Consider the following 67,665-nt stretch of genomic DNA (forward strand, 5'->3'; position numbering starts at 1 on the left):
TTGCCGAAGGGGACGAGCCAAAGACAACGTGCATCACTCGATACGGCTCTTACTAGTGGCTCGTCATGCCGTTCGGGTTAACCAACGCCCCGGCAACATTTTGCACTCTCATGAACAAGATCTTCCATCCATACTTGGATCGGTTCGTGGTGGTCTACTTGGACGACATCGTCGTTTATAGCGATACCATGGAGGAGCATGCCAACCACCTTCGCACCGTCTTCCAAGTACTTCAAGAGAACGAGCTCTTCGTGAAGAAGGAGAAGTGCGAGTTTGCTAAGGAGGATGTCAAATTCTTGGGGCATATCATCGGGCACGGGCGACTCCAACTGGATGGAGCGAAAATCAAGGCTACCACCGAGTGGGAACCACCGACAAAGGTAACTGAACTACGTTCTTTCCTTGGTTTAATAAATTACTACCGGCGGTTCATAAAAGGGTACTCAACACGGGCGGCACCACTAGTCGACTTGCTGAAGAAGAACAAGACGTGGGAGTGGTCCGACCCATGCCAACGGGCGTTCGAGGACTTAAAGGCAGCGGTGAGCCAAGAACCGGTCCTCGCCTTACCGGATTTTGGGAAGTCGTTCGAACTTCACACGGACGCTTCCGACTTTGCAATTGGAGGGGTCTTGATGCAAGAGGGGCATACGATCGCCTTCGAGAGCCGAAAGCTCAATGAGACGGAACGGCGCTATATGGTCCAAGAGAAGGAGGGACCGCCATCATCCATTGCCTTCGAGTGTGGCGGCATTACTTATTAGGAGCACCGTTCGTGGTCAACACCGACAACGTTGCCACGAGCTACTTCCAAACGCAGAAGAAGCTCTTGCCAAAATAAGCACGGTGGCAAGATTTTCTGGCGGAGTTCGACTACGTCTTGGATTATAAGCCGGGGAAGGCAAACGTAGTGGCCGACGTTTTGAGTAGAAAGGCTGAACTCGCAGCTATAAGCTCAACCAGGGTGAACTTGGCCGACATGATCCGAGAAGGGCTCGAACATGATCCAATGGCCAATGAGCTAATCCGACTCGTCAATGAGGGCAAGACGAGGCAATTTTGGGTAGAGGACGGCCTACTCTACACGAAGGGACAACGACTCTTCGTTCCGAAGTGGGGCAGCTTGAGGAAGGACCTCATAAATGAATGCCACGACACCAAGTGGGCGGGGCATCCGGGCCAAAGGCGGACAATGGCGTTGCTCGAGACGGCCTACTTTTGGCCTCATATGCGGGACAGTGTTGATGTACATGTGAAGACTTGTCTTGTGTGCCAACAAGACAAGGTGGAGAATAAACAGCCGGCAGGGTTACTTGAACCACTCCCAATCCCCGAGCGACCGTGGGAGTCAATCTCAATGGACTTCATAAGTGCCTTGCCGACGTCCGAGGGTTCTAGGTCTATCATGGTGGTGATAGATCGCTTTTCAAATTACGGGACGTTCACAGCTTGCCCGAGAGATTGCACCGCGGAGGAGGCAGCCCGGTTCTTTTTCAAGAACGTCGTCAAATATTGAGGATTACCAAGGAGCATCATAAGCGATCGAGACCCACGCTTCACGGGGTGATTATGGACGGAGCTTTTCAAACTTTTGGGGTCCGAGCTTTGCTTCTCGACAAGTTTCCACCCCCAAACCGACGGGCAAACGGAGAGAGTGAACGCCCTACTCGAGTGCTACTTACGGCACTTCGTGGGAGCCAATCAAAAAGATTGGGCGAAGCTCCTTGACGTGGCTCAATTTTCTTACAACTTGCAGCGGAACAAAGCCACGGGGAGGAGTCCATTCGAGCTTGCTGTTGGGAATCGGACACGTGTACGCAGCGGAAAACAAAATTTTTTATGCGATTTAAACAAATTTAAAACACATAAACACATGCCCGATAATTGAAATCAATTAATTGCGTACCTTTGCGCTTCCAACGAAATTAAAAACAACATACATGCTTAATTACTTAATCGAAATTAAATCAATTAGCATGCTCGCGTTTAAATCGAATAACATGCTCGCAGTAATAAAAACAATTTCATGTAGTCACATAAAATCATACAAGTTTCATACTAGAACGAACATATATATTCAATTTAAATAGAACCGAATCTAACGACATTGGATTCGAAGTTTTACCTCTTGAAGCGTGAGGTAGGCGCACTAAGCAAAGCTAGATTGCCACGGAAACCAATCCATGCAATCCGGGGCAGCAACAGCGAAACGGCAACAGCGGCGCGTGTGGCTCACGCGCTGTCTTCGGGCGGCGCGTGGGATTGCGTGCGGCATCGGCTCGTGTGCTGCTCCTCGACTCTTCGATCTTCCTCCTCTCGGATTTCACCTCGTATTCTTCGATCTACTAAATACGTGGCACTAGACACGTAATTGTTACGTGCATGACTTAGATCGAATTCTCTAATCATCACTTAGTCAGCTCTGGCCAGAGACTTAGAGAGATTACAAACTATAAGAACACACAGGACATCCAAGACTATTCTAGCGATCGAATCCCCGACTACAATGCACAGACCTCCCACTAGATTTCGGACTGCACGAACACTGGCCATTGGGATGGTCCTCGGTGGAACTCAGGGACAGGTCACGATACAGCTGGTCCTCTAGTGAAGTCACGGTGATGTCTAGGTCATAAGGACTAATGGTGTACAACTATACCACAGATATCTCTACTCGATTATTGGAAACCACTTAGAGATTTCTAGGGTGAGCGAGTTCAGTGAACTTGTCAACTTACGAGCACCCACTTATGCATGCCGATATCACAATACCGTTTACTGATGAGATGCAGTACACATACACTAAGTGCTAGTCTCTTAATGGGAAAGGTCGATATCCTCATTGGTGGCGTAACCCTTCGACTAGGAACACGCTTAAGTAAATATCTCACGATCCTATCACGATCCTAACGATCAATTACTAGTACTTATAATAACTGTAAGGACTATATCTATGTCTGTGACAAATGGACAAAGATATAGAATGCCAAGGTGTTTTATTATTAATAAGAAAAAAAAGGTTCATTTATTACCATAATAAATACGAAAGACCACAACCACATGTTGGCTTGTTGGTCACCTACTCTAACACTTGCAACGGGACAACAACCGCTTACGCCACACACTTTGGCTACGACAACCGACGGAAGGAGTCCCGGAGCATTGAAGATGGCTAAGTCGTGGGAGGAGCAAACCGACTTAGCCCGGGCGTGCCTTGAGAAGGCTAGGCGACGAATGAAGAAATGGGCGGACGACAAAAGACGACCACGGGAATTCGACGTTGGGGCCCAAGTGATGGTGAAACTATTGCCCCAACAGTTCAAGGCGTTGCGGAGCATGCACAAGTGTCTTGTGCGGAGGTACGAAGGACCATTCCCGGTGATCGCCAAAGTCGGTAAAGTATCTTATCGCCTAGAACTTCCAAGTTCTTTGAAAATCCACCCGGTCTTCTATGTGAGTATGTTGAAGCCTTATCACGAGGAAAATGAAGACCCGAGTCGAGGAGAGTCACACCGAGCACCACCCATCATGACTAAGTCATATGATAAGGAGATTGAGGAAGTGCTCGGCCGACAATTGAAGCGACGTAGGGGCGTTCCACCGAGTATACAATACCTCATCAAATGGAAGGGACTACCCGAGTCCGAGGTAACGTGTGAGACTAAGGAAGACTTGTGGCAATTTCAAGATCGTCTCCACTTGTTCGAGGCAACGAGGACGTCGTCAGATTAGGCAGGGGAGGATGTCACGGCCCGCCAGTTTTGGCCCAACCCTTTGCCAGTTTCCCTTGGGTTGGGAGGTTAAGGTAGCCCAAAACTTAACCCAAATAGGGTTAGACCCAAGTTGGCCCAAATGTATGGAGAAGTAGAGATTATTGGAGGATTCTAGAAAATATTCTAGAACCCTCCCATTGTAGATATTTTGTAAGAATTCTTTGGAGTGTTCTAGTGAACAACTCCCAGCCGTTAGATCAAATCGATCTCCACCGTCCATTAAGGAGGTGGTCTAGTATAAATAGGGGTAGGGTCCTCATTTGAATCATCGAACAAATCCAACATCCAAGCAGTTAAGTTATAAAAGTATTTTCCTACAAACTCTCTTATCTTCTTAAGTTCTTCCTTCGTTTCCATCACTTAGCATTCGCAACACATTCGGGAGAGGCTGACTTAGCTATCGCAAATGGTGAGAATGTGAGAAGAAGCTAAGGCCGCACGGTTTGTTGTTAAGGGAACAAGTCCATGACAACCGTCTTTAGATTGACGGGAACTTTGGATTATGTGGGCTTTGATGTTGGGGTTTAATATGGGCCTCACTGTTTAGTACGATAAATTATTAAATTGATTTTTTTTCGTTCGGATAATAGCATTTTAATTAAATTATTTCTAGTGATTTCAATTTATTATTATTTTTGTTTAAAAAACAATGAAAATAAATATTTTTGCAAATCTTGGTGCCCCGCCAAATTGCCAAAAACTAAATAATTCTTGATTGTTTGACTTCTAGTGAATAAACATTTTCTACTATATATTTGAGTGATAAAATAAAAAATAATTTTCTTATTGAATATTTCATCGGTTCTTTAATAATTATTAGTCAAATAATTTTTTGATAAACTATTTCTTGACAATTTATGAATAAACATCTTCTATACTATATATTTGAGTGTTAAAAAATATTTTAAAAAAAATATTTGTGCATTTCAACGATTTTTAGTAGAAACAGTCGGGTGTATCTACGAACTTTTTTTTTTTTTTTTCGTTTGATGGTGATGAACTATTACTTAATTCCAATTCTCTTAATCCACGTGCATGATCTAATTTTCCACTTTCATATTTTATTATTATTATTATTATTATTATTATTATTATTTAAAAGTGTTCATTTCAATTCAATTTCATATGTGATTTGACTAAATTACAATGGTCTAATCACACAAAATAACATACATAAATATAGAGTCTGCATAAAGTGGGAGACAATTAAAATGAGCTTATTAGGGATTAATATTGGACACATGATCCAATAAACACTAGTTCCCTAATAACCTAAGAATAAAGGCCAATACAAAAAAAATATTCAAATCAACACTCGAAAGCTATTAAATTACATCTTCGCGGGGCCGGGATTGATCTAGATCACGAAGCCGAGGAGGACCGATGCAAGAACGACAAACGGGGTGGCGATAGTAACAATTTCAGCGGAGCTTGACGGAGGTGGAGGTGGGCTCATGTCCCCCATCAACGACGGTGAGGGACCCGGTGATGATGGTGGAGGAGTGTCGGTGGTGCCGCTAGGTGCCGGAGAAGGCGATGATTCCGGTGACGGCGATGGAGAGGGCATGGCGGGGGTAGGAGCCACTAGTGGTGCCGGAGATGGAGTGGGAGTGGTTGGGGCCACTAGTGGAGCTGGAGATGGAATGGGGGTGGTGGGGGCCACTAGTGGTGCCGGAGAAGGAGTGGGGGTGGTGGAAGAGGCCGGTAAGACGTTGATCGACAACTTTTGACCTAAGGAACAATGTTGTCCGAATGTGCAAGTGTAGTAATCGGGGCCGGTGGAGTTGAGAGTGAAACTCGCGGGTCCCACGGTTGTGAATGCAATGGGGTTCGTGGAGGTGCAAGTGTCGAACGCGTCCTTCGTCACACGGGCTACATCGTGTATCCCCGTGCCGAAGTTGAACACTGCAAAAAAAATTTGAAATATTTTTTTAGAGTCGATAGTAATTACATAATTGATTGCATAAACACAAACAATATTTTGGGATTCCAATTTCCATCTAATTTACCACTTTGAGGTGTGCACAATTGTACATCATTAGGCCAATTTGTCAATTGGTATATCATTCACATATCTTATTTTAGATATCCATTTTTAATATTTATATCAAAGTTTTAAAGTAACGGCTAATTAATTAAAATAGTAATAGATCCATACACATACATACATACATACTATCTTGAATATATAAAGCTGTAATCCCAACTCCAATTCTTATTTTTCCACTAATTAAAATCAATATTTCCTTTTTTGTGTGTGTGTGTGTGTGTGTGAGAGAGAGAGAGAGAGAGAGAGAGAGAGAGAGAGAGAGAGAGAGAGAGAGAGAGAGAGATAGAGAGAGAGAGAGTACCAAGAACATCACCAACTCTAAAAACATACTGAGAAGCCCAGGTGGTGTAGGTAGCAGGGCCGCCGGTGGGAACCATCCAACCGGAGGCATCTCCGACCACGTAGGTGGCCGCCGCCGCGTCTCCGACCAGCTGCGCCGCCGCCACAACCATCACCACAGCAACAGCAAAACTAAACCCACGATTGATTAATGCCGCCATTAATTCTTATATATATGTTCTCGGGTCGCCCCCTTAGCTTAATTATCCTGATCTTCTTCTTCTTCTTCTTTATTTTTCACAACTTTCAACTTTATAAAGTGTTTGCTGATTTTTCAACCGTCTAATTTTTGAAGAGATAGATTGAGGGGAACACCTATATATATAGACTAGCCACTGAGAGAGCTCCACGTGTAGAGAGAGAAAGTAGTTGTGGTGGAGCTGCTAATCTACTACAGACAAACTTAACATATATATATATATATATATGTGTTATGCTATCTAATTTAATTGCCTCGTAATTAGTATGAGTTGAACCGTTGAACCGGTGCAGATATAGAGATGGAGAATACTAGGTGAACTGCTCACATATTATTAAAAAATTAAGGCCTTCGTTCGGTTGTTAAGATAAAATTAGATTCTTTCTCAAAAAAAAAAGATAAAATTAGATTAAATCAAATTAAATAATTTAATAAAATCAGTGATAACATAATATTTGCAGGTTGACACGACAAATAATTAAGAATACCAGACATCAAACAAAATCCAACTATTTAATCAATAATAGCTAATCTCCCCAACCAAACGAGGCCTGAATGGGTAAATAAATAAGATATTTTAGGCAATATTTCGTTTGTGTTAATGTATATTTTAGTAGAATAAGTTAGGAATTTGATTATCTACTTTACATACGGTAGGAGATTTGATTAGATTGTAATTAGTTATTTTCCTCGTATAGTTTTTCGTTATATCTATAAATAGGTGCTCAATCGATAAGAATACGAGATTCAAATTACCGATTTTTTTCCAAATATTCTAATAGTTTATATCAAAATAAAAAGAAGTTAACTTTTTTTTTTTAAATTTTAATAATAAAAGAAATATCTTTATTGGTGACGTGGCAATCAATAATTTCTAAAAAAGTTAGATGTGGGGATGAGTGGTAGTGCATGTGATCAAACTGCTTTTGTGTCACAAGTTGGTATTCGTTAGAATGATTCCATTTCCCAACTTGCAAGACTGTGTTTAAATTAGAATAAGGTTCTACTAATAATACAATCAAACTTTTCATTTAAAATCCTATTTTTTTTAATTCAATTTATTAAATTTTAATTTATGTAAAACATAATGTTAGTAACTAGCTTTACATTATGGTATTTTAAACATTTTATCAATTAGAAGAAAAATTAAAGATAAGAGTCGTGCTAAATTGATCGATTCCATTAGTCGATTGCTAAACGCCTAAATCGACCAATTTTATTGATCGATTTAGGATATAATCGATCGATCTCCCTACATCAATCAATCTATCCGAAAATTCACGAAACACAGCAAATAAACTAAAGGAAAAAAAAGGGGTAATTCAGTTTTCATCCCTCAAGTTTGCACTAATTACATATTTGGTCCCATATGTTTACAAAAAACACATTTGGTCTCTCATGTTTCAAAAATTCAACATTTTTAGCCATTTCCATCAATTTTCCGTTAGTACTAACGGAGTCAAGCATGTGCCCATCACTGCCTTAACTGACAGACTAACGGTAAATTGACAGAAATGACTAAAGTGTTGATCTTTTAAAAATGAGGGACCAAATGTATTTGTTTGTCATAGGGGACCAAATATGTAATTAGTGCAAACTTGAGGGATTAAAACTGTAATTTTTCCAAAAAAAAAAAAGGTATAAACCAGCAATTTTTTTTTTTTTAAATAATGGACACATGCTGCTAAGATAAATAAAATGATCCGCAGGCTGCTAATAATAGGTATATAGAATTTATAATGCATAATCCTAAAATATATAAAGTGCTATCACTACATATTATGAATCTGATTTCTTATTTCAATATATAATAGCAACCAAATTCATATTCTCAATAGCAAGATTAATATCGGGGCTGAAATTGCCGATAAAAATGAATACGATCCCGCCCACATTCTTCCCCCTCGAAAGTCCTGAAATATCGAAACAATTCCGAAACAGATATGTTAATCAAAACGATCGTAACTATGAAATATGTCGGAATAAATGCAATCTTATTATTTACTATTATTTATGCATTCTACAAATGTCGAGTTCATGTTCGTGTAATCAAGATCAATTTTCTCCGATTTCATGTCGATTTTAATGTTCGTGTATGAATGAAAATAAATCAGAACTACGATATATTAAATATTCGATAAACAAGGTTACTAGTTGAATAAAGTTTACAAAACAAGATCATTTACCTACCCAAAGTACCCCGAAATATTCGATGAAAAGCAGTTTTCGATTTAACCAATAAGAAATCAATTATTTGGAGCGAATGTGCACACTTTCATCTTTCTAGTGAGCGAAAGAATTAGACGTAAAACAAAGATATCGGATAAGGTTTCATAGAGTTTTGAGTCGAGACAAAAAAAAAACACGAATCATCAACTTCATGAATTATAAACGGCATTTCTAATGTAGTCAAGGGTTACAAATTCAACTATATGCAAGAATTAGCGGAGCAACACGGTCACGAAGAAAAATACATTTATTGCATTTTTAATATATTCAAGAAAAAAAAATCTAAAAACATTAATCATACCTTAAACGAGACACGAGATAAAGAAGAAGCAGACGAAGACTTAAGCCCAGAAAATCCAATATCATAAGATATACTCCCGTCCGCCTTAAACAGCCCGTAGTACTTCTCCGACCCCGCTCCGGGTTTTGAGTTCTCGTTGAACAACGCGAAAATATAAGCTTTCAGAACAAATTTCGGCTTCAATGGAGTCCCTTTCCTCTTAGCCAACCTCTTCTTTAAATTATAATGGTAAGTCCTCGCGTTGCTCGATGTAGCGCCAGGTTCACTCTGGTCCCCGTGCGAAGCCCATCCTGTTTCCGTAATTATAACCTCCATTTTCTTGAACCCCGCATCGTCCAAAGCGGCATACGCAGCGTCAATTTGAGCGTCGAGCAAATTATCGTAATGCAAATTACTCTTCTCGTCGTAAATACCCTCGGTCGGCTGAAATAGAGCGTAATTTATATCGATTTTTCCCGGGTTGTAAGTATATGCGAGAAACGGGTACGCGTTGAGGCAGAAAGGCGAGTGGATTTCTGAAAAGAATTCTAACAGAGGCTTCATTAATTGGTCAACCCCTTCTTTGAATATACACGAAGAGGGTGGGTATGAATTGGCGAAAACGCCCTGCGAATGAGCGGTCGAGATCTGGACTATTTTGTCTATGTGGAGGGTTTTGGTGGCGTTGTGTATGTTTTTCACGGCGCCCAATAACGCTACCGCCAGGTCGTAATCGCCGCCGCCAAGAACTTCGTTGCCCACTGCGATTCCGACGATCTTTGTCTCGGGTAGGAAGGATTTCACGTTGTCTTTGACCCAAGTCAACGCGTGGTCCGCATTACTACTCATTTCTTTTACGTACTCGTTTGGGAGACCTACAACTAATTCGAGCCCACTGCCTTTGAAGGCAGTCAGAACAGAATGATCGGCATCGTAAATTCTGACATTCTTGATTTTTGCAGCTTTGAGTAATGTGACGACTTTTTCGGGCGATGGGATGTTATCTGCTATCCTGCCGTAATTGATTCCGTAAGTGCCGGTGAATGCTGTAGCGACGAGTACTGAAAAGAAACAGCAACGATACAATAAATTAAAAAATCGCCAAAAAAATAGCTATTCTCGCGAGCCTATGTGATATTATATGCCCAATCAAACAATAAATTCTCGATTCGACTTGATTCTTGATTGTTTAAGATACGGGTTTGCGAAAGCATATGAGATCAATATGTATGTAATCGTAAATTTGAAATTCGAACAATTAGCAATGGCAGAGCAGCAGATAATATTAGCTGAATGCAATTCAATCAGTGAAGGCTAAAACCCATAAATAAAACCCAATAAATTCGAAAGAAAAAATTAATTAATTAAAATAATAATCGATCATCTTTCTTGGGGAATTGATCAGAATCAGTGCCCTAAAATCAAAACTCAACTAAATAAACAAAATCTCGAATTGAAAGTTCACGATCACATCATGTATCAATTTACTTTCCCAAAATAAAAATTAAAATTAAAAAAAATAATAAAAAGGGGGGAAATTATTAATTAAGTACACAGAGAATCTAGAAAGCAAGAAGTATACCATTTATGCCGAGAGAGCAAACGAAGAACAAAAATCGAAGAATCCTCATCGCCTCTGTTTCTTCAAAATTAAAATTCTTCCTCCACCAAAACAAATTCTCCACTCGAGTCAGAATAATTTTCTCTTGAGCCCATAAATAATTCAAACTATACAATCGGTTGCGCGGCGAAAAGGGGTGCTGTAAGGACGCCGGAGACGGCGGTTCACGGCGGCAGGGACGGTGGTTCAAGGGCGTTTTTTGGGGGGTGGATTTTGGCCGTTCGTTCTTCGATTTTCTTCAAGTTGTAACGCTGATTGAAAAAAAATAGGGTTTATGATCGACAACGTAATACTGTGTGTGGAATTTTGATTGGGGAATGTCTTTTCTTTGCTGAAAAGTCCTGCCCCCGGCGAGTGTGTACGCACTCGTTGTTGTATGTATTTTGAAATTGTGAGTTGAGGAAGAAAGGGAATTATTCTCTTTTTTTATGGAAATTTGAGCCACTCGCGGACTGTGTGCTGTGTCTCTCACGCTCCATTTGTTGGGGGTATTGCAACTTATACCCCTGTGGTATGCCGAATTGTTAAGCAACTGCCTTTATGTTATTTTATTTGCAAAATCTCCATATGGCTTAATTTTTTTACTAGACAACCCCTAAACAGGGGTACTAATTGCACTAAAAAAAATAATTACAGTCCATTATTAAATTTTAGGGAAAATTACGGCCAACCCCCTGAGTTATGGTAAAATTATGAAAATTCCCTCATATTTGGGTAATTACAGTCACCCCTCAACTATGTATTATCTTAAGAAAAAGACCACTTCAAAGGTAAATTTAGGGATGTCAATTCGGTAAAACCAAACCGAAATTTTGGTACGCCAATATTTCATACCGTTTACCGAACTATACGATTTGGTTCGGTAAATAACCGAATTACATATTTTTTATGTAAAAATATTTAAAAAGAGGGGCATGGCTGTAATTACTCAAAAAGGGATTTTTTCGTAATTTAGCCATACTCCAGGAGGTGGCCATAATTTGCCCATTTTTTTTTATTATAATATAAATAAATTAGACTGGAACTCGACCTAAAAAAAATTACTCGATGATTGTTAAAATGGTATTGAACTCACCAAAACAGCCTGACACGGCTCAAACTCGGCTCGTTTACATTTCTAGGCTTGAATACACATTTGCAAAAAGAAAATTGGATACGCAAAGCTTATGTGCACTTTCCTATGATTAATTGTAAAGCACAAAAGGGATCAAGAAAAATAAAATTTATAAAATAAAAGGGATTCTTTTTGGAAGACTTAAATTCTAAGTTTCATTGATCTCTACGTGTTGGGGGCAAAAGAAAAGTGGACGACATGTAATTATTTAAAAAATAGAATTATATCTGGTCTTTCTTTATAATTAAATAATAAACATAATTTAATTTATTAGTTTAATTCAGTGTTTAATGTCGATTATATGTGAAAATAGAAATGTACTCCTTAAAAAAATCTGTTTTAAGGTGTTTGCAAAATAAAATTTATTAATTTAATACATGTTTAATTTATATTGTACAAACTACATAGCATATAGTTCCATATAAATAAAATTACAAATGAATTAACTATTCATCCAAATTATTGTTGATAATTTACATTTTCCAATGGTTGAGATTGTGACATCCTAACATTTGAAAATTGGGTTTAATAATATAATTGATATACATGATTGGGCCAACCCAATGAACCTACAATTCCTTTACCTACTGGGTCACGAACCCAATATTGAAGACAACTACCATCGAGGCCCAATCACCTTCAAGTAAGGTTTGGGTCCGATAATCTCAACTAAGGTATAAATAAAGGTTTTAACCAATTTCTTAAGATATGTCCTATTATCTGAGTAATACTACCAACTGTATTATCTGGACTATTTATACTATCTGCACGTCTGACTTAAGCGTCGGAGGGGTTTCCGCCGGATCAACCCCCGGCCTAGTTCACGTGTTCTATCATCGCAGGTATCTCAAGGTCATCAAGCTCGTGAGCCAGTGATCCACTATGCTCTTCTAACTCATCCTACTTCAACTAATTAAGGTGATCTAATCTCTAGCATCATCAATAATCTTCTAGACTATACAATAATAATTAAGTAGCTCCTAATAAGGTTAGAGATATAAATTAAGCAACAATTATAAGAAAATCAAATATGGATGGATAAAACAAAAGCAGTGGTTGAATATCTAATCACTCACACCTAATAACAATTAATTATATGTTTTCTTTAATGATTATTGCTTAACCTTAATCATTCTAACTAATTCATATATATTTTCATGTAATTAATCGAACACTATTTCCCAATATATATTGTGATTGGATGAATAAATAAATAGCAATAAATTGTTGTCTATATTACAAATATATTGTACTAAGTTTGTTTGTAACTTATAATTTTTTATTTAATTATTAATAAGTAATAACACATCATAAAACACTTTTTTTAACCCCAAAAGATCCATTTTTATGATGGCTTTTACATAAAGATTACACAATTTCCGTTTTCCACCAAACAGTCCAACGCACCAACTTTTTTATTTATTTATGGCAATTATGGCAAAGTACGGCCATCCATGATATCTCTGATATATAGTTAAATTATAAAAAAATTATTTATGTTTGAATAATTACAATTACTCTTCAATTATGTATTGTCCTACAAAACCCTCTTTCCATTAAATAAAGTTAATATCATAAGGGTAAATACGTATAACAATACATAGTTGATAGATATTTCTACTTTCTAATAAGAAATAATTAAAAAAAAAACAGTAGTTAATTATTTAGATTGTTCTAATTTTACAATTGAATATCAAATCGATGGAGACCATTTTAAGATTATTATTACCATACTAAGTGTAGGAAATATGTAGATTGGAAAAGGGGTACCTAACTTTTATGACATCCAACTTAAATGATGTTCTTTTAGAGCTGGCTGTTGTAAAATTTGTTCAAATCAACCTATTTTATTATTATTATTATTATTTTTATTATTTTTTTAATTAATAAAGAAAAAAGTAAAAAAAAAAAAAAATTAAAAAAAAATAATGGGGTGCCTTTACTCGTGTCATGATCTGGAATCTCCTTTTTGACCCTGGTCTCTTACCACATGGAATCCCATATAACTTGGACCATTCATTTTCCTAATCTTGGAATATTCAAAGTCATTTTTTTTCTCTACCCCTAAAGAACTAGTGCATCGCTTCAAATATTAAAAATTCATCCAAGCCTCATTTGGTCGGTGAAATTAACCATTATTAATTAAATAATTTGATTTAGTTTGATGTTTGATAATCCTAATAACTTGTTGGGTTATAACAGCTTAATCTTGCGTTATCTTGCTTTTTACGAAGTTTTTTTGTTTGACATCCTAGAGTCTGATAAAATTATTGCGTTTTCATTTATTAATCTTATCTCAGCACTCAAACGAGATCTTAGTGTAATAAAAAATATGACATGGATCGAAGTAATATATTTAGCTATTTGAGTCAACTTCACACCGATATCATATGTTAAACTTGGCCCATCATTATTAACCCATCTATTTGTTTGGGCCCAACTCCGATTTATTTTGAGTCAAAAGCATCAAATTTGAAAAACAAGAAATCTTTTTCAAAAAGAAAAAAAACCCAAGAACTATTCCATGTTTTTGTATTTGGGCTTTCAATAAAAAGGGGAAGAAACATTTGTATGATTACTCTCAATTTCAATATTTCAACAATTTTTTTCGTCTTGTTATTGTTTAGTTTTAATGAATTACAAAGATAGATTTTTTTTTTTTGTCCGAAAGAGATGATCTAGTGGTTGGAGTAAGTGAGTTTGTGTCAACTGATTCATGTTCGAATCTCCTTGCCAACGGTCGATCCAACATAGTTAAGCTAGTGTGGTTTACGTCTCCCGAGAGTGTTTCGAATCCCCTTGCCAACAGTCGGTCGAACATGGTTAGTCTAGACTCTAGTGTTCACATCTTCCTTTATTACCTTTTCATTTTTCGCTAGAGTTTTTTTATATATAAATTTTATTTTTATGATTTAGACGGTAAAAACAAAATATTTTTTCAAAAAAAAATTAATTAACAAAGCTGGGATTTTCTCTTCATACTTGTAAATGTTTCATAAAAAACAAATTGAAAAAATAAAATAAAATAATAATGAAATACACTATGGTCCAAGCATAGTATGAAAAATCTTTGAATCTTATCATCTTCTGGATTGGCAAGCTGCCACATCACCCCCTCTCTTTGCCACCAAATTGAAAAAAAAAAATTGTTTACAATTTAGTAACAATTTAAAAATTAAAAACGATAATTTAAATTCAAAAAAAAAAAATAAAAAAAAATGGCGACAATTTTCCTCTCAAACGCAAAAGTATTTCTCCCTTCTCTTCCATCCACATCTTCATCATCATCAACAACTTCAAATCTCCAGACACAGCCGCAGCTGATTGTGTGCAAATCGGAGCCGTCCGCCATTGTTATCAGCAGGAGAACAGTTTCCCTCAGCAGCCTCACCGCCACCGCCGCTTTTCTCCTCAGCACCTTTTCCGGCTCGAAAGGATTTTCCGGTGCGGCGAATGCGGCGATTCTGGAGGCGGAAGACGACGAGGAGCTGCTGGAGAAGGTGAAGAGAGACCGGAAGAAGCGGCTCGAGAAACAAGGTGTTCTCAAATCATCCACCAAAGAAGCAGGTCCACTCCTTCAATTTCTCTTTTTTTTTTTTAATTATCTTTTTTCTAGGGTTTGCAATTGGGGCATTTTGTTAACAGATGCAATAGATTCGAATTGGAATTCGAATTAGAGAGAAAGAGTGGTTAATTTTAATCACATTGCACTTAATTTACCAGATAAGATGATGAATAAAATATTAAATTCTACTGAAAAAAAAAATTAAGAATCAAATTGTTTGGATTGGAATGGGCAAAATATCAATAAAATAAAATGCTTGAACTCTCGAAAAAAGGACTGAAATTATGGATATGGTTATTGCCAGAATTTGTGATGGATTTTTATCTAAGTTCGGATATTGCAACAACCATTGCAGCATACCTGCAAGATCTTGTTTACAAGCTCAGCAAAATAGGCCAAGCGATAGAAAAGAACGATCTCTCTACCGTAAGTTTGGTTCTCGGCTCAGGCAAGGACACCGAATGGATCAAGAAAGTCAATTCTGCTCTCAACAAGGTCCGCGTTTTCGTACTTCCATTCGACTTAAAAATCCACTTCTTTTATATGATTTTTATTTATCTAAGCTTTTTCTGAAATCCTCGACTCCATAATCCGTTTCGGGCAGTTGAGTTCTAGTGAAGAAGAGAAGACAGAGGCCGACGCCTTCAGTTCCTCTTTTGCCTCTTTATTCTCATCGGGTGAGTTTCTCATCGAGAAACTTATGTAATATATATCTAATTTTTATTCAAGAAATTAGGGCTCGATATATTAATCCACTTTGAACGTTTTGCAGTTTCTCAGAACAATATTGAAGCATCTAAGTTAGATTTTGTGGCATCTGCGAGCGCATTTGAGAAGTGGACTGTACTATCAGGATTGGTGGGACAGCTCAAGGGACTCTAAAGAAGAAGACGAAGACGAAGAAAAGGGTATTATTGTTCGACGTGTCTCGACTATTCTATCTATGAGTTGTTTTTCCTTGGCATATATTCTTCAGGTTTTGATTTTTATTCGCCCCTTTATCGAAATCAAATGAAAGATTCTTCTGTTCTTGGTTTCTTGAGTTGTAACTTGTAACTAAATATTCCACGAAATTACATCTAAATGATTTTTGTTTCCTAATGAGAATTTGAGGAATTCGAACACTTCCACCCATCGATAGTTATTGTATACCCTCTAACAAGTGGTTGGTGGGAATTGAGACGTAATTTTTTGATTCATGTCGGGTTTTTTTGGGACAGTATTTTTCCACCTGAATTTCGAAAATTTTGATTTTCGATTTTTATATTGTCTTTCTAGATCAGAATTGGAATATATATGAGATTTTGAATTTCCATTCTATTTTAATCGTAAAAAAATAATTCGGAAATTTTCAATAAAAAATAAAAAGATTTTGAAATTATATCGGGTTTTAACTCGTTAAATCCCTTTTGTCTAGTTTCATATACTAGACATTCCACAATACTACACTTCGGATATTGTAGTTAGCTCCCACCCTACTCACCCGAAATGTCTGGAATGCCCTTCATTCAACGATTTTGTATTTCTTTTTTCTTCTCCATTTTATGATGCAACCAAACATTCTTAATCCCTCCTTCCAATACATAATAATAGTCCCCAAACATGTCTGAATTCCAAAATTACATCAAACAATCGAAAAAAGCGTCAAGTCTCAACTTTTGCCCCCTTTTCGCGCCACCGTAGCTCCGCCTATCTACTATATGAAAATGAAATTATATAAAAATAAAACTAGTCAAAAGGGATTTACGAGTTAAAATCCCAAATTGTATTTATAATATCAATATAATTTTATTTATTTTAAATTATAGGCGAATAAAAATTGTTTTATATTACGAGCTAATTCCGAAAGGCCTTATTTATATATTGATGGGCCAAAGTCCCAATGGAGCCCAAAAGGGATTGGAAAACAAAGGTCCATGCAGTTTTGACTTTTGACCATATATCCTTAATTTTATGAGTAAACTGCAAATACTACCCCTATGTTATCTCGAAATAGCAAAAACCCCCCTGTGATAAATAAACTAGCAAAAACCCCCCCTGTGAAATTTAGTCAAAGGCAGAATCCCCCCTAGCTGATTTTTTAGACTTGAAATGACAAAATTGTCCCTCAAAATGTATTTATATATATACATATTATATGTATATTTATTCTTTTTAATTTATTTGTTTAGAAATTAAAAAAATAGTAAACAACTAAATTGATTATTTTTTAGATAAAATAATTAAAATATTTATAAAATATAAGAATTTATTAATTGCAAGACTTCAGGGGTATTTGGGTCTTTTCATATCAAGTCAACCCTCAAATAGTTCCATAGGGGGGTTTTTGCTATTTAAATAATTTCACAGGGGAGGTTTTTGCTAATTTATTTATCACAGGGGGGTTTTTGCTATTTCGAGATTATACAAGGGTAGTTTTTGCAGTTTACTCTTAATTTTATATATTTGAAAATATTATTTAATTACTTAACATAAAAGTTCAATTGTTTTCAGGTTTTTCATGATTTTTTCCCTAGATTCGTTACATGTTGCACAAAAACAAATCAATAAATGGAGCCTACAATAATATAAGTGAAATTGATGTTGGAAGATATGTATGAATAGATCATGTGACAATTTGAAATGGTGGTACCCTAGCATAGAGAAATTGGCTCCTTTTTTTCATCCACATCTTTCATTTCTCTAATGCATAATTTCCCCACTTTTTTTTTCTTATTTATTTTATTTATGTATTTTTAACTAATGCACACTTTTGGCCACTTGCCATTCTTAGGCATGAAGGCTCCACAAAAGCCAATTAATTTGTTGGTTATTGTATTGTTATTTATCAAGGAAATTTAATAACTTTGTCTTTATTGAAAATATAAAAAATAAACTCTCGACCGACCTCATTTCGAGTACATCTGACGGATAACTTATGGGTCATTTTGCAATTTCTGAAATGTTAGAAATATGTTTGAATAACAATATTTCAAATATTTGTGTTGCGCTTCCCTAATTATCTACGTGATTTAATGCTCAACTGTAAATTGATAGTTGATAATATTATTTATTTTGAATATATTAGTATGAAAATATAATAAATAAAAATTTATATATATTTAAATAACATATTTGTAAATAAACCCATATACTTTTAAGATTTACATATTTCCCCCAAGTTTCCATATCCCATTTTTGGGACATGCCGTTTTCTCGTGTCCGTTTCCCCGTTTCCCTATGTTGCTGTTTCTGTGGCTGTACTTACATAGAAATTAGTGAAATAACCATCATTTTCCCCTTCTATAATGATTGTTTTTGTATTAGTCACATAGCTAAGATGACTATATTACATTAGGATACAAGTTATTGCCCTATGTGGACACTATAGTTATGTTTTGTGAGTTGTTTTGTTTTATTTTTATTATTAATACAAAAGAATTATAATTGTTAATTTCCATATATTTGGTATCTTTTCTATTATTCCTTGAATTAGTTATATTCTGTCTACCGAAGTGAGTCCCAGTCACATGCTAGGAATATAGAAAGACATACATATTAATTTCAAGAATATAGTTCCATTAACGAATAAATTCTTTGGTGTGTTACCAATATTTCCTGCTAAACAAAATCAATGTTGGAAATATGATGGATCGGATTCGGTTTCGCCTAAGTATACTATACACATGAATGTGTGGATATGTGTAAAAAAAAATTATATATGTAGGGGATAAATTATAATTTATATATATATGTATATGTCTATAGTTATTAAAAAAATATATATATTTTTACATACGTTGATACAAATATATACATATGAACATTGATACATCTCTCTCCACATTTATTGAGTTTCTTGATACTTGTCTAATAGTGAACCGATACAAGTATTTAGGAATGGAGTGAGTAATAATTTATCGAATAGTTTTTATCCAATATAACATGGAATAACATTTTAAATAATCATAGGTTACCACTTCAAAAAAACAACTTTATATAATGTTCTGTGTACCTTTGGTACTCTCTCTCTCTCTCTCTCTCTCTCTCTCTCTCTCCTCACTTATTGCCAACATACATTCCACTAAAAGTAATTATTCTTTTCAGATGAATGAATTAATAACTATCCAACACAAACGATTCAATTCAATTCAATGGTGTGAGTTTTTAGGTCATATGTTGCTAAAACAAAATTGAATTATGAGATTTTTAGGTCATATCCGCCACGAAAACAGTCCGATATGGCCCATGGAATCGGAAAAATAAAAAAACCGGGGCCAAATGTCTGAAACCCGATCGAACCGGGTAAAACTCGAACCAGCAAATCGGCCATAGAATCATGTTTTCAGCCAAAATGCAGACCTTTAATTTTTTTATTTTAAAAAAACCAGTATTGAAACGACGTAGTTTTCAATGTTTTCTGTGTGTATTCTTCTCAATAGAGGTATGAGTATTTATTCATAAAATAATAAGCTAAACAAGGAAACCTAATCAAATCAATTCCAAAATTACATTCTAATCAAATCTCATAATTATGGTACCCATATATATTAGTATCTAATCATATCTTATAATTATGGTACTAATATATCTTAACATCCCCCCTCAAACTCAAGTTGGGTCAACACAGACCAAATTGAGTTTGGTAACAAGGGTGTTGATGGTGAATGCACTTTAGTAAAAAGATCAATAGTCTGAGCAGCAAAACTTTCACAAACAAAATTTCCTTGATAGAACTCCTCTCAAATTAGAGGAGTATGCAGTAGACAACTCGATAAATCACGATCACAAATGGAAATTTTCACCATTCTCTTCTCGAACAAAGGATAAGGCTGCCACAAAGGGCAGAGGAAAAGGCTGCCAACAAAGGTAGAGGAAAAGGCTGCCACCAAGGGCAGAGAAAAAGGCTGCCAACGAGGCAGATGACTAGGTTGCCAACAACGGTAGAGGAAAAGGCTGCCACCAAGGGCAGAGAAAAAGGCTACCAACGAGGCAGATGACTAGGCTGCCAACAACGGCAGAGGCTGTCAATCAAGGGCAAACAAGGCTGCCAACAACGACAGAGGCTGCCAACGAGGCAGATGACAAGGCTGCCAACAATGGCAGAGGAAAAGACTGCCAACAATGGCAGAGGCGGATTTGCAGTAGCATATCCAGCAAAAACACTTTGTAAAGACGGCAGAAGGTGGTGGTGGGTTAACGACGGCGGAAGGTAGTGGCGCATGGAGCTCACACGCACGATTTTCGGCAGCAAAAAAAAGACGGATTGCGCAAATCGGCAGCCGACGAAGTGAATGGAAGGGGTGGTGAGAAGAGAGGCGGCTGAGAATACATATTTGAGAGAGGAGGTTTTGGACAGAAGGAGAAAAAGCCTAGGATTTTATCTCGGCTCTGATACCATGTTAAAACTAATGAAATAGTAGAATATTTTCTGTGTGTATTCTTCTCAATAGAGGTATGAGTATTTATACATAAAATAATAAGCTAAACAAGGAAACCTAATCAAATCAATTCCAAAATTACATTCTAATCAAATCTCATAATTATGGTACCCATATATATTAGTATCTAATCATATCTTATAATTATGGTACTAATATATCTTAACAGTTTAGGTTTAAAAAGGAACAATGAAATTCACAGACGTGATTTGAACAACCAAACTTCACTTGCATAGTTGCATATGAGCTGCTGCACTGTTAGGGTTATGCCAACATTCCTAATAATCAAGATTTCGAAAATTAAATAACCAAATTATGGTTGCTTTTAGTATTAATTTTTTCTTTCTTTCTAGGATTAAATTATAAGAGTTTGTGATATAATTATTTTTTTGAATAAAATAAAAATTAAAAATCCGGGTTGAACCGGTTGAAGCACAATCCAAATGCCTATCCAATCGAGTTTTCGGTAAGGGGTTCAGACAACATCGCAATAAACCCTACATTTTCTACTACTAGATCTACATTTAAATGTGTTACAGTATATTATATTATTAGATATTATAGGATATTAGGATTTTATTATGATTCGGTTACCTAGATTAGTTAGGATTTAGTTACCTAGTCAAACTCTATTGCCTTGCAATATTTCTCTCTATATATTCCATATAATCAACCCATAACATAATGGGAGGTTTCTATTACGTAGTATTATTTCTCTCCTTCTCCTATTCTAATCTTCCTATATGGTATCAGAGCACCAGGTTTTTTAACCTAGCCGTCTTTCTTCTCCATGGCGGTAACCACCCAATTTTCTCCCTCCCCCGGTGGTGGTACTCTAACATTTTTCTTTTTTTCTTTTTCTTTTTCCATGGCCACCCGAATTTTCTCCCTCCCCGGTGGTGCATCTTCTCTATCTTCTTCTTATTCTTCTTCTTCTTCTTCTTCTTCTTCTTCTTCTTCTTCTCCATGGCCTAAAACCTAGCCGCCGTCTCTCCTCTTCTCCATGGCCGGCGACCACCAATCCAACGATCTCCCTCGATGGTGGTAACATATATTTTTATATTATTTTCCGACATCTTCTTCTTCCTAGTCGGTTATTCTCAAATCTTTTTTTTTTCTCTATCCTTCTTTTAATTATTCTTATTCCCCCTCTCATATCTTCTCTCAACCTCTCTCGATTCATACACACAAAACAAAAAACAAAAAAAAAATACTTATTTTTCTCTCTCCCGTTATTATTTTTTATTATTATTTTTTTTTCTATCAATTGGGAAGATATTTTCACAGAAGAATTCTCTAGCGTTGTGTTTCGCGGTTTATGTCCAGTCTTTACTTCACTTTTGGAGTTTATTCGTTCCGACTGCGGGAGCGACCATATTGGAAGAATAGAATAGGAGAAAGAGAGAAATAATACTACGTGATATAAAAGAAACCCCCATTATGTTATGGGTTGATTACATAGAATATATATAGAGAAATAATACGAGGTAATAGAGTTTGACTAGGTAACTAAATCCTAACTAATCTAGGTAACTCAATCATACTAGAATCCTAATATTACAAGAGTTCTATAATATAATATTCTCTAACACGCCCCCGCAGTCGAAACGTGACGAACGTGAAGACTGGACAATCACTTGCTAGCACGCTCCCGCACTCGGAACGAATAAACTTCAAAAGTGAAGACTGGACAGAAACAACGAAACACAACGCTAGAGAATTCCTCTGTGGAAATATCTGCCCAATTTATTTAAAAAAATAATAATAATAATAAACGGGTGAGAGAAAAATAAGCAACCTTTTTTTTTTTTTTTTTATCGAGATAGAGAGAAGAGATTAACCGACTAAGAAGAAGAAGATGTCGGAAAGGGAGAAAATAAATATATAAGTTGCCACCACCGGGAGGGAGAGAATTGGTTTGGTGGTCGCCGGCCATGGAGAAGAGGAGAGGCGGCGGCTAGGCGGCTAGGTTTTAGGCCATGGAGAAGAAAAGACGGCTAGGTTTTAGGCTATGGAGAAGAAAAGAGGAAGAACGGAAAAGATAGAGAAGATGCACCACCGGGGGAGGGAGAAAATTCGGATGGTGTTCATGGAAAAGATAAAAAAAGAAAGATATTAGGAGTACCACCACCGGGGGAGAGAGAAAATTGGGTGGTCATCGCCATAGAGAAGAAAGACGGCTAGGTTAAAAAACCTGGTGCTCTGATACCATATAGGAAGAATAGAATAGGAGAAAGAGAGAAATAATAATACGTGATAGAAACCCCCATTATGTTATGGGTTGATTACATGGAATATATATAGAGAAATATTGCAAGGTTATAGAGTTTGACTATGTAATTAAATCTTAACTAATATAGGTAACCGAATCATAATAGAATCCTAATATTACAAGAGTTATTATAATATAATATACTCTAATACGCCCCCGCAGTCGAAACGTGACGAACGTGTAGACTGGACAATCACTTGTTAACACGCTCCCGTAGTGGGAACGAATAGACATCAGACGTGAAGACTGGACAATAACCCGCGAAATCCAGCAGTAGTGAAATTCTTGGTGAAAATATCTGCCAAAATGATAGGAAAAAAAAAATATGGAGAGAAAAGATTTTTATTTTTTATGAATCGAGAGAGAAGATACCGACTAAGAAGAAGAAGATGTCGGAAAGAAAAAAAAAATATGTATATATAAGTTACCACCAACGGGGGAGGGAGGAAATTTGGGTGGTGTTCATGGAAAAGATAGAAGAAGATAGATAGAAAGAAGAGTACCACCACCGGGAGGGAGATAATTGGTTTGGTGGTCGCCGGCCATCGAGAAGAAAAGAGGCGGCGGCGGCTAGGTTTTAAGCCATGGAGAAAAAGAAGAAGAAAAGATAAAGAAGATGCACCACCGGGGGGGAGAAAATTCGGGTGATGTGCATGGAAAAGATAGAAAAAGAAAAAAAAATAGAATACCACCACCGGGGGAGGGAGAAAATTGGGTGGTCACCGCCATGGAGAAGAAAGACGGCTAGGTTTTCACCGCCATGGAGAAGAAAGGCGGCTAGGTTAAAAAACATAAACCTGGTGCTCTCATACCATATATATTATATTATAAAACTCTTGTAATATTATATTATAGAGTTCTATAATATAATATTCTCTAGCTCTGATACCATATAGGAAGATTAGAATAGGAGAAGGAGAGAAATAATAATACGTAACGGTTGATTACATGGAATATATATAGAAAAAGATTGCAAGGTAATAGAGTTTGACTAGGTAACTAAATCGTAACTAATCTAGGTAACTGAATCATAATAGAATCATAATATCCTATAATATCTAATAATATAATATACTCTAACAAAATGTCAATGCATTGGATCAATATATATCAAATTAATCGGCTTTCAACCAAATCTAGATGAAATTATAATAAAAATACATACTATTTTTTCTCAAAAGACATCACTTATAATTTATTCGATTCTCATATTTAGGCTAGGGTTTAATTATGTCTGCATAAATTCTAATCATTAAACAAATTAAAATATAAAATATTTGCAATAAAGATGGAGGCAGGTATATATTGTTTTTTTTTTCATCGACGGAAGATCGGACCCGCATGCAATCGAACTGCACTAGGCAAATTAAACTTCATTCTCATGCAATAGCTTGCAATCGCAAATATATTATGCTAATTATATGTGACATTGTCGAGCGGAAAGTATTACTCCCTCCGTTTTGTTTTAATTGTCGTTTTTTAGCTTTGCACAAAGATTAAGAATTTCATTAAATGTGTCTTGATTTAGAAAAATGTATACTTTTAGACTAAAATGACCTTGACTTATAATTAATAACAGAGATAAATTAGTTGAAAAATGAGTATTGGAAAAAGTTAATAAGGGTATAAATTGGAAATTGAATAATAAATGAAGTGTTGGAAATTTAAAGTGAAAGATAATATGAAACATAACAAATTCTCCAAAGCGACAAATATTATGGAAATGAGGGAGTATTAATTAAGAAGGTTTAAACTCGGATAAAAAAAAAAAAAGAAGAAAAAAAGACATCACACTCTCTTGCTCGACAAATAATTGTGGCACTGACATTTGAATCGTGTAACAAATAAATACTTACTATGATATTCATGATTTCAACCACGAGACTAATTAAATTGTATATGTAATGTTATATTATAAATTCAATTCTTACTATTGAATGCATTTAATAACCTCGATCATTTAAATACGAAACATATAATAACTAAAACTAGTTTATGATGAATTATTATTAATATTAATATTATATATTATTATTAATATTAATAATATTATTTTCATCCCCCCTGGTCTGCGGTGGAGGGTGTGGTGTACATATTAGAGAGCAGAGATAGCGAAAGGGAGTGGTCAGCAAGATTTTGTTTCATCGTAAATAATTGCAAATCACCCCCTCTTCTCTTCTCTTTTTGCTAATTAATCCTTCCAAAATACTTCTTCTTCTCCATTTTTTTTTAATTATTTAATATTAATTAATTAATTACCCTTTTCTTTAATTTTTTTTAAATGAAAAAAGTACATACTGATCTATTTTGACGATGGGGTTCTACTTCTGCCCTAGCTGGCTACCCTCTTCTTCTTTTCTTTTTTTCACTTCTGCACAAACATTAATTTTCTTTTCAAAAATTAGGTTTTCCTTTTTATTTAGTTATTTAATTTTAATAATTATTTTAGGCCTTGGTTGTCTTTATATAGTTGCAGCAGTTGTGCTGTTCTGATGTATATTACTCATCTTCAAATTAAACCAATCTAGAGAGAGTTTTTAGAGAGAGAGAGAGAGAGAGAGAGAGAGAGAGAGAAATATCTTCTTCTTCTTCTTTATCTTGTTTGTGGGTTAAATTTAGAGAGAGATTGTTGAACAGATCAATGGCGGAGCAGCTGTGTTACATTCCTTGCAACTTCTGCAGTATTGTTCTTGCGGTAAATTAATATTATAAATTAATAATAAAAAAACATTCTCTCTTGTATTTTCTGAGGTTCATTATCTGCTTTATTACAACAACAACCTCAAAAGTAAACCATAAATTCCTAAAAATTATATATGCATGGAGATATAGTCATGTCTACATATACATATATACATGTGCATTTCTTTTTCTTTTTTCTTTCTTTAGTAAAAGAGCAGCAATTCAGTTATGATTAAAGCTGACCCTTTGATTCAGAGATCGATAATTAATTAATAAATTAATTAATGATCAAACAATAGAAAGAGGGTTTCTTGTTTTTCTATGTTTTTGGTGATACATACAGTCATGTGTCTACATCGTCCCTGCCACCCCTTTTTCTTTATTTTGCACTGTCATAAAAAAAAAAAGAAAAAAAAAAGTCATAACTTAGGCCCTGAATTTGTAAGAATCACCACTTCTAGAGAGAGAAACCACTGCATAAAATTAAATATTTTTTTTGTGTTTGGTTATATTTAATTAAGCTGGTGATGAAGACAAGTCTTTGAGAGGTGGATTTTGCTGTAGCTTTTTTTTTTTTTTTGTGTTTCTTTTGCTAAAAAGATTTCACCAACTACTGTCAAAATTAATCTCTCTTCTTTTTTTTTTTTTTATTTGAATTTTCTGGACCATTTTAATTTTTCTCGAAAAGTCGAAAATAAAATCCAATTGTCATGAAACTGATGAATTTCTTTCGAATGACTTTAGGGTTTTCTTTTTTTGACCAGCTAGCTAGCTAGCCCTTTTCAGATACATAGATTTTCTCAAAATTAATGTTCTTGTTTCTGATTCAAGGTGGGATCATAATTCTGGGGTTTATGGTTGTTAATCTGTATTAATTATTTGTATTAATTCCTCTCTCTCTCTCTCTCTCTCTAAAACTCTCTCTCTGATCTGTGTGGGCAGGTGAGTGTTCCATGCAACAGCTTGTTTGATGTAGTGACAGTTCGATGTGGGCACTGTACAAATCTTTGGAGTGTGAACATGGCTTCTACTTTCCACCCCTTCTGGCCAGATCATCATCTTCTTCACCAGGTCCCTTTCTCTCTCTAGATCTCTCTCTCTCTCTCTCTCTCTCTCTCTCTCTCTCTCTCTCTCTCTCTCTCTCTCTCTCTCTCTCTCTAAATCTCTCTAGGCCCCCCCTCTCTCTCTCTGCAAAAACATTCTCAGCTCAATTTGTGGGCGATATATCATCAATACATTATTATATTACAATAATAATTCATTCATTATACTATTATTATAGGCTTCTGAAATCTAGGGTTTCTCGGTTTTCTTTTTCTTTTTTGGCTTCTCTTATATTTTTCTAATAAATAATTAAACATCGAAAATTGTTTAAAATAATATTATATAAAATAAAGGGATCATGTTTATTTGTTTGTCCAAGATCTTAGTTACATCTGAGAACCCTAGCAGCAGCTCAGCCCTAACAGCCGCCACAATCTAACTATACATTCACACTACAGATCTGCTTATTTATTAATTAATTAATTATTTATTTATTTATCTTTTTTATGACAATTTGATTTGACTGATGTCTTTGGATCTTAGGACTTAGGTTCTTCTCTCATTTATTTTCCTTAAAATAATAATAAATAAAAACATGTCTGCTGTTATGAAAACACTTTATTTATTTATTTAATTTTCTTTATATATATTTTGTATTTTAGATTTAATAACTGTAAATCCGGCTTCTATTTTCTTCATCATTCCTAACTGATTCAGTCACTTCAATGTCGTTATTTTATTTCCTTTATATATAATAATATATATTTCTAATTATTCTTCTGAAGTCAATTGTTTTTTTATATACCAATAAATTTTAATTAATTTATTTGTGAATTACTGATGATGATCTGCAGGCACCAAACTACAATTCGAGTAGTGAGTACAAGGTTGACTTAGGTGGCTCCTCTTCCAAATTGAACAACAAGATGTCAATCCAACCCTCCATCCCAACCAAACTACCCGAGCAAAGAACCGTAAATCGTCGTACGTTTAATTTAATTAAATTCATATTAATATTCATTCATGAAATAAATATATGAATTATTAAGTTTTTCTTTTCCTCATGTTTAATTTATATGGATCAATATATTTTTTTGCAACAGCCCCGGAGAAGAGGCAACGAGTCCCGTCTGCATACAACCAGTTCATAAAGTAACGGAAACCCTCGAATTTCATCCCTCCATTATTCATTTTTTTTTTAATTCCTCTAATTTATATTATTCACAAAATATTGATTTTTTTGTTATAAATAAAATATTGATTATTTTGATGGAATAATAATTATAATTGTGAATAATTTTCTAGAGAGGAAATTCAAAGAATCAAGGCAAATAATCCAGAGATCAGCCACAGGGAAGCTTTTAGCACTGCTGCAAAGAATGTAAGTAGGGAGCATTTATTATTAAATAATAAATTCAGACATTTATTTAATTATACAGTAATTAATTAATTAATTAAATTAGTACTACTGAATATATTTTGAGTGATAACTTGTGGATTTGTTTTCTATATATAGTGGGCACATTTCCCTCACATCCACTTTGGACTTATGTTGGAGACAACTAACCAAACTGCTAAGCTTAATGAGGTAATTAGTTAATTAAACACTTGATTTAAAATTAGAATAAATTAATATATACTATGTCTAATTAATGAATTTGTTTTCCTTCAGTTATATTTATTTATTTAATTTGAAATGTAAAATTAAATACTAGCTATATTTTAATATTGGCAGGGGTCTGAGAAGCATAAAATGAGAAGGGCTGCAATTGTAAACAAGTGAAGAAATTCATCAGAGCTTCAATTCATCACTATTTATTAATCCATCATGTTTGAAGAAATTTAATATATATATATATATTGGTATTTATGTATTGTGTTTGTAATAGTATGAAATTGTGATCAGTCTATAGACATTCTGATTAGTGTTATTTGGCAATGAAATTAAATGTTTAGTTCCAATATACATTGCTTATTACTTTCGCATATGTATTCAAGCAAAAACAAATCGATTAATTCGGTCATTTTTTAGGTCATATTACGAGAAAAAAAAACCCTCGTGTTTGGATAATTACAACCACTTCTTTCAACTATGTATTATCTTACGAAAAAACCCCTCCTTCAACATATAAATTTGACACCGTAAGATTGAGAATGGACGTGTAAGACAATACATAGTTGTGGGTGATTGTAATTATCCAAAAACAAATCGATTAATTCGGTCATTTTTTAGGTCAAATTACGAGAGAAAAAAACCCCTCGTGTTTGGATAATTACAGCCACTTCTTTCAACTATGTATTATCTTACGAAAAAACCCCTCCTTCAACATATAAATTTGACACCGTAAGATTGAGATTGGACGTGTAAGACAATACATAGTTGTGGGTGATTGTAATTATCCAAACATGGGGGGCTTTTACGTAATTTAAACTTACCTTCGGGCATGGTCGTAAGTATCCAACTTGCACCCCTACTCACTGGCAATGGCGGATATATGTAGTATTGTTGGACAAAGGGTGTGCACTTACAAGACTCCCGAATAATCCATTTTATTGATGGTTAGTTATTTATTTATTTTTTTCAATTTCGAACACCTTTGAATGAATTCCTGAAAATGTAACCGCTCATTGAATCTGTAAATTTATTAAACTTAGGTAATAATAAACCTTCATTCATTCAAATTTCAAAATCTTGTTCGGTTTCGGTTTTTAGGGACAAACTTAAAAATAATAGGCGAGATGGTGTACAAGGGCGATCTCGTAATAATTGACATGTGGAATATAATACCATATTAAAGAAAATAGTTCGTCCCTAAAAACCGAAAGAGTTAGGCTACGTTTGGCACGATTTTAGAATTCTTCTCACTTTCTCGCCAAGAAAAATGCGGTTGTTCGACTTTTTAAAAAATAAACCCCGATCCAATTCTTTCTAGTAAAAAAATTTCAAAAATTTATTGCTCGTTCCAACATAGTTAGACTATCACACTATAATAAATATTTTCATCACCAAAACATCATTTAAAATACTCTTTCTCCGAATATTTTTGTCACGGTCCATTATACTTTTCTGAGTTTCTCCTAACATTTCAAAGGGTAAAATAGTAATAACCCAATCATAAAAAAAATAAAAATAAAAAAATAAAATCGAAAATGAAGGGTCAAATCAAATAGGCAAAGGATGAATGTCATGGGAAAAGGTTGTCTAACCATGTTTTGTATTAACTTCCTCAAAAGTCTTGTCACACTACTCCTGCATGCTGCTCTGACATTTGCCCACCCAAATGTTTTTTTCTCTTTTATTTTTCAATAACCCTATTAATTAATATATGTTTATAGATTTATTTTATTTTTAATTTTTCCAAAAAAATAAATTAAATTTATGGTATATACCATTCAAGATGTAATTGAGTTTTATCTGCATAACTGAATTTAATCAATTATTGAGTCATATAAAAAGTTAAATGTCGTTTCAATTTTACAAATATTGCTTTGATTTGAAACATGATCTTGACGTTTTTCTAGTTGTTTGCAATTTTCCTTGATACACGCACAATGTTCATTAATTCATACACATATATATATTTCTTACTTGACATCCAATCTTGGTGATTCTACTTGGATTACAAAGATAATTCAATGAACTATGAAACGACGTATTTTGAGTTTTGCCCAGTTTCGAGTCGAAAATGGTCAAAATCACTTATAAAGTCTAAGCAGTATAATTAAAATTGAAAAGATATTTATCATAATAAACTTTTTTAGCAGCTCAAAATTATATTTCCATTTAAACCGAAAAAAATAGTAGTATTGAACAATTTATGCTTTTTCTTTCTGAAAATGATTGGGTGTTAGTTGGAAAATTGAAGGGCGTTTTATTAACAATGGTACTTTAGAAACGACAGATAGTAACAATTTAATAAATAAAGTACCATTGGGACATATATCTGTCCAAATTACATGTGACCATTGAATTAAGACACAATAGAACAATATGGTATGTCACTTATAATTAAGAAGACCAGTAGTGTGTACAGTAGACGCTCGTTTTTTCGAATTTGTGATTTTTTTTTTTCAGATCGAATTGTTCCACCATTTTATGTGATTTTAATCCATAAAATCACCAAAAAACTATTCATTGTAAGTAGAAACTTCTATTTTTTTCAATTTTAAGACAAATTTATGGACCAATTTTGAGTTTAAATGACTTTTCCAATTTAATTTTAAAATTTTAAAATCGTTATTCAATTTTAGAAGTTCAACAATATTAAATGTAATAAATTTAGAGTGATAATATTTCCACCTCCAAAGTATCTCCATTCACCACTAAAGATTATATAATGTCATAAATACCCCTCAAATTTATAATCCATCACCCTTCCTTATATTCACTTAATCCTCATGTGTTCTAAGTTATTTCTATTTTTTTATTTTCTTAAAAAAAAAATTTATTTTTTTATTTTTTACAATGAAATATTTATTACAAGATATTAAAACTTCAATATCAGATGACCCGCAGACTATGTAATTTTTTTTAGGAAAAGAAATTATATTAAGCCACACTGTCTAATTCCGGAGGATGTTCGGGACCTCCATACACACTCCGTAATTTATTTATCAAAAAACTTGAATTCATGCACTTTTTGACCTTCGAAAATATTTTTCTCTGACGAAAGGATTATTCATTTAAGGTGGAGAGGGTGAGATTTCCAATGAAAATTGTGAGGTTTTTTTATAAATATTTTTAATTAGTTTAGTGGTAGACGGTTAATAAATTTGTATAAAGTATAGGTGAAAGAAGAAGAAAGCGATAAAATAAGAAATATATTTAATTTGACGGTGAAATAAAAAAAATTTAGGGTTGAAATAGCACGTCTCTAAATTTAAGCATATGCTCTAGGAAATTAAAATTATAAAAATGACATGTGTTTAATAAAACCGTCCTCTATTTATCAAAAAAAAAAAATTCCGATAATTAAAAATAATTTATTAATCCCACCAAAAAGTAGGCTGGAAAATTCTCTTACCGACAGAAACAACCGTCTACGCCGTTAGTGTTTGTTTGGGGACTTTGACTGGGTGTGGTCCCCAATAAGACGGCTGGACTTAACAGAAACGTCAAAAATCAATTGTCAGCGACGACTTTTTAATGTTCTGACAGAAATAATCTCTGAGAGAGTAGGCTCTAAAAAAAATATATGCAGCTCACTTTAAATAATGGTAGTATTTAATAAAACATTTTGGTGCAAGTAATTTTATTTTATTATTTTTTTTTAAATATATTCTGCAACTTTAAATAATGGTAGTATTTAGTAAAACATTTTCAAATAATATAGAAATAATAAATTTAGGTTATAGAAAATAATAAATTAAGTTATTAATAGCATATAGTATGTATTACAGTATTAGTAGAAGTTAGTACATAAATTAAATTCACCAAATAAAAGAAAAGCTGGCAATATTGAATCCAATCAATGATGTATAATGAAAAATTAGAGCACGTAAGCCAATCTATAATACCCCGAGAAAGACAGTAAACGAGACAAATTCATATCTAAATGTGAAAAAAAAATACCCGGAGATTAATAGCAGATCTCATCTTTTCCGAAGGAGCTAAAAGACAACCTAGTCTTCTTGTCTGATCCGAAATTGAATTTAATATCAGAACCATCATTTTGAGCCGAGGCGTTGCTGGTAGATGGAAACGAGAAGACGAGGCGCGGGGTTGACTTCTCTGTGGCGAAGGTGTAGGAAGGTACTGTGGGCCCAGCACCACCGATGGGCTGAGACGATGACGGTGTGATGGAAGGTGTTGGCGGTTCGGCGAAACCGCCGCCAGCAGAAGCTGAAACCGGGAAAGTGAAGCTTGGCCCATTTTCTGAGGGGACTGACTGTAAAAAAGCCTTGTTGACGGAAATCGATTTTAACAAGGGTTTGTTGTTCCCGTGACTTTTCGGAAAATCTTGGCTGGTTGTTCCAGCTACTATCTTTGAATCCTGTCCGTTGATTGTTTGAGATCGAAAGAAATTCATATTTGTCGAAGTCTGCAGTAATGAAATTGTTGATCAGTGTTTTTACCCAAGTAGAATAACAGTCAAGAAAAAAACAGAAATCATAGATAACAATAACATGCAATCCACAGCATAGATTCAAATATTTGATTGACAAACATTTAAAACAACAAAAAAAAACGTGAGAATGTAACGAGAACCAACAGGGCGTAGAAAAATAACATACTGAATTAAGATGAAGTACCTCGTTCGATTTGTTTTCCACAAGACCAGTAGTTCCTTTGAGACCAAAAATCGACGTTGCCTTTGCACCAGGTGCAATACTCGAACCCGCAAAAAATGAGCTAGATGCTTTAGAATTTTCATTAACTGCATCTTTTGCCTCATCCATGCTTTTCTCGTGAAAATTCGGTAAAAACTTGGACTTGTGAGAAGCAACTCCACCGATATTTTCCTCATGAATGGTTTTAGTGGCATCCGTGGAGCTTCTCCATGGAGTTGCCAACTTCGTTTCCGCTTCTTTTTCTTTAGGGTTGGGCTTGTTTCTGTCAAGGTGTTCCAGTATTTTCTTAACTGCTTGACTTTGACTAGAGGATATATCTGAATTCGAGATAGCCCTATCAGAGGAATCTAATACATTGTCCCCTGACCAGTATTTTGGGGTACCACTTGTTTCACCAAGTTCGAGATTCTTTTCTGAACTAGGCAAGAAACCTCCAAAAACTTTGGGTGTTGCCATTTTAGGAGATTCATTACGCGAACTCATGAGAATAGATCCTCTAGGGCGCACTTCTGAAGCAAATCTATTTCTGATTCGACGAATAGGTCCAACCGAACCATAGACATCAGCAGTTTCACCCCTCGACTTTACCTTGAAAGTTATTAGGAAACAAGACATCCAAAGTTTAAATTGGTACGAGTTTTAAAAAGCGTGCTTCTTTAACCTCCTCATAAACATATTTGATCATAAGAAATAATCATAAAAAAGCCAATATTGTACCTGCCCATACGTGGACGTTGAAGATCCTTGAATGGGAGTTGATGTGTTTGCATACTCACTATCAGTTTGAAACTGAGTCGACAAAACATAGACAATAAAAATAAGTTATCCTATATCATAACAAGTATTTAACAAGGATAGTGTTGCATACCTTTGTTGTGGATTTCGAAAGTACGGTTCTCGAATACGGGGTTCTTGGAAAATCATGAAGGCTGTGTCTCGTCCTCTGACTCTGAGGCGTCGCATAACTATGTCGTTCATGCGCCATAGAACCAGGCCAACATATGGATGGCTTAGGCGATGCCGATGGCAAAAGTGGCTTTCTTGCAAATTCATAGCTCGTTTGAGCTCTTTCTCGTTTTGATGTTGGATTGTAAAGATCTTGGCCTCCTTCAGAGGTACGACCAGCCATGTATGCACGAGCAATGTCAATTGGGGAAGCACTAACTCCAACTGGAATCTGCACAATTTTCTGAACCAGGTAAAGTTTCATTTACAGAAAGTATGCCATAAAACAATCCGAACTCTGAAGGGAATATGCATCAATATATAAGAGAAAACAATGAAAGATGCAGAGACAGACTATACCCACATCTGGCTTTTCACGGAAAGAATCAACCATGGTTCTGTGAATATCTTCCGGTTTTTCTTGAGATGGTGTTCTTTGAATTTCGTTCGTCCATGAAACCAATTGAGTATCTCCTCCAGCATTACTGCTTGAAATCTGCTTATCCCCCACATTCTCAACCCTTGAATTCAATACCTCCATCAAATGACTGATTTCCTCCCTGCAATTTCGAACAAAAATCTGCAATGTCATATTTGCACTAACCATGCATAGAAAAAAAAACATTGAGCAGACTCAGAGACGAGAACTAGATAATCTATAGAAGAGACAGGAGAAATTCATCCCTTAAACTCGAGTACATACCTCGACAAATTCGATAAATCTCAAACCATAAAAACAATATCCAGTCTGAAAATCTAGCAAGTGCATAGGAATATGTAATTATACACACACAGTGAACTCAAAAAAAAAAAGGTCACTTGGCATTCCGAAATCATGACTGATACACACTAGTTAGGCTAATAAAATGGTTCACACAATAGACGCTAAAAACACGTAAAAAATCCTATCAGCAAATTAAAGAGAGGCACAAAACATTTCTTATTATGGCATGCTCTAAATCTAACTTCCCCAGCTCAAATAATTGACAGATCGAACAGGAGATCAAAATAGCAAATTGCGAATGGCTTATTCTAATTGAATGCAAGTTCAGCAACGCTTTAATCACAAGAAACTAAAGTAATGGATACATATTTCCCCCCCCCCCCCCCCCCAAAAAAAATTACTTGTGCAATTGCTTCCTATAATTAGCCATTATTAACTAAACAATTAACAAAGACCAAAACAACTGATGAATTCTTTATCCATCCGATCAACAATGCACCAATAGATGAAATTAATCCCCATAATTGAACTTCCAATACTCAAAATTAGGGCAACCTTCAGAAATATGAAAAAAATTACCTTGAAAAAGTATTCCGTTTAATCAACTCCTCGATTCTAGAAAAATTGGAATCGTACTGCATGCCGCCGTCTTCTTCTGTAGATCTGAGCACCGGAGACTGCATAAAATCGAAGAAAAAAAATTCGCATATACTCGGAAACAAAATAAAAATCGGAAAATTAAAAAAAGAAATTCAGCGAATACAGCTGTTGGAATCGGAACCTGTTCCGTCCTGCGTAAATTGCCGCCGGAGGTATTCATGATTTTGCCGCCGAAATCAGAATTTAGGTTGCAATACGGTGAATAGAGAGTGGTTCTGTACTGTATATACGGCGGCCGACGTTTTTTTACTCGTCGACCATAATTATCGCCGATCGCGCTTTTATTTATCGTGTTAAAGAGTTTACTTAACCCCTAATTACTAGCGTTTATTGCAATTTGACCCCTTAAGAATTGATTTATTGTTTTAGTGGGTGATATTGGGACCAATGTATATATAATGCCCATACCAATAATCTTGGTTATTAACATTTGACCCCCCTTAGTTATTGATTCGGTTTTTCGACTTTCTCTATTTTCTTCGAGGAATCAACGCTCGAACATAAGTTATGTGTGAAAATTTTCATTTAAAGAAGATATTCAAACTTGAACTACCTGACTATCTTATTCCACCAATTAAGCCATGCATATTTTTTTTTTCTTTATCTACAATAGATGCATATAATCGACTCCAAAAAGTCTTTTTATTTCAAAAATTAATATTAAAAAGTCACTTTATAAATACATATCTCTCTCAATCGACATTAAACAATTCAGTTGATTCAAATTGAATTAGAAAAGTCAATCCAAAGGAAGTCCGAGAATCTTCTCGGAGTTGTCTAAGTATTGTAAGGCTCCTTCCTATATAGAGAGAGGTCATGGTACGGATGGTTGATTTCGTAGCGCTTAATCGTGGTTGGAGCATTCGTTCTTCCTTACACAAAACGCGCTTCCCGATCTAGCCCATTCACCTAGGACCTATCCTCACCTCTTGTTCATAGGAGGCTACAAAATTGACATTTCGAATTTTGTCAAATTCAGACGAGAAATATCATTTTGGAAAGTCACAACAATACTAATAAAATTTAAACGATCTTTGCACACCCCATTATTTATTGGACAAACTATGCTTTGATTCTTGATTTTTTGTATTAACATGCAAGCTAAGGCCCATTGAATCTTAATTCATCAAAAGAGTTTTCTATCTCAATATTTTTCATATATGATTTGGTAAATAAAAATATACCAAAATAAAAGCAAATGTTACATTGATTCTAATAATAAAATTCCAAAATGTATGAACACCAACTCAGTATTATTGTTAAATAGCAAATAGTTGTATTCACATTCTTCTACAAGCAAATTAAATAACTAAAACATTTAAAAACAATTAATAAAAAAAAAAGTTAAAACTTGATTTTTAAAGCCAAGGCCAATTAAGTAATTATAACAAAATTGTAGAGTCTTGCCCTTCAAATTCATCCTCAGCATCCCAAAGAAACCGAGCATATGAAGCCATAACATAGCTGCACAAATGGAGAATAAATAAAATAATAATTAAATAAAAACAAATAATAAAAAATAAAATAAAATTAAATTAAGATGTGATTCTCACCAATTGTTTGGGGCTGCTTTAATAGCTCGATCAAAATAAATAAGGGCACGTGTTGCATCCTCATAGGTTTGCCAAATTAAATCAGCATATAATGAGAGAATATTCCCATCACTTGGATCTGCCAAAATTGCCCTCCCAAAATACTCTTCTGCCTTTTTAACATCTCCACAACACTGCTCATCATTCACCAAATTTCACATACAATTAGCTAATTAATTATGATGTCAATGTATTTCAATTTAGTGATTAATATATATCAAGTAAAAAGAAATAGTACTTAGAAATAATATTATAATAGAAGTTAAACACATTCCTTAATCACTTTCTTAATACGCTAGCATGTTTTATCGAGATCTGAAGCTGATTTGAGCATACGACGGTTCTTGACCTAACTCTTGTTTTTTTTGACGCATGTTACAATTCAAGTGATGTGTAAGGAGTATCAATTGCGGATACAATCGATCCTGACTGTATTACATTATAACGAATTCTAATACGACGAGCATGTGCACGTGGTACAATTTTTTTAGTCATTATATTCGACTTATTTATACCGATCTAGATCTGTTTCTCAATGCAGGGTTTCCAATTTCATAACAAAATATTTTATCGTAAATATTACGACGAGTGAATTGAAAAAGAAAAAAAAAACTAATGACGTTAATTTGAACAATAATAATGTAATTTCGGACAGAAAAATCGAAGTTAAATCGTGGTCCCTTTTTTTTTATAAATAAAAATAAAATAAAATAGTTCCACTATTTCAATTCACATATATAATAGATACAACAAACACAAATATTTATGATAAGAGTGTAATTAGAAGTTAATTAAACACAATTTATTAAGAATTAAGACAATCAATATATATATTAAAATTTAAAATAAAATAAATCTACCTCGTTCAAAAATCTTGCATAGTTGCTTAAAACCATGGAGTTTCCAGGGTTGGCCTCAATCATCTCCTGATAATACACGTCCATACTTCCGCTCTCGTGATCCGCATCCCAGCACCCGAATCCACCTTCGTACCCATCTCCGCCGCCGCCGGAGCCACCACTTCCGCTGCCTGAGCCGCCGCCACCACCACCCTCCGTCGTCGCCACCCTCTTGCCACCTCCAATCTTGAACCCCTCTTCCAAACGCGCCGCCACTACCTTCTCTCCCTCGTCGTCGTCATCCTCGGAACCCGTCGAAACCGGGAATATTATCCCATGCATGCACGCGCGGCCGCACTTAGTACTACTCGCTCGGACGAGCATCTTCTTGATGACGTCATCGTGGTCGAGTGAGATGGACGGCAGAGATGCTGCGGTGTAGGGTATTGGCCTGGGGAGGAGCTGCAGGGTATTATTATTTTCTGGTTCATGGCCATAATAATATTGTGGTATCCATGAGTTTAGTATAGGTGTTGAAGAGCTTCTCATAAGCATCTTTTTTTTTCTTCTTTTCTTTTTTTCTTTTTTTTCTTGTATTTTTATTTAGAAAAAAAAAAATGAAATAAAATAATTGTTGGTTTTAGTTTTAGTAGGAACTGAGAGAATTCAAAACAGAGAGATTTTCTAGATCTATCTCTATTCCAACATATATTGGAGAGAAGGGGTTGGTTTTATATATAAATATATAATATAAAAGTTAAAAGTACTCTTTTTTTTTTGGGAAAAAGTTAAAAACTATCAAATTAAATGATCATTAATTCGATACGGGTCGGGTCACTTGAGATAAGTAACTCAGGAGTCGAGTTTATGGAGTATAAATTATGTTAGCCGGCTCTATATATATTACGTTTTTATAGATTAAATTAACTTATATAGTCATATATATGGTTATTTATTGGTCTAAAATAAGAAATTAATATTCGCTAAACGTTATTGAAATCTAATTTTCTTCAATGTTAGGAAATACTCCAATTTTTCGTATTTTGCTAAAATTATTTGGAACAACTTAGACGAGCATCTTAGAAGAAATATTACGAGATATTAGACTGATATCTTAGCACTACATGTATATATACATTTGACAACACATTCCTCAATCGTACATAACAAATAAAAATCTTCGGTTTAAATGATTACGTCATCCTTAACACACCTTATTTGATTCGGGACTGGTTTAAAAACCCGCTTTATAAAACGGGTCGGGTCCAATTGAAAAATTCACCACATTCGAATCAATGACTAACCAAACCCTAGTTACGGTCCGGATCCGAGTCCAAACAAGCCCGTCGGTTATCTATACGAATATGAACTTATCTAAGATATTTTCAAATGTGTGATGATATATCACTCAAATAAGGAAAGTCAAATAAATAATATAATATATATATATATATATATATATATATATATATATATATATATATATATATATATATATATATATATATATATATATATATATACGTATAGGACTTACTTTTTGGTTTTCAAAAATTGCTATTTGCAGTTCATACTTATTTTTTTCTCCCCCTAGAAAAAATCTCTCTCTTTAACAATAGAAGCAGGAAGCTAATATAGCATAAAATCATCTTTGTTGAAGTGAAATACGAACACAAATGAGCTCATCGGATGAAGATCGGGATACACATCACAACGAGGTAAAAATTTCGTCATTTTGTTCAAAAAATCTGGACAGAAAAGGCAAAAGCCCAACCCGGGCGCCTGAAGCTATTTTACACTCCCAAGTTGGGCGTGTAAACCGTCAATCCACGCCCAAACCGGGTGTGCAAATCAGCTTCTGGCTCCCCCCCCCAATTTTTTTTGCTTTTTATTTTTTATTAATTATTTTTACGCTTTTTTCAGGGAAACTGATACAATGCGAGGTAGACGTCAAGCGTGCGATATTCTAAATAGTGTTTGATTTAGTTTAATTTTATTGAATTTAATGTATTATAGTAGTTTATTATGTCGAATTTAGTACTTTATTATGTCCAACTTAGTACTTTATTATGTCGAACTTAATATTTTATTATGTCGAACTTAGTATTTCTATTGGATTGACAAATTCGAATAAAAAATAAAAGACCAACAATCCTGAATCAAGAAAACAAAATAAAAAAGACCAACAATCGAACATCAACAAGTGCTCGTGGTTGTTTAAAAATCATCGTCCGTTCGCCACGCCGTGTAGAACTAGTAACCTTTTGATTATGTCTGGGACGAATCATAGGCCCCTTCTCTTTTTACATCTTCAATTTTTTAACCAATTAGACGTCCTGAAAATATAAGAGATATTCAAATGAGTAAAATTGAAATTAAAAAAAAATTAAAAAAAAAATAAAACAAAATAAATAACAGAACGCCCAGACCGGGCGCCCATTCCCGAACCGGACACCCAGACCGGGCGTTCACCAAGCACAATTTTGAACCAAGATAGCCATATCATTCGATTTTTAGGGTTGTTTAAAATACAATTACAACCGAAATTTCCTACCCAATGCAATTAAAACGTTTAGGAATTAAAAATACCTCAAAATTTCGATAAATTTGGCTTGATTTGGCTTCAATTCGAACTTTTTGGATTTTTTTTTTCTTTTGAATTTTTTTTAAAGAGATAAAGTTTTTTGTAGAATGAATTGGAAATAGCAATTTTCAGACACCAAAAAGCATTTCACAATAATATTTAATTAGCCACTGCCTTTTTGAGTTTTGACCCAAAATAAATGTGGGGGGTGGGGGGGGGTGTGGGGCGATGTAGCTATTGACGGCTATAATTCACTTGATCACGTGACTAACCATCTGCTGGCCAATAACCAAAATGTTGGCTGGAAAGTGAGCAACCATGAGAGGGAAATCAGTCAACACTATAATAATAATTATTATTATTAATAATATTAATAATAAATAAATAAATAAAATAAAATATTATATAATGGAGATAGAATATTATTAGTGGCTGAGAATTGACATTTCCTTTTGTGGGACAAATGTTTTGGGCCTCACTGAGTTTTAGTTAAATAAATGGGTCACTACTTTTCAACGGTGATTGTAAGCCCGCCAGTCCAAATGCCAATTTTGTCTCCTATCTATTTTTCAAACCATTGTTTTTTATTTTTATTTTTTTTTTATTTATTTATTATTTTTAATGAATGGGTAAGCATTGTAAATATTTATCGTCTGAGAAACTCAAAATTCTGGCTCCACTAATGACCCCATCAAAAAAAGAAAAGAAAACTAATCTGCAAGGGTGACCTAGTTGATGTAATAAGAAAACACAATATATAACGATCCAAATTTCGATTCTTGACCTGCCGATATTTTTTCGGATCGAGCTCGTTGTACATTTACTTTGTCTAAAGTGGGTTTAATTTTGCGTGGTTTACGAATTATTGCACAAGAGTAAAGTTTCTACGTTGCAGATGTATATCTGTCAATAAAAAATAAAAATAAAAATAAAAAACAAAAAAAAGGAGGAATAAATAAATTGAAAAGATAAACTAGCGATAGCAATGTTACACCACAAGGATCTCAAAATGGCAATTTGGTTGGGACCATTTGAAGATGAATTTCCCAAAAGAAATTTGTATGATTGAGAATTGTATGTGGCTCACACTCAATTATCAACCTCACAAAGCTTTATATATATATATATATATATATATATATATATATATATATATATATATATATATATATATATATATATATATATATATATATATATATATATATATATATATATATATATATATATATATATATATATATATTATATATATATATATATGAGATCAACAAATGCATTTAATTTGCCTCACTATTATTTTATTGGCTCGTCGATTAAATTGATGGGTTAATCATAAAAAGGCCCATGACAGGGCACTTAATTAAAAGAGGAACATCTAATTTTTTTGTTTTTCAAATAAATTCAGCTCATTCAAACTTATTTGCAAAAAAGGAAAATCCTTTTATATATACCAACATTACCCCCACTTCATTGAAACTCAATTCAACTCCAATTTCATGATTTACACCACAATCTAGCCCAATTTCATCAATTAACCAATTTTAACCCTAATTTTAATTTTGACCCGGCACCACTGGAGACCGTCGGTCTCCGACGTTGACTTTTTTTTTTTTTTTGGAAAACTTTTTTTTTCCTGAAATTTTTTTCCGACCGGTCAACTGCCGGGTCTCCGGCGTCGACTTTTTTTTTATATAATTTTGTTTTTTCTTAAAAAAAATATTTTAATTAATATTACTGTCTTGTCTGCTAAATTACTGTCTCCAGCAGTTATTTAACTGTCGGAGACAGTAATTCAACTGTTAATTGATTTTTTTTTAAATATTTTAATTAATATTACTGTATTCTTTGCTAAATTATTGTCTCCAGCAGTTATTTAACTGTCGGAGACATTAATTTAACTGTTAATTGACTTTTTTATTCTTAAAAAAATATTTTTAATTAATATTGCTATATTCGTTGCTAAATTACTGTCTCTAGCAGTTATTTAATTATTTGAGACAGTAATTTAAATGTTAATTGACTTTTGTTTTTGAAATTTTTTTTCTTGAAAAAAATTATTTTAATTAATATTACACCCTTGACTGCTAAATTACTGTCTCCAACAGTAATTTAACTGTCTTAGACAATAATATTAATAATATTACTGTTCGGAAAAATAATATTCATAATATCACTGTCCCAAACAGTAATATTACTGTCTGAGACAGTAATTTAGTAGCCAAAGACAATAATATTAATTAAAATATGGGGATCACTATTTCAAATCCTAACTTTTGCTTACTTGAATACCAAAAAAATAAAAAATAAATAATTAATTGTAAATTACTTTAATACCCTTAATGAAATTAAAACCAAAAAGATATTACAAATACTATTTTTCTTTCTTAAATACCAAATAATCAAAAACTCAAAAAAACCATTTCCCTCCTCCACCTCCTTCTTCTCCCTCCCCAAAAACCCTTCTAAAAAATCTTCCTCACAACAAACCCTTTTAAAAAATCTCACAACAAACCCTTCTAAAAAATCTCAAAACTAAAGAAATTAAAACCTCACAAAACGTATAAAATTGAGTTATAAGACAATAATATGGTAGTATATATGAAAGGAGAACACATTAAGGTAAGTATCGATGTCTTTTTTGAGCTTCGAAGTCGATTTTGAAGTTTTTTTTTTTGAAACCCGCCGGCAATTTTCGACACTTACAGGTCGATTTTTTGGTCAATTTTCGACACCAACGTGTCGAAAAAAAAAAAAAAAAAAAAAACAAATTTCGACACCTACATGTCGAAAATTCTCCAAATTTCGACACGTATGTGTCGAAAAAATACTGTTGGTAAAAAAAAAAAAAAAAAAATTTTTTTTTTTTTTTACCAATAGTGTTTTTCGACACATACCTGTCGAAATTTGGAGAATTTTCGACAGGTAGGTGTCGAAATTTGTTTTTTTTTTTTTTTTTTTTTTTTTCTTTTTTCGACACGTTGGTGTCGAAAATTGACCAAAAAATCGACCTGTATGTGTCGAAAATTGCCGACGGGTTTCAAAAAAAAAAACTTCAAAATCGACTTCGAAGCTCAAAAAAGACATCGATACTTACCTTTAATGGCTTCTCTTTCCACATATACTACCATATTATTGTCTTATAACTCCATTTTATAAGTTTTGTGAGGTTTTGATTTTTTGAATTTGGAGATGTTTTGGAGGATTTAAGAAGATGAAAAAGATAGGGTTTAATTGGGTTGTCGCGGCAGTTACGAGCACGTACGGTGGCGTTCGGCGGCGTTCGGCGGCGTCGTCGGCGGCGGCGGCGGTGAGGGTTGGAGAGGAGAAGAAATGGTGGAGGGTTTTTTTTTTTTTACAACAAAGGGTTTTTTTTCTTTTTTCTTTTTTTTATTTGGTTTTTGAATAGGTAATTTCTAAAAAAAATTGATATAATTGATATTTTGTATGAAAGGGTGTTTTTGTACTTTTCTTTTTATTTTGGTATTAAAGTAAGAAAAAACTGATAAATATGTACTCAATTTTGGTTTTAAACTTCGTAGTATTCAAGTAAGCAAAAGTTGGGATTTAAAATAGTTGTCCCCTTAAAATATTTTTTTCTAAGAAAAAAAATTTCGAAAAAAATAAAAAGTCACCGCCGGAGACGGCGGTCAATGGTGGTTAACCGGCCGAAAAAAAATTTCAGGAAAAAAAAAAAGTCAACGCCGGAATTTGGCCGGAAAAAAAATTCAAAAAAAAAAAAATATTATTGGGGGTTAATGTGATATATTTGTTTAAATCCGGGGTCAATGTGTAATATTAAAGAAATTAGAGCATAATTGATGAAATTGATAAGAATTATATTATGGAGGGTATTTTAGACTAAAGACATAGAGATGAGTTTAATTAAGAGACTGTTTTTTTTTTTTTTTTTTTTTTTTTTTTTTTTTTTTTTTTTTATCAATGTGCATCAAAGTTCCATGTGATAGCATTTTTTGCCACTCACCGTAAATTGATTGATATCTTTTCAAATCTTGAATAACAATAAGAAAATTTCTATTAGTAGGACCCTCTCCTAGATGCTTGTTAGATATTTTTAATTGGTTGACTTGAATATTTCTTTTTATATGTTTTTTCGCTTTTGATTTTGGGTTTCGAAAACGGTCTATTCACAGTTTGAGAAAATGTGAACCGTAATGAGCTGCATTGCACGGTTAACTGTTATAAAAATTTGTGATCAGATTTGTAATCTTATTTCATTTATTACGAAGTGTAAGATCAAGATTCCCAAAAAAAAAAAAAAAAAAAAAGACAAAACGAAAAAGAAAAAACAGGGTAGAAAGTTCAAATCCATGTCTAAATACTAAATAGGTACACGCACATGCATGTAAAATTGTAATCTAAATTATTTGTCTTTATTAAATTAATCTCTCTCTCTCTCTCTCTCTCTCTCTCTCTCTCTCTCTCTCTCTCTCTCTCGGGTTATAGGGCCTAGTTTGTTTTTTAGTTTGTGATGTTCTTTTTATTAGGGCCCAATGAACAAAGCCTTGCCCATGGGACTTAATTACAAATTAACTGTGACAGCCCATGTTCAAAGACCGGCAACATTAATTTTATTATTATTATTATTATTTATAATATATATTGGGGTTTCATGTTACTACGTATAGTAGTGTAAACGAGCAGAGCTCGAGCTCGAATCAAATTTGGTGAACTGGAGCTAGAGCTCAAGCTCATCGAGCTTTCAATTAACTTGAGCTCGAGCTTTTATCAACCAGCTCATCGAGCTCACGAGCCGGTTTTAGGTTTTAACAATTATATATCATTTTCGGAATTACTATAAATCATCATTTACGCCATTGCGGCGGTTCGTTTTGGTATATGATCAATCCACTACTTGACTTAATTTTGATGCCATATTTTATTTATGATTTGTTCCATCAATTTGCAATAAAATTCACCAGTAAGTATTTATTTGCATATTTGGTGTATCTCAGTTACCGATGGACAAGACATATTTATGGCAAATATACACATGCACGTTGCATGTGTTTATCATGACAAATTTATAATTTCAAGTACTACTCTTACCAAATTACCTAAAAATCGTAATCCAATTTATGTAACACTAATTTTGGCTGACGAAATTGGCTTTATTGATACTTGAAAGTATTTTGACGAAAGATTTCAAGCAATTCCCGATTCAAGAAAACCTAACTTGAGTGATCTTGATCATCCATTCTTTTCTTGCCTAATCTTGATTGTTCATCTACCGGTCATTTGAAAGATTCTCTCAACCTTCATCTCTCTTTCATTTCTTCCGCCGCGTCTCTCTTCTCTTCTCTCTCTTCTTTCAGTACCTCCGTCACCCATTTTCTTTTTCCGGTGACACTCTACAGTCTTCAGTGTACAATAGGAGACCTTGACTATGGAGCACATTTAATGCTAGAGAGATCATCTAAGAGTAATTAATACATTGTTTTCAAATTCAAACCACTTTTTGTCTTCAATATTAGTTTTCTATGAGTACATTGAATATTTTTGAGTGAAATACTGGGTTTAATTTGATGAGTGTTTATTATTCATTGGTTGACTGTACATGTGTTGGTGATCAACTCGAGTGATATCTAAGATGTCTGTGTCTGGGTGAATGGTTCGTTCTTGAAACCTATAAGTGATGCTTCCATTTGGATATTCCGAACAAAATGAATCGACTGGACTGTGTGAGGGAACTGAGCCATTAAATATATTAACAACTCCATGTATTCAAGTTGTCTCGTTCTATTATATCTTCTTCCTCTGAACTTGTTCTATTTTTTGTGTTTATGTTTGGTGTAATATTTATTTCAAAGTAATTAAGTACATATGCCTATCTCCAACAATTCATCGTTTGTGTTTTTCATTTTTATATTATAACAGATGAGTAGTGGTATAAAATATAAATACACTTTTAATAATAACATCATAATAATATTATTATTAGTTATTATTATTAAAATTAAAATGAATGGGGATGAAATTGAAGTCAATTGAAAGTAAAAGGACTAAAATGAAGATTGAGTGAAAAGTAAGGGGTGAAAATGAATTTTACCCTAAAAACTATGTGTATATATAGATATTTACTACATCTGAGTGGTCAAAATTTATCACCTTTCCCTCTCTTGTTCTCTCTCTGCGCTGTGAACTCGGTAAAACTCAGTTAAAATTACGATAAATAATCATTAATTTAGCTCCGGCGATCGGATCTTATTCAGTTATCCGCGGCGATCCCAGCCTCCTGCAAACGGTATATTTTCTCCCTTGTGATGGACGTGGTAAATTACACGGCTGTATTTTCATTTTTATCGGATTATTGCAATTTTGTTCTTCCTTTTTTTTTTTTTGTGGCTAATTTACAGTCCAGAATTAGGCAGCGGGTAGTGAAGATTCATTTTATATTACACATGCATGTTTAAATTTGGAATTTATGTTGGTATCATTTTAATTTTGAGTTCGATTATTTTGTGTATGCTGTGATCGATTGGATTATCACCATTTTTTTATTTTTTTTGAATGGTTGGGAAAAAGAGGTTTGCCTGATGTTGTTAATTTGATGCCTGGTTGGTTAATTTCAATAATGTGAATTAATTTCTTATGAATTGGGATCATTGATGTTTATGCATTTTTTTTTTAATTTTTCACATAGGGTTGACTTTTTTTTTTTTTTTTTTTTTTTGTGTGTGTGTGTGTGCAATGAAGCTGTTCGTGTTTGTGTAAAGTAAGCGATTCGTTGAACGAAACGCTCTGTGAAATGAGCGTTGTCAATCGAAAATGATGGCAGTGAAAAGAAAAGTTGGCAAGTATGAACTCGGAAGAACCATTGGGGAGGGGACTTTTGCGAAAGTTAAATTTGCACAGAGCACGGAAACGGGCGAGAGTGTTGCCATCAAAGTCTTGGCCAAGAGTACCATTCTCAAGCATAAAATGGTTGATCAGGTATTTTTTTTTTTACATTCTTGTTGTCGATCAACGATCGATTGACTATGTTTGCGTTATATGATTTCATTTATTAGTTGAAAAGGGACTTTTTATAATGGTTGCATATGCTTGAGATTGTTGTTTATCTTATTATATGTTAGGGTTTCACTGCAGCAGTGACTAATAGCAAGGCTTCTTTATTATTATTCCAATTATGAGATATGTTTGTAATTTGTAAATAATGAGAAGCTGCAACGAGCTCTATGAGGGCAGTGATTACTACTATTCTGGATACGGCAAATAATCACATTTAAGAAATTGTGATATTGAAACTATGTAATTTCTAGGCATCGGGCACCCATTATACTAATGCTGTTATACAGGAGCTTTCTGTTTTTGTGATTTTAATTTTTCTTTACCAAGTCATATTAGTAATATTTCAAAGTTGGATACCAGATAAAACGAGAGATATCCATCATGAAGATTGTCAGACATCCTTGTATAGTCAAGCTGCATGAGGTATGCCAAGCTGCTACTAACTAATTCAGATTGATGTAGATTTTCATTTAAATATCTATTTTAATATAGCTCCTGCAATAGGTATCTGCTGTGAATCTTGCTGACGTTTCCGTTTTTGTTTGTCTGCCTTCTAGGTTTTATCCAGCCACACAAAAATTTACATAGTTCTGGAGTTTGTGACCGGAGGAGAACTTTTTGATAAAATTGTAAGTACTCTATAGTCTATATCTGAAAATGAAGTTGATTTTTTTGTAATTTAATTATAATTACTAATAGTTGAGCATTGAAACTGTTTATAATGAAATGGATAGTGAACAAACATTAATTTGGCAAGATATGTAATTTTTGAAACACTGGATGAAACGTTGATCTTCTTCGCCTACTTCTTGTGCATTTGAGATTCCTTGAGGCTATTATTTTGAAGCAACAGTGAATGAAATATTTGTGATTGTGCCCACGACCAACTGCCATTCATGTATTTCTGAATGCTCAGGTTCAACATGGCAGGATTTCTGAGAATGAATCAAGGAGATACTTTCAACAACTAATTGATGCAGTTTCACACTGCCACAGCAAAGGCGTGTATCACCGGGACTTAAAGGTGTGCGGCAGTCTTTAATAATGATTGAGTTAGGTAAACATTCATTTTGTCACTTTCTAATTTTGAGTGATAAATTGTATGTATAGCCTGAAAACTTGCTCCTTGATTCCAAAGGAAACTTGAAGGTTTCTGATTTTGGACTGAGTGCGTTGCCTCAACAAGTAAGTACAATGCCCATTTTCAGCTATTTGTGTTTTACTTTGAGGTGGCGACCGTGTTTACATTTTTTTTCTCATCTTCACCGAATTCATGTCCAGGGAGTTGATCTTCTTCATACAACTTGTGGGACTCCAAATTATGTTGCGCCCGAGGTATGATTTTTGTTAGATACTAACACAACAGAGCTACATATTTCTACATCGCGTATCCTTGTTTTATTGGCTGCCTTTATAGAAGAACATGATTCTCTTTTGCTAATATCTTGATTTGTCACCTCCAATGTCTTTAGGTACTAAGTAATCAAGGTTATGATGGTGCTGCTGCTGATGTTTGGTCGTGTGGTGTGATTCTTTATGTTATAATGGCAGGTTACCTTCCATTTGACGAGCCAGACCTTCCCTCATTGTATAACAAGGTTAATCTGTTCATTCTTAGCTTTCAAATGTCACAGATGATATACATCGAAGCATGGATTTGGACCACAGATTCAAAATATCATTCTTAACATGCTTTTTGAAGCTTCATGCTTTTGTTTAAGTAGTATTAAATTTTCCTATCAATTGAACTCTGCTGCTACCTGATTCAGCAATATGCTAAAGATTTTCTAAAAAAAAATTGGTGGACATTTATTAATATTGTATTTGTGGACTGTAAGTTCACTTCTAAATCCATAGGTTCTGGTAAACACCAGAAAGATGATATCCACCAGAAAAGATGATATCCACCAGAAAAGATTTCCGAAATTTAATTGGATTGTTACCACTTACGAATTGAATTCTCTACTAAATGCCAGTGTGCCAGTGTTTATATGCTAACTCGCTCTCCATCTTGATAATCTGTCAGTACCATACACATTTTTTAGACATTTTTCTCAATATTTAATCATTGTACAGATCATTGCTGCTCAGTTTTCATGTCCGTTTTGGTTTTCTCCGGCTGCGACATCATTGATACATAAAATCCTCGACCCCAACCCTGAAACTGTGAGTACAGAATTTAAGTTTCTATGAAAATGGTCATCACAAGGAACTATTTAGCTGTTTGTGAAGCATTGCACTGTTTTAATTTTTTTTTTAGATATCAGCTGCTTCTTTGAGTTTATGTCTTTGTTTTGAAGTTTAATCACTAATAGCGTGATTGTCAAAGGAATGAGTATCTTGATCTTTCTCGTTTCCTTTTCTTTTTCCTTTTTTTTCCTCTTCTTTTTCCTTTATTTTTTGTCCTTCTTTCCCCGACTTCATTTCTTTGTTGGGGTTTTATGTTTTCTGGATTTATTTGAGGTACCCGATTGGATATTATGCTACCCGATATCTGATCCCATCTGGAACTAAATCATTGATTCATCCATTTAGAACCGCTAAACTCTCAAGTCTTAATGAACTAACCCCAGCTGAGTGTCCGCCCCAACTAAAGTCAAGGGTGTCAGGAAAACTATTATAGCAGTGTACACTTGTGACTTGTCTTGATTTTTTTTAATGGTCTACTTGAATAACAATGTATTCTTGTTTTCGATTTATAAGCGGAAATAATCTGACTTTTTTAGCACATGTTTTTCAAAATTGCCTACTCATAAGAGAATGCTACTACATAGTACGAGGATCCCAGGAATAATTGAAGAGAGTTATCTCCAGTCACCACCGTTGGCAAATTGTTCAACATAAATTAAGATTAACGCCAGAATTTCAAAAGTATAGATTCCAGCAACGCCCTTTTCTCCTTGGGGTTATGACAAGAACCTTGTTTAAAATCACCCGCCCTGGAAACGAGGACAAATCTGAGTTCTGTACATTTAAATCTGATACATTTGAAGTTTAAGACTCGCAATAATATCCATGCAGTTCTGTTGCAAGCGAAGATGGTACCGTGGCCTTTAAGTTTATTGATGTCACTGTATTTTTGTCTGGCTTTTTCAAGTATTTTTCACTAACTTTAGTGCACTTTGATTTCTATTTCCTCTCTCTTGAGTACCATGTTATATAAATATTACTTTGTCATGTTTGTATGTGCTTGACAACTGACTAGTACAGTATATGCAGCGAATTAAAATTGGAGGAATAAAAAGAGACCCGTGGTTCCAGAAAAATTATGTGGCCGTCAGACCTAGAGAAGATGAAGCGGTGACTCTGGATGATGTTTGTGCTGTGTTTGACGATATTGAGGTTGAATTATTTTCCGCTCTCTATTATGTAGATATACTTTGTTCAGTTTGTCTGTGAGGATGACTTTTCAAATTAACGATATCGTAGCTTCAATGCTTGTAAAACTTTTTGTTCTATGCCTTGTTGAGTTTCAGTATATCTTCATTCAATGAAATACGTTCTATTGTTTGAAAATGCAGGATAAATATGTCAATGAGGAAATGCGGAGTAATGACAATGGCCCTCTGATAATGAATGCATTTGAGATGATTACCCTTTCTCAAGGGTTAAACTTATCAGCTTTGTTTGACAGGCGGCAGGTATATCCATAGAATTATGATTATATAAATCATAGCTCTCATCTGTAAACTACTAAGAGCTTTAACTACCGTAGTCGTGTTTCTTTAAAAAAGGAAACATGCTCTTTTCTAACATGTGCCGTCTTTTTCTGACTTCCAACGCACAAGAAATTAGCTTCACAGTCACTGCAGTTTCAATTATATTTCCAAAGGCACCCCCTTACGTTTTTAGATTTCATGATTTAATCCTTTTGTTATCTAATGATGGATTCTATCTATGCCTGTACACAGGATTACATTAAACGGCAGACACGTTTTGTTTCTCGACAACCTGCCAGAGTTATTATTGCCACAATTGAGGCAGCTGCTGAGTCGATGGGTCTCAAGGTTCACACACGGAATTACAAGGTCTAGTTTTCTTCCCTTAAATTATGTGGTGACATGCCCTTTATTCGTATTCACTTGATGGGCTTAGCCATATTATCTAGGCATGCTTATTTAGACTACGAATTTGTTGTCCGAGATTACAATTCTTCACTCAGTCCTTGCTAATTACTTTCAATGACAATCGCTTAACAGACAAGACTCGAGGGTACATCTGCTAATAGGGCCGGTCAATTTGCTGTTGTGCTGGAGGCAAGTTTGACATTTCAATTTACCGCCTAACGTTTTAGTGGTTTCATTTTCTTTTTTATATATATATATATATATATATATATATATATATATACACACACACACAATTTCATATTGGTTATTTTTATAGGTTTACGAAGTTGCACCATCTCTTTTTATGGTTGATGTGCGTAAGGCAGCTGGAGACACCCTGGAATATCACAAGGTCACACCTTTGCTTCTACCATACTAAACTAACTTCCACTCTTGGAATTTCGATTCTCGTGAATTTTCTTTTCTGATAATTTTCTTTTTATTTTTCGGCAGTTTTACAAGAATTTATGTGGGACGATTGATAATATTATTTGGAAACCGAATGAAGGTACGCCAAGTTCTGCTTTGCTTAGAACAATGACTTGTTGATCCTTACTCGAGGGTATGAAGCAAATCAGTTGGTTAAGCAATTGCAAATCCTTTTCAATTCTAGACCGACTTTTGTGGTCTAAGTAACTTTTATGTCGAAAAAAGTGGTTTTTCGGTGAAATGCGATAAATATTTGTATAAGATAGGAAAGAAATTGCATAGTGAAACTGTATCATGTTGCTGATGTGAGGAAAAAAAATAAAGGGAATTGCTATATATACTATTGATCATTAATTGTAATGTCTATTTTGTTAATAATTACTTTGATAAATCTCGGCCATCCCTTAGGTATGGTTGAATTACGAAAAAACCCTCATGTTTGGGTAATTACAACACCCCCAACTATGGATCTTCTTACACGTCTATCCTTGTGGTGTCAAATTTAGTGGAATGTTCTAAACTAAGCGGAATATTCTCCAGTTTGTACCCGTTTTATCCCATTCGAGCTCCACATTTTGAAATAAGATGATCATAAGATGTGTCATTTGGTTTGTAAATATCAGATTGTGATGCATCATAAATTGTATTTTTGCACAAAACGAGTACAAATTGGAGAACATTCCACGTAATCTTTGACACTATAAGGTTGGTCGTGTAAGAAGGTTCTTAAATGATTGAATTGTTGTAATTACTCAAACATGAGGGGTATTTTCGTAATTCAACCCTATCTAGGGGGTTGGCCGTAATTTACCCTATTTGTTAATATTAGAAGCGTGTAGAAAGTTTCATTATCCACACGGAAAGTAAATATACTAATACCACATTGCATTAATTTCTCAACACGCTTTTCATTTGAAAAATCAAAGTATTGCAGTATTTCTGATTTCCAACAAACAATGACGTAAGAAAGACATTCTTACCCTTCACAAATTAAAAACAATAATGTAAATGATCAAAGTGGGCTCCCAAAATCAAAAGAAAAGGGACAAGTTCATTGAACCTAAATTTAAATTTGAATATAATATAAATTCACTTATTCAAACAGGGAAGACAACAACTGCTTCTGATGATGCATTCACACAATTTTTATCCCAACAACCATTACACTTTTTTTATTCAGTGGGGTTCAATTGCTTTGCCATAAGTATCTCCAATTTTTTTTCAAGAAAAAAATAATAAAAAAATTTAAATCTCAGGGCAAATTACGACCACCCTCTGATGCAAGGCCAAATTACGAAAAAAACCATCATATTTGGAAAATTACAACCACCTCCATCAACTATGTAGTGTCTTGCGAAAAAACGTAAACCTGACACCGTAAGAATAGAACTATGTAATGTCTTGCACAAAAACAATAAAATTGACACCATAAGAGTAGACATGTAAGACAATACATAATTGTACCCAAACATAAGAGGGACTTTTTTGTAATTTGACATTACATCAGGGTGGCCGTAATTTGCCATAAATCTTACACAATCACACAATCCAAACACATAATTTAGACACAACAACCCAGTTTCTTTTATTACATATCAAGAAGAGTAGCTTCATTCATAGTACAATCAATCAAGAGAGACCAAGGGGAAAATCTGCATAAACAGGATTAATAAAATAATCCCATTAAAAAAACCTAGAACCAGGCAAAGAAAAAAAAACAGCCATATATAAAGGCTGTTCATAGCAAACAAAAGAACTAATCTTAAGCTGCCATGGCCAAGTCCCGAGTCACACAGACATCCCCCGTAACCCTAAAATCGATCGCCTAAAATCGAAAACTACCCACAGACACACACACAACAAACACAACTTCAAACGAACAACAAACACGACTCGTACATACACGGCACAAAGTACTAGGATAATAATAATACCATAGAACATAAACTAAGCCAAGAAAAGCTTTTTATTCTGACACAATATGAAACCGGGAAGTAGTAGTAGTAGTAGTACCGAGTAGCTCGAAAACTCCGACGAAGCTTGAAGTGAAGCACCACCATAAGGGGGTAAAGTCGAGAAGCGGAGAAGCGGAACCCCATAACCGTATTTCTCAAGAAAAACCAAAGGCATTCAAAGAATCGGCCTCTCTCTTGGAACAGAGAGAGGACCGAAAAAAAAAAGTTTGCTAACAGGCTCGTCAAATACAAAAGGAAGCCTGCGAAAAACCCGATTTGCCTTTGATCTCCCACGGAAAAAACTTACTGTGGGTCCCACTTAACACAATCAACTTTACGAGAGAATATCGCACCTCCACAAATTCTCGGTGAGAATTTCGATTTTACCGCTGCTGATAGAGTTGCAGTGCTGGATATTCAATCCCAATAGTGTCTTCCCCATTTTCTCGAGTGCATGCATGCTCTCGTTCGATACCATCGAGCACCCCGACAGGGAAAGAATCTGCAGATTCGTGTGGACCCCACGCGACAAAGCATTGACACCTGCATCGGTGATCGTACACCTGGCAAGATCAAGATCGTTGAGCAATGGACAGCTGTCAGCAAGAGCCGTCAAGCTTTCGTCGGTGATTTTTTGGCAGTTTTCAAGATTGAGCAATTCGAGGGTCCCACCGTGGCACCTAGCTAGTGCGAACACAACTTCTTCGGTCAAATTCGAGCAGTGGCTCAGATTAACCCTAGCGAGCCCTGTTTGGCAAGATTCGAGAAGGGGAAGAAGGCCCCCGTCGGTGATCCCGCATAGTCCACTGAGATCCAAGTGGTGGAGATTCGGGCAGAGTTTACCGACCATAGCCAAGCTAGTGCTTCCAAATCCGGGGCAGTTCTTGATTGATAAAGATCTGAGAGATTCACATGGAGATAGCGACGGAATTTCCGTAGCTAAATCCTTGATTCCCATGCACTTTACCAACGAAACGGATTTCAATTTCGAAACACAGCTCGAGAGAGCATTCAATATCCCGATTTGTGTGATTCTGTTGCACTCTTCCAATTGCAAGCTCTCGAGCGAGGTCACACCTTTTGCAAAAGCTACGAGCCCTTTGTCGGAAACGAAGTAGCATTTACGGAGACAGACATGTTTGAGGTTAGGACAACCTTTTCCCAATGATTCGATGCTCAGATCGGTTATTCCCTTGCAAGAAGTGATGGTCAACGAAGACAACATTTTTAGACCTTTTGCTTGCCCCATCACCCAAAACCCCTTCTGGCTCACGTTTTGTAGCCCGCTTAAGATGAGATTAGTGACGGATTTTCCGTAGTGACCAATCACAGCGACGGAATAGTCGGTGATGTTCAGATTCTGAAGTTTGACTTTAGTCAACGCGTCGGAAGTCGACGACAATAGACTAGCGATACCCTTATCCCCGATAAAAGGACAATCTTTTATCGCAATCGAATTTAGCTTAGGGCAGAATTTAGCAATGGACTGAATACCCTCGTTTCCGATGTTTATGCAAGATTCGATTGTGAGTGAGGTCAAATTCGGACAATTTTCCGCAATTGCTGATAAACCCTTGTTCGTAATTAAAGGGCATTGGCAAAGATCGAGCTTTTCCAACGAATGGCATTCTCTCGCAATTTCGAATAGGCCTTCATCCCCGACAGAAGGCACGTTCCACAACGAGAGAGCCCTTAGCGAAGGGCAACCACGGGCAATCACCGACAAACCATGGTTAGTAACTCCCCGACTAGAGTTACTTCCTCGTATCGAAAGCTTTCCTAGTCCTCCACGGCTGGAGGTGCCGACAGCAATAGCCGCCAGCCTTATATCAGTTGCTTTTTTCCCCTCGACGCACCTCGTGAGGTACCCATCGCACGACTCCATCTCGATATCCGATTCTTGCGGGGTTTTGATCCGGTGAAACTCGGAGCACCGTACGCTGCTCAATACTGATAGCCACCGCTTGGAGACGCAAGCGGAGGTGCTCCTCTCCCGACCGTTGGATAAGTGCGTGAAGATCTCGAAGAGGCATTCGTCTGGGAGCGTGTCGATTGAGGGTGTTTTATCGTCGGCCAATAGGGTTGCGCCAAGTGTACATGGGCCGGCGATGCGGGACCTCTTTCTGGGCGGGCAGTAGACTTCCGCGTGGGACCCGATGGAGAAAACAAGGCCGGAATCTCCGGAACATGACGAACGGATGGAATTGAAATCGTCATCACCTGATTGGCCAATGGAAACAATTAAAGTCAGCTAAATTTGTCTATGTGGATCTCATATAATATAAAGATTGAATTTTTACAGTTATGTTTCTTCCAAGAAGGCAGGAAATAATCATATTTCATTAATGGAAGTATTTGGAACAAAATTGAGACAAAATCATGTAATTCAATTGAAGATCTAAACAAGGGGGTTTCCATATACAACAGGCAAAATCCATACATTCTTTGTATAAATACATGATTTAATTAGGGAAAGAAAAAAAACTAGATCTTTATATGCTCAAACCCCAATCAAATAAAGAAGTTTCACAATTAATTAACAGTACCAAAAAAAATCAAGAAATCCATAATAATTAAACAAAATAATAATAATAATTGAGAAAACTCACCCCTGTAATTAACAAGAGCAGGCATGGCTGTTCTTCACAAAAAAGATTGAATCTTTTCAACAAAATCAAGAAAGCCCAGATCAAGATTTCAGACAACACTTGCATCCGACGAAAAAAAGATTAGCCAAGATTGAATCTTGAAAACAAAACCCCAACCACCGTAGGGGGAAAAACTAGAGAGAGAAAGATGAAGAAAAATGTGTAGCTTGTGTTTTCCTCTTTGCCCTTTTTACACACAGTGTTGTGTTTATATATCAGCAATTTATATATATAATATATATATATATGGGCCAACTGAATGCAACATGCATGAGTATACATACATACATACACACACTGTGTGTATATATATATTATATTAATAAAAAATAAAATAAAATCATTTGGTGAGGTGTCAAAAGTCTTTAGATACATGATGAGGGCCGGAAAAGGGAAACCTTGTGCTCTGAATCCTTTCATTTACACGGTTCAATGAATGGTGCCCGGAAACCGGTTTAGTCGGTCGTAGCTCTTTCATGCTGCCACTTGTTGTGCTCTCCTTTCTAAACCGGTACAGCTGGTCACCACCCCCACTATTATTTTTCTTCCTAATCATTTTTTAGGGGTAATTATAATTGCCCCTTCCCTTAACTATTAATATTTTTACACGTTCATTTTAATTGCAGTTTTAAATTTAATGGAATTTTCGAGATTATATGGAATATTATCATTTTTGTAACTGTTTTATTCCATCCGAACTCCACATTTTGAAGCAAGATGATCATAATATGTGTTTTTCGGCTTGTATATATCAGATTGTGGTGCATCAGAAACTGTATTTTTACACAAAACGAGTACAAACTAGAGCACATTCCACGAAATCTAGATGATTATGTTGAATTTAATTCCATAAGGGTGGAAAGTGTAAGAAAAAATCATAATTAAGGAATATATGTAATTATCCAAACAAGAGGGGTTTTTTCTTAAATTCACCATACCTCGGGGTGGTTTTCATTTACCCTTTCTATGTAATTGGACATGAGATCATGGGTAACAAATTGATAAAAAAAAATTGGGACAATTAATTGAAAGTTCATCTTACCTTATTCTACTAGAAATTTAAATAATAGATTTTGTAGTTTGTAAGTTTATTTTCTAAGTTTAGTGTCATTTTCCTGCCGGTTTTTATAAGTTTACTGTTAATCCTCAAGGAATTTTCAACTGTTCACTATCATATTATAGATGTTTACTATCATTTCTTCTGGTTAAAATACTCGAGTTTTAGAAGTTCACTATTAGTTTGTAGTCAATTTATAAGAGATTTGCGCGTGTATCCAGCCAAGATCTTCTATAATAAATATTTTCTCTTATTTGACCCTATTTTTATCTCTTGTACGACTTTATCTTCTTTCCTTATATTCGCATAAAAGATATCTCGAATCCACGTTTTTTATTAGTCTTCTCCTGCTCGCCGCCTATTACGCACTTTCCATTCATGTGTGCGAACAAATTCCGTAGCTGCGACCTCTTTTCTTGACGAGCATGATCGCTCTTATAGACCTCCTTCTAAGACGAACTCTCAAAGCCCATGCATAATGCAGTTTGCATTGCTCGACTTCCCTTAGGCTTATTATTTTCTTGGATCTAACTCTAGAGCGCTCAGCCCGAAGCTGCCAAATTGACCCCCATCACACTCTCTTCGTTCTGAAATTACAATTTTCATTTAGGAAAGTTTAAATAAAAAATAAATAAATCCCTAGTTTTCGCCATTAATTTAATTAAAAGAAAGAGGGAAGATAAATACAATTGAATGCACATAACTTATAAGTTGGTGTGACAAATTCAATTTTGTCTCCACATGTATGATGGATAATAATTATAACCAATCTCGCAAAGATGATATAGTATATGTGTTTCTTTAAATCCCACTACGGTGATAATTAAATTGGTTTGTTTTTATTTATTTGCCAATAAATATAGCAAATTGGTCAAGTGGTGAATTCATTACCATCAATTATTACATGTATAATAAAATTATGCTATAGCCTTTACATACATATTGTAAATAAAATATTGAGAAAATTATAATAAATTAATAATTTGCATGGTTTTATTGTAATATAAAATCTAGATATATGCAACTTGGTGTGACAGTGCATCGTATGTGGTATGGTTACCAAAATGCATGCCCCAACTTTGTTAATCTATTTAACAGCTTGTTCATTATGGATTTATTTAATTTAATTAATAAAAGTATTCAGCCCATAGATATTATAATTTCATTAATAAAAATATTCAGCCCATAGATATTGTTGGGTAGGGTTGGAAATCGAACGGAAATGGTCGAAGTTAGCATTTTCCGAAAAATATAGAATAATTCTAATTCAGGGTTTAGAAAAATCGAAAATTGAAATTTCATATGTATACGTAGCAAAAACACGAAAAAAAAGTGGACTTTTTTTTGGGATTTCAAAAATGAATATTGTTGTTTCAGTATCGAGATTTTTTGGATGGCCGTAGCGGAATTCGAAGATTTCGTTTCAATTTTTTACCTTAGATGGGTGTGTATCGCCGTTTCTGCGTCCGTGCAACATACAGTGCATAACTATTCTGCATCGATATGGAACCAACTAATTTTAAATAAAATATGATATTATTAGTGTCACATCTAAATAAAATTTAAAGCTGTTTTAAAAAATAATAAAATAATAAAAACATTAGTTTCTCAACAAATACTAATTCTAGAGCAGATTCAGACCTCATCAAAGTCATCTAAAAGAGCTGCATGCAGCAGATAGTGGACAAAACTCTGTTTTGTGTATGTCTGAATTAAGTGAATTTAGTTCATGTTTGACTTATAGCACACCGGTCAACTTTGACCTTTTCAAAAAATTAAGGATAATTTTTTTTTATTGATCACTCAAGAATTATCTCAGCCACATCCACCAATTTTGAATTGCACTAATTTGAAGATTTTACTATAAGGAATTGAGTCTTGTATTTTTTTCTTCTTATTTTAATTTTAACGAATATAAAAAAATAAAAAATAAATCACAATTATTCATCGAAATTGTTGCAGCATTGGGATCTGGGGAACAGAGATTGTGCATTGTACTTAAATTTGATTAACAAAACCAATTGATTTATATTTTATTGTGTGAATTTCATGGGCATGCACCAAACATTTGATGAAGAGTACAAAAGTCTAAAGAAAAGATCTAAATTCAATGGAAACATTGAACTTAATAATAATTAAATAATTTTAATATATGTCAACAAATTTTGAGGTTATCTTAATTTGAGGTTGATTTACATTGTTTTTTTCACAATCATAATTAAATTGATATCGATGTAGTCATTAGTAGAGTCAGGATTTTAAGTTTTGGGGCCGAATGCATTAAAAATTTGAGAAGGGCCGTTATTGCTATTGTACACAATATATTAGAGATTTGAGAAATGTTGGAGGGGCCATGACCCCCGACCTTATACAGACTCCGCCACTGGTTATAGTCTTTACTGGTTTACATAATCAAATTGGATCGTTTTAACAATACTTAATCCCGTCGATCTAATAGAAAATAATTATATTGTTTTAGCATATTGCATATAAATTATTATGGTAATTCAACAAATTATTTAACTATGTATACTAAAATAAAGAATTTCAATGTCCAATGTATGCGATTTAGCCAAAAATGACATGTAGCTCATAAATTAGGTATGGGTGGCATAAAATATTAAATAAAAGAATTTGTATAAGAGTGGAAAAATTCAGAAATTGGTCTAGAATCACTGGATCCTTTATTTTGATTTTGTTTATTAATTAATTTCTTTTTGTTCAACAAATTTTGTACAAGGAATCTAATGCAACACGACACCATAGTGCATTGTCCCGGAAATTTAGACAGGGGACTTTAATATATATATATATATATATATATATATATATATATATATATATATATATATATATATATATATATATATATATAATTAAATATTTTGGTTCCCTCTGTATATGATAAGACTATTAGTGACCCTAATATTTTATTTATTTATTATCACTACAAATTAGTTTAGTTGTATTATAATAAAAAGTTTGAAATCAGGAGCTCAAATTTAATTTTCATTACATACATTTATTATATGGGATATGATAAATGTTGTTCGAGCTTTAATAATACCGTTCGATTTTAAATGTGATTTTGATCATTTTTTTTTCCAAATTTTGCAAAACCGAAAAATAGAATTTGTAGTATTTTTGAGTTAGTTTTCTAATCCAACTTGAATCACAAAAATTGGATGTCGGACGAGAAAGATATACATGAATCAATAGATACTGCCCACAACTTCGATGAATTGAGGTATCTAAAATTCAAAATGTGACTCATTCATGCATAACTTTGTCACACGACATCCAATCTAGCAGATTAAGTTGGATTAGAAAGTTAACCCCAAAAGACTATAGTTTTTGTGTTTCGAATTTTGCCAAAAATCAAAATATGTCAAAATCAGGTTCGAATACAAAACGACATTATTTAAAATTAAAACGACATTTAATATTTCAGTTATTATATACACTATTTCTATTTATTAAAAAAAAGTTCAAGATCGAGCTCGAGAATTTTTGTCCAATCGATTTATTAAGTTCAGGAATCGGCTCAACTCATTTACCAATCTCTAGTGTCCCTCCTATTCATGATTGCATAGTAAAAAAAGAAAAGGAAATGGCTAGCAATGAACACAAGTGATAAATTATAAGGGTAAATCACAACCGCCCTTGAAGTAAGGTCTATTTACAAAAAACCCCATCATTTTTCTATAATTACATCAATCCCCTGTAATTTGTAGATTCCTTACAATAACGTCATTTTTCTAGGGGTGGATGTAAGAAATTTACAAAGTACATGGAGTTTAATGTAATTTCTGAAAAATGAGGATTTTTTTTGTTAATAGACTTTACCTCAAGTAGGTGGTTGTAATTTATCATAATTAATAATAATGTATTCCAAATATTAAAACATTACACTCACAATACATATAATTAGTCAATATATTTAATATCTAATTATATATTATATAACAAGGGACAACCAGACAAGCAAATGGAATAAATGCAGAATTTTGTTGGCAAATGAAATAAGCCACACGCCTCTGCATTTGTTAATAAACAACCAATTAAAACAATTTCTATCAAGTATTTTGAAAGGCGCTTCATCGAATCTACGTAGCGTATTTCACCAGGTGTAGGTTCTTCAAAATCGAAAACAATGGCCCAAATAAAATCGAACTTAAAATTCAATTTTCCTCGTATAGTAGCAAGACAAATTATCAGTAACTAGTTTAGAATCATAATGCATGAAAGATATTGTTATTGAGTTTACTCATTTTCGAGCTTTCGAATCGCTAAACCCTTTTTGAAACTATACATTAAAAAAATTAAACATTGTTTAAAAGGTCAAACTCACAGAATATATTAGCCATGACCGAAATACACCGTGGGCTTTTCCTCATTCGTACAACCCTTCTTGGTCCCATATATCCACAAGAAAATCGACCATTTCCTAAAATATATTGTAGCTCTCAGTAATTAGAATTATTCCGTATTTAAGAAATATAAATAAAAATTAAAAAAAAAAAAAAAAAGGCAAGCAAGAAATGCAATAACTCACAGAGAGAGGAACCGGCTCTGCGAACCGCTTGCTCGTCCCTAGCAAGTTCTCGTAATTCGCATTCCAACTACAAAACATTTGAAGTTAATTCACGAAACACAAATAAATAAAACGAGTTCTTGAACCACATTCGTAAAATAAAATTTAACAATTAGCTGAAAAAAGAAACGAGCACGCCAAAATGTAAGTATATACTTTAATACGGGCTCCTGAACTTTTCCTTTCTTTTGTGGCTTTTTGTTTCCACACCATTGAAGCCTGCTCTGGTTCCATAGCCTAAGACCTGCACCCCCAAATCCCACATATTTATTATAAAAATTAGAAAAAAAAAAAAAATACCCAGCTCGAGTCAATTACCATGATCTACAAACTCGGGATGATTGGAAGCAGTGGTAATGCCGAGGTTTTGATTGGATACAGTGATTGAGGAGAAGCTTCTTTGGGACTGCATTGAGGGGTTGTACTCAAGGTCACAAGTGCTTGTACTCCAAAAGTCGTCGGAGAGGCCAGATTTGACCGCTTGGCCTTGAATTCTCAGCCCGTTTGAGGGCTTGTCCACGGCAATAATAGGGTCCGATTTAACACAGCAGCCAATACAACTTCTGTTCTGTTACAAACAGTGTTTATACACACATTTGCCATAAATGATGGACAAAAAAGATAGATGACAAGGTTTTCTTCGGTAGATATAAGACCAATTAAAAAAACGAGAAACATTTGCCCAAATAAATGTGCATGGCGTTACGGTTTTGGGGAGACATTTTTTTCGATTTCAATTTCATTATGTTAGTGAACAATTGTGTATCCAATCTTGGGCCAAAATGAAGAAGAAAGAAGAAAAGAGAAGATTAATGAAAAGGAAAACAAAACATGAGGAGATTAGTGCTTTATCGACATATGAAGTGTTTTCAGACAGAAGTACGATAGTGAAGGTAAATACATGTTTTTGCTTGTCGTCTCTACCGTATTGTACAACGGTAAAGAGACTGAAACCTTTTCCTACCTAAAAGATTTAAGACACAAAATGGGGATGAATTAACAGACACCCCTCTTTCCCGCAAAGGCGCAACCAATAACCCACAAAAACCTAGGACAGTTCCAGATTGTTGAAAAAGGAACCGGAAATTTTGCAATACTGAAACTCTTGATAAAAAATAAGCGAAGATTTTTTTCTAATTCAAGTTATATCCGTTTGTTGAAAACATCAAATTAGTTCGTGTAAATCTCACTTCTAAACTAAACAAATATTTGCCTATTCATAATTTTTTTTCGAATCCTCAAACAATTTTAACCAGGAAATCGAAAGAAAATATTTAAACTTAAACTAGAGAAATCCAAGATATATAGGCAGCACATTATCCTTTTCTTGGAAATATCGGGATGAGCAAATGAGAAGAAGAGATAGTTTCAGCATCACTAAATTCAATCCCAGATCATCAAATTCAAAGGTTTCGATAAATCAAATTGAGTTTCGGATTGGAGTCTTGAAGACATATTAAAACCACCTATTGTCGTAAAATGTTGAATTATATGCTCTTTGCAGCAAATAATCGAACACCTCGTCCTCGCAATTCACAATTCCGTTAAAACATCAAACCGAAACTTCCACCCCTTCTATAATTGATTTCACAGAATCCCGATTTCATACTTCATAGCAAAGTAAAATTGCCACAACTAGAATAACAAAAACATCATACCTCGGACTCTTAAAAGGCAAAAAAAAAAGTAAAACAAAATAAATAAAAAAAAGATAAAAATCAGAGAACATACCCCATGCAATTAAGGAAGTGACTGATCCAAGAACTGAAAGAGCTGTAGAGCATCATATATATACAAAAACACTCCACAACATGTATCTATCTATCTATCTTCGGTTCCCCCAAATCAAGAACCCATCTCAACCAATCAAATCCCTAATTTACAAAACGGAAACCCCTGTCAACAATTCACCATATACAGTATCAATTTCACAAAACAAAAAAAAATCCCTTAATTCCAAAACAATTATCAACAACAGAAAAACACGGAGGAGGCGGGGCGAATTATTTCACCTGATGAGAAGGGGGAGGCGCCGCCGCGGGTGGGGGTTTTCTCCTTGCTAAAATGGTTTTTGGGTGAAACGGAAAATGTGTTGTGTAGTGGTGATTATTTTAACGGTAATTAAGCACAGGTGTTTTGTTGGCTAATACGATTATTGACCATTTTGACCTTATCCACTTTAGTGTGTTTTATTACTAACCAAATAAATGTTTTACCTGTGATAGTGACGGATTAACTTTTGGATAATAAATAATAAGGATTTAGTAATTAATTGTCTATCTAATATTGAAATTCTTTGACAGAGACATAAAGTGGAATAATATTGAGTGTGATATTCTTGATTTAGTCTAGAAAATTCAATTATTATTATTTTTTCTTTTTATTTTTTTTTTAATGAAGGAACATAATTCTCGTATAATAGCTTGCAAATCGTACGAAAAATGTAAACGACAGTATACTAATAATTTGTGACAAGCTCAACCTAGCGACCGCTGTCCGTTGATAATTGAGACAAACAACAAACTCACTCGCATGGACCCAGTTCCTTTTTTTTTTTTCATTTTATCACATATTGGACCGGGCTGTAAATTGGAACGAAATATTTTTATTTGGGTCGGTTACGATCCATTTTTTTTTTTTTTTTGGGATTATTAATTTTAATTTCAAATTCCAAAAAAATAGATGTATGGTTTTTTTCTGTAACAATTTTTTTGTTACATATATTTATATATATATATATATATAATATTTCGATTTTCGATCTGATTTATATCATGTTTTATCATTCGTATATCCGAAATTTTGATTTTCGATTTTTTTTTTTTTTTTTTTTAACGAATTGAAATTAGTTTTCTATTTTCGGGATAAAAAAAATTGGATTTGTTTCCATAAGTATTAAATTATAATTTAGGGACTATTAGTGAGAACCCCCTCTAACATTATTTTAATAAGGATGGGTCCAGCTCCTTTTCCTTTATTAGTGAGAAACCCATTCTTTTTATATTCTCAAATTTACCCTCTCACTATTCACTACCTATTATCCACTAGTTTGATATTTTTTTATTTTTTATATTTTAATTTTAATTTTCGTTTTTTTATTTATTTCTTCTTTAAAAAATAATAATTTAACAAAAAAATTATATTTTTTTTAATATTTTTCTTTAAATATTCCTTTTCTATATTCTTTTAGTTTTCAGTTAAAACAACTATATGCCAATAAAACGACTATTATTAAAACGACTATTATTAAAACAATTAGTATTAAAACAACAATTCATTAAGTTAATTATATATTATATTATTTCCATTGTAAGATTAATTAATTGTTTAATCAAAACATCTCCAAAAACCACTATTTGTTAAATCAACTATTTATTCAAACAATAAAATTGTTGTGTAAAAACAACTATATTGCTATACGAAAACAACTATATTAAATCAACTACAAATTATTGAAATCCACAAAAGCAAAAGCAAAAAAACACACCAAAATTCCAACAAAAAACGACTATTATTGAAACCAACTACAACCGTAACGAAAACAACTATATCTTTTTGAGTAACACGAACACAATTTCAACAAACAAGCCTCCCAAACAGTATCTCCTCCTCGAGGTCAATCTATTCCATTACAGCGGTGGTGGAGGCGGTCTTCCGACGAGGATTCTAGGAATTCTTCCAAAAATCGAAAGAACAAAAAAAAAAAATATATTGTTGCAAAAGATACCCATCAACAACTATACAAAATAGTAGAATAACGAAAACAACTATACAAAATAGTTGAATAACGAAAACAACTATATTGCTGCAAAAGATACCCATCAACAAAAAACATCTCCGATTTTTTTTTTTTTAAATTATGGCTGCGGTGGAGCAGAACGATGTTACCAGATCCGACGATGGAGACGAGGGTGGAGGTAGAGAGGGGTTAACCATTAAAAAAAAAACGAAGGGTCTCCCATAGTCGATTCCAACGCCTTTGGTGGCCACCGAATATAACGAACAAAGCTTTTGTTAACGATGTCTACGGTCGCGATTTAAAGATGCAACCCAAGGTTTCTTTATCCTCCTCGGGGTCGATTGATTCATTACAGCGCTGGTGGGGCGATTTTCCGACGAGGATTATAGGAATGCTTCCAAAAATTGAAGAAAAAAAAAAAAAAAAAAAAAACAAACACTAGCAAATCTGCACTCACCGTATAAAGGAAAAGGGGAGATCGAAAAAACCGCGGTTCATCCTTGTTTTGGTGGCGCCGCCGCCTGCACTGCCCTAGCCATTTTTTCTTCCACATCGTGAAATTATAGAGAATGAAATTTAGGGTTTGGGTGAAAATGGGAAATAATATATTATCTGGTAAAAGGGGTAAATTAGGAACATTAGTATAAATTTTGTTAAGTATTTATTTAATTAAATAAATTAGGGGGGTCTCACTAATATTGAAAAAGGGGTGGGATCCATCCTCATTTATCCATTTAAGTGAGGGGGTTTTTACTAATTTAATCCGATCCATTTGTTTTCATAATCAAAGAGTGATTTAATTTCTAAGTAAGGCCCACGACTGAAAAGCAAAGCCCAAAAGATACTAAAGAAAGGCCAGGCCCTTATTACTCGTGAATTTCAAAAGTCCACTTTCTTTCATAATTCCTAACTAATTATTTTGTAATAATTTTATAATGTGTCAAATGTTTATGTTTATTTTCCTAAACGTTAGTTTTAAGACCTAATGTAAAAAGTTTTAGAGTTGTTTTTTCCAATTTGAAAGCACGTATATAACCAATTCAAATTTCATTTTATTACTACTCTGAAATGTTGTGGCTCTTGTTTGACCGACTTGCAACCATGTTTCAGCAGGCTGAGCCGATGTGTTGCTACTCTTGGGTGGTGGTGGTGGTGGAAGTGCTATTCTTCGATATACGAAGCTGTCACCTCGTTTTCGCCCTTGATGTGGGTCCAGTTTGACAAGATCAGCTATTATGTTATCTCGTATGAGTCTTTTCACTTCACATTTGAGGTGGGAGCACTCATCAGTTTTGTGTTCGTATTTGTTATGAAAACGGCAGAATGTTCCCAAGGTAGGACTGTTGTTCCGGGGTCGTCAAATCGCTTCACCGATGTGAGGAGATCGTTTCGAGCCATACCAACTTATTTTCCCTTCCGATAAGAGGACCTGCTCAGTAGGTTATCGGAGTCAGTTTGCAAACTATACGAGATACGTAAACCACAATTCACTTGTTCCAACGGTTAGGTCATGATCATCCCTTACCTTACCGAACAAAAATGAATAAAATACATTGGTTTTAGTATAAATTTGACTCTATATGTACAATTTTGGGCAAACAAGTTACATACACTTGCGTCTAACTTTATATTGTGAGTAGATAATTGCAACTTGTACGTAGTAAACTATTGAAAGTTTTATTATAAACATATTTTATTGATGGATGCTTACATCCACCAATTGAAAAGAGAAAGTACACATTATTGTTGCACAAAGAATGTCATATCAATAGTAGGCGTTAAACGTCATCACCACTAATTAACTACCAAGATTAACATAATTACTGGTTAATAATGTCAATGCTTATCTTGACCAATCAAACCCTTTTTTCTTTGTTTC

General features: G+C 34.3%; 10 protein-coding genes across 18 annotated transcripts; 4 read left to right on the forward strand and 6 right to left on the reverse strand.

Moving 5' to 3' along the window:
* Positions 1 to 3,168: 3,168 nt before the first annotated feature.
* On the forward strand, positions 3,169 to 3,732 carry LOC148766771 (uncharacterized). Its single transcript, XM_088825535.1, has one exon. It carries the CDS (start codon positions 3,169 to 3,171, stop codon positions 3,730 to 3,732), a length of 564 nt encoding a protein of 187 aa, XP_088681661.1.
* Positions 3,733 to 4,925: 1,193 nt separating this feature from the next.
* LOC105960688 (blue copper protein-like) lies at positions 4,926 to 6,570 on the reverse strand. The gene is made up of 2 exons (XM_012984887.2): positions 6,125 to 6,570; positions 4,926 to 5,678 (listed from the first exon to the last, which is right to left on the reverse strand). The coding sequence occupies exons 1-2, from the start codon at positions 6,321 to 6,323 to the stop codon at positions 5,131 to 5,133; spliced, it is 747 nt and encodes a 248-aa protein (XP_012840341.2). The 5' UTR covers positions 6,324 to 6,570; the 3' UTR covers positions 4,926 to 5,130.
* Positions 6,571 to 8,046: 1,476 nt separating this feature from the next.
* LOC105960689 (glucan endo-1,3-beta-glucosidase 11) lies at positions 8,047 to 10,941 on the reverse strand. Its single transcript, XM_012984888.2, has 3 exons — positions 10,453 to 10,941; positions 8,892 to 9,931; positions 8,047 to 8,274 (listed from the first exon to the last, which is right to left on the reverse strand). The coding sequence occupies exons 1-3, from the start codon at positions 10,499 to 10,501 to the stop codon at positions 8,185 to 8,187; spliced, it is 1,179 nt and encodes a 392-aa protein (XP_012840342.2). The 5' UTR covers positions 10,502 to 10,941; the 3' UTR covers positions 8,047 to 8,184.
* A 3,718-nt stretch (positions 10,942 to 14,659) lies between these two features.
* Positions 14,660 to 16,294, forward strand: LOC105960690 (chloroplast thylakoid lumen protein). 2 transcript variants are annotated; one of them, XM_012984891.2, is made up of 4 exons: positions 14,660 to 15,172; positions 15,526 to 15,665; positions 15,775 to 15,847; positions 15,943 to 16,294. In XM_012984891.2, the coding sequence occupies exons 1-4, from the start codon at positions 14,824 to 14,826 to the stop codon at positions 16,050 to 16,052; spliced, it is 672 nt and encodes a 223-aa protein (XP_012840345.2). In that variant the 5' UTR covers positions 14,660 to 14,823; the 3' UTR covers positions 16,053 to 16,294. The 2 variants fall into 2 exon arrangements, with proteins under 2 accessions (XP_012840345.2, XP_012840344.2); XM_012984890.2 differs by having other exon boundaries at positions 14,700 to 15,172; positions 15,475 to 15,665.
* An 8,897-nt stretch (positions 16,295 to 25,191) lies between these two features.
* On the forward strand, positions 25,192 to 28,532 carry LOC105960644 (axial regulator YABBY 5). The gene is made up of 7 exons (XM_012984831.2): positions 25,192 to 25,557; positions 26,487 to 26,615; positions 27,443 to 27,572; positions 27,692 to 27,740; positions 27,894 to 27,969; positions 28,105 to 28,176; positions 28,324 to 28,532. The coding sequence occupies exons 1-7, from the start codon at positions 25,504 to 25,506 to the stop codon at positions 28,369 to 28,371; spliced, it is 558 nt and encodes a 185-aa protein (XP_012840285.1). The 5' UTR covers positions 25,192 to 25,503; the 3' UTR covers positions 28,372 to 28,532.
* Positions 28,533 to 31,390: 2,858 nt separating this feature from the next.
* On the reverse strand, positions 31,391 to 35,575 carry LOC105960691 (nucleoporin-like protein). Of its 5 annotated transcripts, none has more exons than XM_088825221.1 (8): positions 35,330 to 35,530; positions 35,128 to 35,225; positions 34,189 to 34,384; positions 33,748 to 34,056; positions 33,597 to 33,668; positions 32,841 to 33,467; positions 32,161 to 32,629; positions 31,391 to 31,685 (listed from the first exon to the last, which is right to left on the reverse strand). In XM_088825221.1, exons 1-7 carry the CDS (start codon positions 35,366 to 35,368, stop codon positions 32,168 to 32,170), a joined length of 1,803 nt encoding a protein of 600 aa, XP_088681347.1. In that variant the 5' UTR covers positions 35,369 to 35,530; the 3' UTR covers positions 31,391 to 31,685; positions 32,161 to 32,167. The 5 variants fall into 5 exon arrangements, with proteins under 5 accessions (XP_088681347.1, XP_088681349.1, XP_088681348.1 ...); XM_088825223.1 differs by having other exon boundaries at positions 34,185 to 34,384; positions 35,330 to 35,463; XM_088825222.1 differs by having other exon boundaries at positions 31,464 to 31,690.
* An 867-nt stretch (positions 35,576 to 36,442) lies between these two features.
* Positions 36,443 to 38,366, reverse strand: LOC105960645 (uncharacterized). The gene is made up of 3 exons (XM_012984832.2): positions 37,661 to 38,366; positions 36,762 to 36,934; positions 36,443 to 36,672 (listed from the first exon to the last, which is right to left on the reverse strand). The coding sequence occupies exons 1-3, from the start codon at positions 38,192 to 38,194 to the stop codon at positions 36,591 to 36,593; spliced, it is 789 nt and encodes a 262-aa protein (XP_012840286.1). The 5' UTR covers positions 38,195 to 38,366; the 3' UTR covers positions 36,443 to 36,590.
* Positions 38,367 to 46,326: 7,960 nt separating this feature from the next.
* Positions 46,327 to 52,184, forward strand: LOC105974116 (CBL-interacting serine/threonine-protein kinase 24). 3 transcript variants are annotated; one of them, XM_088825226.1, is made up of 15 exons: positions 46,327 to 46,488; positions 46,941 to 47,177; positions 47,616 to 47,678; positions 47,813 to 47,884; positions 48,172 to 48,279; positions 48,366 to 48,440; positions 48,537 to 48,590; positions 48,728 to 48,853; positions 49,332 to 49,421; positions 50,475 to 50,597; positions 50,777 to 50,896; positions 51,167 to 51,283; positions 51,455 to 51,511; positions 51,642 to 51,716; positions 51,818 to 52,184. In XM_088825226.1, exons 2-15 carry the CDS (start codon positions 47,013 to 47,015, stop codon positions 51,911 to 51,913), a joined length of 1,341 nt encoding a protein of 446 aa, XP_088681352.1. In that variant the 5' UTR covers positions 46,327 to 46,488; positions 46,941 to 47,012; the 3' UTR covers positions 51,914 to 52,184. The 3 variants fall into 3 exon arrangements, with proteins under 3 accessions (XP_088681352.1, XP_088681351.1, XP_088681350.1); XM_088825225.1 differs by having other exon boundaries at positions 46,356 to 46,488; positions 46,961 to 47,177; XM_088825224.1 differs by having other exon boundaries at positions 46,377 to 46,516.
* A 1,169-nt stretch (positions 52,185 to 53,353) lies between these two features.
* On the reverse strand, positions 53,354 to 56,801 carry LOC105974073 (EIN3-binding F-box protein 1). The gene is made up of 2 exons (XM_012999131.2): positions 56,358 to 56,801; positions 53,354 to 55,968 (listed from the first exon to the last, which is right to left on the reverse strand). Exons 1-2 carry the CDS (start codon positions 56,380 to 56,382, stop codon positions 54,083 to 54,085), a joined length of 1,911 nt encoding a protein of 636 aa, XP_012854585.1. The 5' UTR covers positions 56,383 to 56,801; the 3' UTR covers positions 53,354 to 54,082.
* Positions 56,802 to 61,614: 4,813 nt separating this feature from the next.
* On the reverse strand, positions 61,615 to 64,155 carry LOC105974139 (uncharacterized). Of its 2 annotated transcripts, none has more exons than XM_012999210.2 (6): positions 64,060 to 64,155; positions 63,779 to 63,943; positions 62,366 to 62,610; positions 62,204 to 62,291; positions 62,009 to 62,075; positions 61,615 to 61,900 (listed from the first exon to the last, which is right to left on the reverse strand). In XM_012999210.2, exons 2-6 carry the CDS (start codon positions 63,832 to 63,834, stop codon positions 61,847 to 61,849), a joined length of 510 nt encoding a protein of 169 aa, XP_012854664.1. In that variant the 5' UTR covers positions 63,835 to 63,943; positions 64,060 to 64,155; the 3' UTR covers positions 61,615 to 61,846. The 2 variants fall into 2 exon arrangements, with proteins under 2 accessions (XP_012854664.1, XP_012854662.1); XM_012999208.2 differs by having other exon boundaries at positions 63,779 to 63,921; positions 64,060 to 64,151.
* Between the last annotated feature and the right edge of the window lie 3,510 nt (positions 64,156 to 67,665).

This window comes from Erythranthe guttata, chromosome 11 (assembly GCF_056151865.1).
Source record: "Erythranthe guttata isolate IM_541 chromosome 11, IM_541, whole genome shotgun sequence".
Classification (NCBI taxonomy): Eukaryota; Viridiplantae; Streptophyta; class Magnoliopsida; order Lamiales; family Phrymaceae; genus Erythranthe; species Erythranthe guttata.

Excerpts from the sequence above, each read along its gene's own strand:
- LOC148766771 (XM_088825535.1), top strand. The coding sequence starts at position 3,169 with ATGGCTAAGTCGTGGGAGGAGCAAACCGACTTAGCCCGGGCGTGCCTT.
- LOC105960688 (XM_012984887.2), bottom strand. The coding sequence starts at position 6,323 with ATGGCGGCATTAATCAATCGTGGGTTTAGTTTTGCTGTTGCTGTGGTG. Across the intron at positions 5,679-6,124 it reads TAGAGTTGGTGATGTTCTTG|TGTTCAACTTCGGCACGGGG; the intron begins GTACTCTCTCTC and ends TTTTTTTTGCAG.
- LOC105960689 (XM_012984888.2), bottom strand. The coding sequence starts at position 10,501 with ATGAGGATTCTTCGATTTTTGTTCTTCGTTTGCTCTCTCGGCATAAAT. Across the intron at positions 9,932-10,452 it reads TTGCTCTCTCGGCATAAATG|TACTCGTCGCTACAGCATTC; the intron begins GTATACTTCTTG and ends GTTTCTTTTCAG. Across the intron at positions 8,275-8,891 it reads TATCTCGTGTCTCGTTTAAG|GACTTTCGAGGGGGAAGAAT; the intron begins GTATGATTAATG and ends TCGATATTTCAG.
- LOC105960690 (XM_012984890.2), top strand. The coding sequence starts at position 14,824 with ATGGCGACAATTTTCCTCTCAAACGCAAAAGTATTTCTCCCTTCTCTT. Across the intron at positions 15,173-15,474 it reads ATCATCCACCAAAGAAGCAG|AATTTGTGATGGATTTTTAT; the intron begins GTCCACTCCTTC and ends GGTTATTGCCAG. Across the intron at positions 15,666-15,774 it reads TCAATTCTGCTCTCAACAAG|TTGAGTTCTAGTGAAGAAGA; the intron begins GTCCGCGTTTTC and ends CGTTTCGGGCAG.
- LOC105960644 (XM_012984831.2), top strand. The coding sequence starts at position 25,504 with ATGGCGGAGCAGCTGTGTTACATTCCTTGCAACTTCTGCAGTATTGTT. Across the intron at positions 27,741-27,893 it reads GCATACAACCAGTTCATAAA|AGAGGAAATTCAAAGAATCA; the intron begins GTAACGGAAACC and ends ATAATTTTCTAG. Across the intron at positions 27,970-28,104 it reads TTAGCACTGCTGCAAAGAAT|TGGGCACATTTCCCTCACAT; the intron begins GTAAGTAGGGAG and ends TTCTATATATAG.
- LOC105960691 (XM_088825221.1), bottom strand. The coding sequence starts at position 35,368 with ATGAATACCTCCGGCGGCAATTTACGCAGGACGGAACAG. Across the intron at positions 33,669-33,747 it reads TTTCGAAATCCACAACAAAG|TTTCAAACTGATAGTGAGTA; the intron begins GTATGCAACACT and ends TTGTCGACTCAG. Across the intron at positions 33,468-33,596 it reads CAACGTCCACGTATGGGCAG|GTAAAGTCGAGGGGTGAAAC; the intron begins GTACAATATTGG and ends ATAACTTTCAAG.
- LOC105960645 (XM_012984832.2), bottom strand. The coding sequence starts at position 38,194 with ATGCTTATGAGAAGCTCTTCAACACCTATACTAAACTCATGGATACCA. Across the intron at positions 36,935-37,660 it reads ATGCAAGATTTTTGAACGAG|TGTTGTGGAGATGTTAAAAA; the intron begins GTAGATTTATTT and ends AATGATGAGCAG. Across the intron at positions 36,673-36,761 it reads AAAGCAGCCCCAAACAATTG|CTATGTTATGGCTTCATATG; the intron begins GTGAGAATCACA and ends CCATTTGTGCAG.
- LOC105974116 (XM_088825226.1), top strand. The coding sequence starts at position 47,013 with ATGATGGCAGTGAAAAGAAAAGTTGGCAAGTATGAACTCGGAAGAACC. Across the intron at positions 48,591-48,727 it reads CAAATTATGTTGCGCCCGAG|GTACTAAGTAATCAAGGTTA; the intron begins GTATGATTTTTG and ends CAATGTCTTTAG. Across the intron at positions 49,422-50,474 it reads TCGACCCCAACCCTGAAACT|CGAATTAAAATTGGAGGAAT; the intron begins GTGAGTACAGAA and ends CAGTATATGCAG.
- LOC105974073 (XM_012999131.2), bottom strand. The coding sequence starts at position 56,382 with ATGCCTGCTCTTGTTAATTACAGGG. Across the intron at positions 55,969-56,357 it reads TGCTCTTGTTAATTACAGGG|GTGATGACGATTTCAATTCC; the intron begins GTGAGTTTTCTC and ends TTGGCCAATCAG.
- LOC105974139 (XM_012999210.2), bottom strand. The coding sequence starts at position 63,834 with ATGATGCTCTACAGCTCTTTCAGTTCTTGGATCAGTCACTTCCTTAAT. Across the intron at positions 62,076-62,203 it reads GTTCAGGAGCCCGTATTAAA|TTGGAATGCGAATTACGAGA; the intron begins GTATATACTTAC and ends AATGTTTTGTAG. Across the intron at positions 61,901-62,008 it reads CAGAGCCGGTTCCTCTCTCT|GAAATGGTCGATTTTCTTGT; the intron begins GTGAGTTATTGC and ends AATATATTTTAG.